The sequence below is a fragment of the Stylophora pistillata genome, chromosome 2 (genome assembly GCF_964205215.1).
Source record: "Stylophora pistillata chromosome 2, jaStyPist1.2, whole genome shotgun sequence".
Taxonomy (NCBI): domain Eukaryota; kingdom Metazoa; phylum Cnidaria; class Anthozoa; order Scleractinia; family Pocilloporidae; genus Stylophora; species Stylophora pistillata.
In genome coordinates this window covers 22,679,827-22,740,443 of record NC_142520.1, presented here as the reverse complement: position 1 = coordinate 22,740,443, position 60,617 = coordinate 22,679,827, and the positions used below count along the sequence as shown (strand labels likewise).

The window sequence follows — 60,617 nt, the reverse complement described above, 5'->3', positions numbered from 1 at the left end:
CAGTCTTTCCCGACAGTGACTTTTATTTTGGAGAATTCTAAGACATCCTCTTGTTTGACAAAAAGCAGTCTAACAACAAACATATGAAATACATATATATGAACTGCGGTTATGAAACGTAAATGTGCACGATCCTTCGCAGTAAAGCACTATTTAAGCAATAGTGAAAATCAGACCTGGAAAAAAAAAAAAGAAATTCAGGCCTGTACGGGATTCGAACCAATGACCTCTGCGATACTAGTGCAGCGCTCTACCAATTGAGCTTTAGATTTTGATTTTCACTATTGCTTAAATAGTGCTTGACTGCGAAGGATCGTGCACATATACGTTTCATAACCGCAGTTCATATATATGTATTTCATATGTTTGTTGTTTGATTTATCATCTGCGGGTTTATGTCGAGTTAATTTGATGGCCTGCTCCCAGTTGGCTTGTTAGCTCAATTGGTAGAGCGCTGCACTAGTATCGCAGAGGTCAGTGGTTCGAATCCCGTACAGGCCTGAATTTTATTTTCAGGTCTGATTTTCACTATTGCTTAAATAGTGCTTTACTGCGAAGGATCGTGCACATATACGTTTCATAACCGCAGTTCATATATATGTATTTCATATGTTTGTTGTTTGGTTTATCATCTACGGGTTCATTTGGAATTAATTTGATGGCCTGCTCCCAGTTGGCTTGTTAGCTCCATTGGTAGAGCTCTGCACTAGTATCGCAGAGGTCAGTGGTTCGAATCCCGTACAGGCCTGAATTTTTTTTTCAGGTCTGATTTTCACTATTGCTTAAATAGTGCTTTACTGCGAAGGATCGTGCACATATACGTTTCATAACCGCAGTTCATATATATGTATTTCATATGTTTGTTGTTTGGTTTATCATCTACGGGTTTATGTGGAATTAATTTGATGGCCTGCTCCCAGTTGGCTTGTTAGCTCAGTTGGTAGAGCGCTGCACTAGTATCGCGGGTCAGTGGTTCGAATCCCGTACAGGCCTGAATTTTTTTTTCAGGTCTGATTTTCACTATTGCTTAAATAGTGCTTTACTGCGAAGAATCATGCACATATACGAAGAAAGCAGTCTCTTCTTCAAGAAAGACAGAAGACATCGTTTAAGAAGAGAAGTTGCATCCATTGCCAACAAACAAGCCGATCTTTTTTTCTCTTTAAGCTTAAGGATGCGTGAGTACTTTTCAGCACCACTGCAAAGTGTTGCGGCGTATACAGTACGGCAAGTGCATATTTACAGGGGAAAGGCGCTCGCTTCTCGACAAGGCCAAGATGCCTTTGAAAAACATCAGGAAGGATCTAGTGCATAGACCTATATTGCCACTTCTGAGATTGTAGAGTAAAGAATTGAGGCGTTACCGTAGAGCTGGGCATTATGATCTTCGAGAAAGGCTTTCCATTTTAGTGCTAAGCAGAAGGCCTTCCTAGAAGACAAATTTAAAATAGAACACACTGCAAACATAGCAGATCCGGCAGAGGTGGCTCAGGGATATGGGGCATGGAAATCATGAAAATGGAGCCGCATATCAGTCATTGTAGATGAATTCCTAGCACCCAAGCAAATGATGGTCAGTTGCCGAGGGTTTTCCTCCCGCAACTCTGATGCGCGCTGGCGCAGAAATTGCCAGCGGCAGTTGGCACGAAAAGTAAAGGCCTCTTCAAAAGTGGCGGCAAATAATGATAGCGCGAACACATTAAACAATGTTTAAGGCATTTCGGCATGGAGGATGAAACAGAGAGAGGAGACCGGTTTTGGAATACCAAGGTGAAGTTTTCTGCGGAGAAACAAGGCGTAAGGAGACACAGCAGAGAAATTTGGTCTCCGGCGAGATTTAAGAGAGGGAAGTTTCTCAAGAAGCGGCACTTGGAGAAAATTCCTGAGGATGGTCGCGTGCTTCAAAGTTACAGCGTCGAGTCAATTATTGTTTTCACGCAAACTACGCCGCTTCAAATTATTTATTCAGTAAAACATCAAAGGGTAACAACCTCATTTTACATGCAGCGCTATGATCGAGGATTTGCAAAGGACTCAAATTTACAAAAGCTATTGAATTTGAATACGATCTAGCTTGACAGTTAATTAGGTAACAAAAAGACTTGCTAATGTTTTGTAAGACCTTGTTACGAAACTTTCATAAAATTATAGCAAAAGAGTGACAACCCTGAATGTAGTCTGAAACAAAGTTCTGAAGGAAATATGTTTATTAATACAAGCATATATTTAAAATTTAATCTTTATATCTTGTAGAAAGAAATACACTGGAGTAAATAAATAGAAGTATGGTTTTACCTAGACATAACAGCTAAAAGCTTGTTTGTTATTTAACTAACAATGATGTGTGATTCATTATTCTATGAAATTGTCCTATCAGTATAGCGAATTGCTCGTTTTAAAAACAAATTTCATTTATGTATACTTCATCCTGCTCTTAAAAACTATCAAGCTGCAACCGTTTGTACCTTTTATTTAAGACAAATCCATTACTAAACAAATAACAACATAACAAGCAAAATGCTGAGTCATTAGTTATTAACCCTTTGACCCCTAACAGTGACCAGCATCTAATTTCTTCTGACAATATTAACCCCAAATTAAACATAAAAGTCACAAGAATGAGGGAAATAATTACTAAAGGAGCTCTTGATTGTTAAACCAATTCTCCTTGTCAGCACCTTGGAAAATGTATTGAAAACAGTATGGAGAATATTCATACTGTTGTAAGCATGTAAAGGGTTTAGTGGTCAAACCTTTATGTACACAATTCCATAAATACATTAGACCAGAAACCCTACCTCTAAAATGCAAGTCAGTTAAAAAAAGATGGCTTTATAAAACTTTCTTTGTAATAAATTATATCAGTGCATACCAAGTGATATCAGTGACAACAGTACTTTTGCATTCCGACAGGTTTAACCTGTCCAGCAAACATAGCTAATTTAAACAATTTTGCATCAATTTGAAAATATTTTTCTTATTAAGTAGGCATATTACTCACATTACTGGTACACAGAATTTGTTGAGATCTTAGTTATCATTCTCATTGCAAGTATGCCTTATTGTGCACCAACTTGGCCAAGAAAAATACACTTCACATCAAATATTTTGGGAGATTTAAACTGTTGATTAAAAAATAATTGAACTACCCTTCCCAAGCCAGTGCACCTTCAAGGCGCTTAACTAGAATTTCCTTATTACCTGCAGTGCTTAATCCTCTACTATGTAAAGCTGCCTTTAAACCAGGTACTGTCATCAAAGTTGCATTGATAGCTACACTTCTTAGCTCAGTGGCATTGCAGAACTTTAAATGAGACCACAGTGATAAGTGATCAGCAAAGCAAGTATTGCACTGTTTGCAGACAATGGGTTTCAGTGCACACAACACTGATTCTGTCGCGCCTCTGCTGCTTGCACAAGTCACCAGGTCAATACTAGACAAACAAACTTGACAACTGAGCAAATCATTTTCTTTATCTCCACCACAATTGCAAACATTTGGTTGGTAACAGTGTGGCGGAGAACGTCATTGGTAGTGTGAGGGATAACAAGAGGGCATTGGTTGATGTTCTGGGAGGTGAAATGAGCGAACATAATTACTTCGCATTACTTGCCACCATTTACCAGTGGTGGTGCTTACATTTGACCAGTTAGTTAAGGTCAAATCTTCCCTCACTCCAAAATGTTTGGCCTCTTTAGCCTGCAAAGATACATTGCCATAACCCACCCTATACCTTGTAAACAGCAGATTTCCATGATAGGGAATGGCATATCCAACTATCCATGTGTTGTGACATCAACACAAATCTACCAAACTTGTGGGGTACACTAACTCACATACTCGAAAATTGTCCTTAACAAATCTTGTTTTATTCTCCTCTTTGTTTTCACAACGTCTCTCTTAATTTCTGCTCTCACACACAAAAACTGATTTTATCATCTCCCACGCATCTCCTGTTACAACCTCGTGATCTAGTCTATGCATGCTTATGCAACTTTCGCATTGTATCATCTCTAAAAGCGTCTCCTGTGTGCTTATGCAACTTCTGTTCAACTGGATGAAAAAAGCAAAGACATCAAGTTAAAATAGATACTACACATTTCTTTCAGTTCTGCAACCTGGGCAAAATTGGTCTCTATTCTTTTAAAAAGTCCCCCTGCATTCCTCAGACACTCACCTATCTTGCTAAGATTCAGTCATAGGGTTGTTTATGCCTCTGTTTTGTCTTCACTTTCTTAAATGTCAAGTAAACAATGGTAATATGAAGCCAATGCAATGGCTTGATTGCCAATAAGCCTAACTGGTAACTTGTTATACCTATTAGCTTCATCACTAAAATGTTCTTTTACTCTTGAAGCCAAGTATCCCAGTCCACACCCCCCCTACCTGATGCATGCCTTACATGAGGGAAACGTCTCCTCTGCAGGTATTGCTTTAGGTCCACCTCTGATTTCTGCAACATCCCCTGCTTCCTAGCGCGCTCTCCAACACTGTCTGTACCAGAAACCCTCAAAAGAGTCTCTATCCCCTATAGGTGCTCCCAGAGCAGAAACAAAAGGATCAAACTTTCCTCTTCCCATGGCCTCTAAGTACAGGAGATCAATATAATGTTGCCAGGCATTCATATTACAATGCATGGGTTCTGGCCTTAACCTGTCTGGAAAATGCCCAATCCTAGGAAGACCAAACTGGCGGATGCCATTTTCAGCCGTGAACCGTAACTTTCTGGAATTTCAATTTTTTTCTGAAAGGTTTCGGGGAAGAGAGGCAAGAAAATTGTTTACCTTTTCAGTATTAGAGGTTTTCATTTCCTTTGTGTAAGGTTTCGATCATCTGAGAACTGAAAAATGAAGTGTTTTTCATTTGCATTGAACCAGACCCTGGGATCTGTGTGACATGGCCAATGTCTAAACTTTTAACAAACTTGTCAACATTATCATCTGAGAAACTTAGCTTGGGTAACCTTAAGTCAACTCTAAGACATTTAATGTTACATAGCAGGAAGACTTCTTTTTCAGTATTAAAAAAATTAACTTTGTGTTTTACAGACAAGATTTATATATTTAAGTGACATGGACTGTTTCAGTACATCTTCTGAATATTGATAATCATTAATGGCTCTCTCAGAAATACCCTGAAGAAATTGGCCCCTCATAGACCACTTTCATAAATTGCTGCCACATTAATATTCTTTTGTTTAAATTTAAATAGGCCTTTCTGGCCTCGTTCTCCAGTACAAAATTCAAAAGAATACATTATCTCAAGCGAGGCCAGAAAGGTTAATTTAAATTTAAACAAAAGAATATTAATCCTGCAGCCATTTATGAAAGTGGTCAATGGTTTTGTAGCTTGCAGTGGCAGCCAAAAAATCACATGCCCCATCCAATAGCGTACCTATCGTAGACGAGTCGTTTCATGAAGCAGTCAGTCAGAAAGGCTAGTTTTTCTTTCTTCTGCCATGGAAGTGAAAGGCCATAGCCACTCAATATCTAAAAAAAAAGGTTGGGAAGCTTTATCCAATGTGAAATAAACGACTGAAAAAAGCTCTTTAGTATAGAGACGCGCACATAGAAAATCACGTGCGACGTTGTAAAGATTATAAGACTTATTGGAGATCTCTAAAGAAGTGTGGGCCCTAGAAAGACCCTGGATACTGGGACAGAAAAGTGGAACTTGGGGACCCTGTTAATACAGTGCCGGTAAAGATGCCCAGATGTGTTATAAAATATGTGAGGTCAAGGTTTCCTAACCCTCCAGGCATTCCTTACATGGGGCATGAAAGAGAATAAGGAAGTTCTCGTACAAATGCCCATGTCAAGGAGAGCAATTATAAATAACAATTGAATAAGTTCATGAAACATATACAGTCAAAAGAGAACTAAGAGGTGGAAACATCAATAAAACTGCATGGAAAGTCCCTTGACTAAAACCTAATACTCATGAATGCTTCACTACTTAGTACCAGCAGTTGCTGTAATTATTCTTCCCTGGTTACCTCACATCTTTCACAAGACATTTGGGCTCCCATCTAAAGTTATCACAGGAAGTCAGAATCAGTGGAAGTCAATAAGAAAGAGTAAGCACAGCATTCAAAAAGTGCCAAAGTAATTGTGCAGAATTAGCAACAGCATAAGTCTTTTACCCAATCAAGAGAGCCTAGTTCCATGGGCATGTTGTAGGTGTCATCCCCATAATGGATCCGCTTAGCAGCATAAGTGAGCATCACTGAATGGAGAGATTCAATCCAGTATGTTTCCCTACACTGCAGAAGGTAACAGATTTTGAGTGGCTTTTTCTGTAACTGGAACATGCATTTTTTGCAACTCTTTCAAATCCTTTACTGCAACATGGCTAATTTGGAAAAGGCAAAGTTTTTCGTGCAAAGAAACAAAGACATACAGTGGCATGTGCCAATGAATTGCTCGCATGTAATCATAATTTATGCTTCTCTATATATTGAGGTGCCCATAATGGCTTTCCTACATGCATCTACAGCTTCAGGTTTAGTTAAAACCTTTTGCTCATTAGGTAGCCATTCTGCTTGCACCGTGACTTCGCATGGCAATTGACATGATTTCCCTGAGTCATAAACAAAGAAAGTTATAGAAAAACAAATTAATAGATCAGTATTAATAATAGTAAGTATAATGCTTCTGGTTTTCCATTTTTACAGAAAATTGTGTAATCTTTGAGTTCATGAATTATGCTATGTCTTGTTGGAATTACATAACACAATGTGTTCATAACAACAAAAATTAATAATAACAATTTTGGTTTCATGAAATCGCTTATTTGAAGGAGTAACCTGAGAAAAACTCTTTGTACTTTATGACCACTACTCATTCTCTCAACAGACAGTCATTCAAAATTACGTGATACTGGCCAGCAACAATGAGCAGGTTAACCTGAAATTCTTGCTCACTGAGTGGACTTTTCTTCATGGATAAGTACACATGAGAAATAAATAAACAAACAAACAAAAGGAATTACTTAAGTCACACTATAAAGGATTTTTCTGTCCTCCATACTCATATTACATCAATGGTAGGATATTATTGAGGATGCAAATGTATCATACCTTGGGACTCAGTTATAAAAGTCAGCAGCTCTTTTGTAATAGGGACTTCATGGCTCACTGCTTAAGCTTCACTAGCCCTACTCCAGTTTACAACTCCTAAAACATTTTTGGTCCTTATAAACAGAATCAGTAAAAATAAAAATCTTTTTAGGAATAGCATTGAGTGTATCAAGGTTCAACATATCATACAAAGAGTTCAAAAGCACCTTACGAAAGAAAGGGCCGACACCGTCGTGTGTGCTGGTGATCTACTCGAATCATGCCTTGCATCTGTAATAACACACTACAGGAAGAAATGGTAGATATCAAAACAGCATTGAGCACATTTCTGTACTCACAAATTTCTCAGGGTTTATAATTTGATATCAGAAATTGTATGCTTAGATGTACTAGTCAGCAGAACTTTGCAGAAGTCTACTAGATCCCATGCATCAAATTGACTGCTTACAGAGATCCTGGCTTGCAAAAAGGAACAATTGAACAACACTCATGCATGCACCTCCCATACTCTCAGACTGGTGTATAAGTATGTGGATAAAGACAAAATAAAATTGAAATCAACTTGTACCTCTTCATTTACATCATAACCAGGGGTGTTTTTCACTTCTTCCTGGGCAGCAGACATGGACTCATTGCAAACCCTATTCACAATGGTTGCATAACAATGTTTTTTCAAGACTGTTGAAGTAATTAAAAAAAGAGGTATTTTAGAATTCAGGTAAGAGAGAAACCAAATAAGAAACTGCCATGGGTTGGCAAAAACCAGGAAAGGGGCATAACTCATCAACTGGTCAAGCTGCAGTGATGGGTTTAACTTATGGGTTATGGGAAGGTTATGGATTATACTACAAGAACAAAATCAAAAAAGCAAGCTAAGCATTTCTATCAGTAGTTGCCATAGCAACAGCTTTGAGGTTCTGAAAGACTTTTTCCATATATAGTCTAATACCCCATTCACACCAAAGCCTAAACATCCTTAAAGCTGTTTTGTTAAACATGGTTTAACACAACAGCTCCATAGAAGCTGCTCAAATCAATATTTGGTTGACTTCAAATGTGGCACGTTGAAAATACAATTTAGCAATTGCTTGAATCTTGTGAAAAATTTAGTTTTTCAGTTCTCTGCTTCTGATTTTTATTCAGTTAAACCTGGTTTAAGTAAACAAGTTTTCTGGTGTGAATGGGGTATTAGATCCCCCTGACCGATGCAACATGTGAAATTTGAGCAGAAGCATTTCATGATATTAACAATATCATATATATGGAATGCCATATGCTCTCAGAATCTGCCAAAGACTGCCCCTATGAATGCTGTCAAACGCTTTCTCATAGTCGATTAAATTTACATGCAACTCCCTGTTCCACTCAGTGCATTTTTCAAGTATGTTCCGCAGCGTAAACTTGTGATCCGTACATCCACGCCCCTTGCGAAATCCAGATTGCTCGTTCCGCAGGATGTCATCAACAGCTTGGGTGATGCGCTGTATAATGACCTTGCAAAAGATTTTACGCGGCACAGACAAAAGAGTAATTCCTCGCCAGTTGTTACTATCACTTAGAGACCCTTTCTTTGGGATCTTGATTATCACTCCTGTGCTCCAATCTGTGGGAATTTCTTCCCATTTCCAGATCTTTGTAAACAGAATTGCAAATGATGCCCTTCATCATTAGTAACTCTGTGTGAAAACAGTTGGAAAATGCCGCGCTCAATAGACAAAGAACACGTCTTCATGCCCTAATCAGGGTCGTTAGTAATTCTGTGAGAAAATGCTTGGCAAATGTAGAGTTCGTACGCTTAGGAAAACTGTTGAAAAACGTTCAGGAAAACAAGCTATACACTCGCGTTTTCGTTCATCCTCGGTGTTATAGCCTGTGAAGCTCACGAATTACGCAAAACAAAGACGAGAAAACATTAGAAACAATAACGTACAGCAAAACAATACCTCATGAAACAAAGAAAACTTTTTCAGGTTTTTACTACGAGGATGACCCTGCGTTTTCATGGAGCCGGAAAACAATCGACAAACATCATGTTTTCATGGCATTCACCATTAGTTATTGTGTGAGAAAAAGCTTGGCAAGTGCAGCGTCCATGTGCTTAGGAAAACTATAGAAAAATGTTCAGGAAAACAAGCTATACACTAACGTTCTCCAGTAGAGCAGGAAAACAATCAACAAATTATTTAAAGAACGAGTATGAGAGCGATCTTCGCTGTAACGAACACTACTTAAATTGGCTTGTTAGCCCAGTTGGTAGAGCACTGCACCAGTATCGTAAAGGTCATGTGTTCGTATCCTGTACAGGCCTGAATTGTTTTACAGCCCTTATTTTCACTACTGCTTAATAAGAGGCGTTGGTTACCACGAAGATCGCTCTCATAATCGTTCTCTAACCGCAGTTTAAATATGTGACTTTCATATATTCACAAATGTTGATTCATCAATTGACGGGTTCATTACGAACCAACATAATGACCAGCTCCCACTTGGCTTGTGAGCTCGGTTGGTAGAGCACTGCACTGGTATCCCAGAGATTATGGATTCGAGTCCCGTACAGGCCTGAATTTAATTCAGGTCTCGTTTTTAATACCGCTTAAGTAGTGTTTCGTTACTGCGAAGATCGCTCTCATTCTCAACAAACGTGCTTTCATGGCATTCAACGTTGGTAATTCTGCGGTAAAACGCTTCGAAACTGAAATCCAGTTTTCGTGCGCTCGGGAAGCTATAGTAAAACTTTCAGGAAAACAAGCTATACAGCGTTTTCGCGGAGCAGGAAAACAATCAGAAACATCGTGTTTTCATGGCATTTACTGTTAGTTATTCTGTGGGAAGATGCTTGGGAAATGCAGCGTTCACGCGCACGGGAAAACTTAAGAAAAACATTCAGGAAAACAGGCTATTCATTGGTATTTTCCTGGTGCTGGATAACATGCGATGAACATCGTGCTTTTCTTGAGTTTTCCAGAGAGAGAGCAATGAAATTGCCGTCCGTTTCCAGATTTTCGAAAACTAGTATAATGTTGAATTTTTCAGTTACTCACCATTTCTAACGTCGATATCCCCCAGTAAGTAACGCAGATGAGCAAGCTTAGTTGGAATCAATTTGCCAAAGAATGCAGTACTTGAACAAGTGTTTGTTCGTTTGTTCAGACGAACTTTGTAAGCCAGAAGTTTTGGGAAAAGGTGTCCAGGCCTTCCAACCTTTCCTCAAAACTTTGCACTCGGTGAAAGTCATAATCTTTGAACACACTATCCAGCTCTATTAAAAAGGAATTTTTTCGTCATGTGCAGCATTTCAATTTCAAAAACATGAACAGCCCACTTATTTTTGTACTGTGTACTTTTAGGCCTTAAAGGTTCAAACACAAAACTTCCTTGTGGTAACTTTTAGAGTTCAAAACCGGGTAGACTTACCCATTGCTGCTTCTTCCGCTTCTCAAAATTGCAATTGAAGAGGTCAATCCAAAGTGCAACTGCCTCTAATTAAAATGAAAACACCTTTCGTTACATTGGCTAGCAAATTGTACATGTGTTAATGAGGTGAAAGACAGATAAAATAAATATCTAATTAAGTGCGTCCAATAAATCATTTAGAAATATTTTATTGAGGGAAACGATGGTTTATTATTTCTGCACGACATAAAGCTATGAATTTGCAATGAAATAAATTTATTTTGACCTGCGGATTAAAAATCAAAGAAATCATCGTCCTTGTATGTGAGCTGCAATTTGACTTGAGTTGAAGAAAATAAGCCTGAAAAAAAATTCGGCCTGGATGGGATACGAACCCGTTTCTCAAAGATACTAATAGGGTGCTACTAAGCTATGATACTTGCAGTTGAACTACAAATTTAGCAATTGCGGAAAAAAAGTCTGAGAAAAGAAAATTTATTCTTCAAGCCCATCAACGTTTTTCTGTTAAATATTCTAGGTGTATTAAAAATCTTATGAATTTACCAATTTGCTACATTTTGTTCATTAAGGAGCTTCACAACACTTTTTAAATGATTTTTTAAAACCCATTCACTGTTTAGTTTATCTAAACCCATGTAAACAGACACATGTTCCAAAGGACAAATAACATAGACTCACTCCAGGAATTATGATTACTCATTAAGGAGCGATCTTTGATTCAGTTGTTTCCATTGTTAGTGGTATCAACCGCTTAAAGTTACTCGGTATTTTTTCAATGTTAAGTACTCGAGATTAAGTGCACTAGAACATAACCGGATCCAAATGTATAAATGTACAGACATTTTCCGAAGTTTCAAGAGATGCTCCGTCAGACATCTTTGGCGGAGTAGAAGATAAGCCATCCTAAGGAGGAAAAGCGCAACTACCCCTTTTCTCCTTAGGGAAAAACTAAGCAAAAACATAATGTGACTTCACAACAATTTTTAAATGGTATTTTAAACCCATTCCAGTTTACTTTATATAAGCCAATTTAAACAACAACAAAAAAAGTGGTCAAACGTACAAATAACATAGACTTACTCTAGGAATCGTGATTACCCAATAACGAGCGATTTTAGGTTCAATTTTGTCCATTTCTTAGGAAATTAAATGGAAATCAAATCAAGAGGCTACAAGCTGGAGTCTTCGACAACAACTCCGAGTTGACTGAATTGTAAGTAACATTCATAAGTTAACACTTGATGATTGTTTAGAAAATGATCCTAAAATCTTGTTATTTACATTGTACTCTCATTAACTTTGTTATTAAGCTCTTTCTTTGATTTCTTGCTCTAAGGGTATTTAAGCTCAGGGATCCTAGGAACCATAGGTCCCTATATGACAATCAGATAGCAGAACTACCACCCGGAGTCTTCGATGTTAGCTCGGTTATTATATTTTTTTTGCCCGCCAATTGTCTTTTTTGAAAAATTCGAGAGCAAATTTTGTCTACCTAAGATGGACCTTTTTATTCGTGGCGAAAATGGTAAGAAATGATTTGCTCTACTCTCCGGTGGCGAAATGTACTGCTTGATATTCAACAAAGCCATTAAATGCACAGTGTTGTGTAACTCAGGTTATCTGTTTTAGTGGTATTAACCGCCGGTAGTTACTTGGCATTTTTTCAATTACTTGGCTTTTTTTAAATGTCAAGTACTCGAGATTAAGTTCACTAGAACATACTTTTCTAAATGTATCAGGCGCACAGATATTTTCCGAAGTTTCAAGAAATGCGCAGTCAGACATGTTTGGCAGAGTAGAAGATAAGCCATCTTAAGGGGGAAAAACGCAACTTTCCCTTTTCTTCAAAGGGAAAAGCTAAGCAATAGCATTAGGAGACTTCGCAACAATTTTGAAAAGGTATTTTAAACCCATTCCCAGCTTAGTTTATCTAACCCAGTTTAAACAAATGGTCAAAAGGATAAATAACAAGCACTTGCTCCACTGAAATGCGATTGAAATGTGATTTTAATCGTTAATAATCCCACTAAGTTTGAAAACAACTTCAATTCGATAAATCTGTAAGTCAAAAATTCAAGACATAAAAGATTAGCTCGGTAATTTATTTTTTCATTTTTCCCGCTAATTGCTTGCTTTATAAATTTCAAACTACAATTTTCCTCATCCTCTCCCCCATTTGTATTCTTTCTGTATTCACGCGCAGCGCGCGTGAGTTTAAAAGTTAGCCAATCAGGTCAAAGAACTCTAACCTTGACTTTGAAAATTTACCTGGAGAATTTTTTTCGGGTATCCTTTGCTGTTTTATTTTACGGAGTTGTTTTGGTTTTTGAGTTTTCGTTCGAGGTAATTTTTTATCCCTCAGGTTTGGAATTCTAAGAGGCTTCTCAAGTTTTATATGATCCGAAAGTTGTGGTTGTTTTAACACATGCTTTTTAAATATATATTTCTGTGGAGTTTGGAATCTAGCCTTTGTTTTCGTAATTGGAGTTTTTACACAGACTAAACGGGAGCACCTTTTGGAGTGTTCAATAATAGAACCAAAATGATCCAAGTGCAAGTTCACAATTATTTTGCGAGAGAAAGTCGAATGTGAGATGATAAATAACCAAAAAAGTGCACAGCTACGAGTTGTTCATGAAAATCTCTCATTTTGACAACGAACAGAAGTAAAAAGCTACTTCCTTTCCAAATGGAGTACAGTTCGAATAGCTTCAGCTAAAGTTCTCCAGCCCTATTCTAGTGAGAGTGTTTGATATAGCGCTAACCGCTGGAGATCCCCTTTCCCAATGCACAGATAGAGAAAACCCAGACACCTGCTCTTCCCTTTACCTCTTTATGAGTTTCACAGCCCTTTAGTACCTTTATGACACACAGAACATTGATGGCAATACAAAGTGAGGCGAGTAAAAACCTGGCCCCAGGAAAACTGGTTCCCAACATCTTGTTCTGGTATCATACATCAGAAAGGCTAGTAAAAACCGTTACTATTGGCAAAATTGAATCTAAACGTATCGCAAGAGTCAATATAGTTTTGGCACCGATTATGTCCTTAAAAAAATTGCTACCTCATAAGCACCAGTCGGTTTCTGTTCAATGTTACCCTTCGACACTCAATACTTTAACCACAAACTGACTAAATTCAAAATATCAACTTGGTACAGACCATAAATTCAGGGTAACCTTCTTTTTGTAGGTACTTAGAGGACAATGAGATAGCAGAGCTACCAGCTGAAGTCTTCAATAACAACAGGAAGTTGGCTAAATTGTAAGTAAAATATTCATGTTCCTGCTAAGTGACTGGCTTTACGCTACTAGCCAAACTTATACTAAAATAGACTTTGTTGTTCATAGCGAGCTCGAGCAAAAGGGGGTCAGGGGAATTTTAGAAAAAATGGAAGCAGTAAACAAAGAATTAGCCATTATTCCGTCGAGCAGAGGACCAAAGAGCCAATACAGAAAAAGAGCCGTATCAATAACACAATTTGATCTAAAATAATAAAAAAGCTAACTTAGTTCTCGGCCACTTGCGCTATTTACCTCAGGCAATGACAGTATGTTATGGACTCTTAAACTTTACCAGGTTATAAAAAACTGGGTCTTAACACAGATCGCACCTAAAAAGAAAAAAATGACAAGTGATAACAACCTTTTTTATTTTAATTTTTTGTCGACAGGCATTTACACTAGTGACTAGTACTATATCACATTAAAAAGAGGACAAAAAAAGCTTTACATAAAATTGTTTCTTTCCTAAAATGCATGTACTTCAAATAATATGAAGGAAATGTCATAAAAATTTGCCTAACTTATCAGACAACTTGTGACTCTGAAACAGCCTAAGCCTGAATGGAGTGGAATTAGAAGGTAACTTTTAAACAAAAAATATGCCTTATTTTATGGGCAAGATATCCAGAGAGTTTCGCTGAAAAAGAATAGAATGATACAGAATTAATAACCCATATAACTACCACTACATACAAATAATACATATGGACATTTTTTTTGCAATCAATGTACTTGCAGAAACTCACAGGACGAGAAACCTAGCGTTCGACTTTCGGAAAACGAAGGTTGAATTCACGGAAAACGCGTCATTTTCCTGACGTTTATCCGTGTTTTGCAAACGGAAAATCCGATATTTTCTGTGCGTTTTCGCCTCAGTGAATCTAAGTATTCGTTACTTTATTCGGTAGTTTTCCCCCGCGATAAATGTAGGTAAAGGATTCATTTTCCGGCATTAAACCCTCGGTTAACGCAAGGCAAACAGCTTGTCTGCGTTTGTTCATTGGCATTTTCTGAGCGATCAACAATGTATTTACCGGAGTTAACGGCTGAAAACACGCATTTTCCGGGAAGATTAAATGAGTGTAAATACGGAAAAACGTAATGTTTTCCTATGTTTGCCGTTCGTGTAACGCATAGAAAGTATCATACTTTCTTCTATTCGCAACACTTTTCCGCGATGATGAATTGGAGAAAATTCCTTGAAACTCATTTCCGGCGTTTTACCATTCATTGCTGTTCGGTTAACTTCTGGAAAGTAACATGAACTCTGCAGCAGTTTTTTCGCATTCCAACGTTGTGTTCGCTGGAGTTAACCAGAAAGCACGCACTTTCTGGCGTTTACTGCAACGGTGAGTTCGTGTAAGGTATGCATTTTCTTGCGTTTACCGTCGCTCGGTTAATCGTTGCTCGACCCAATCAGTGTAAGTGATCCAACTGCCTGAAAAGACCCAATCCACTTAAATGACCCAAACGGCTCACATGAGTGAGTTGCCTCAAATGACCCAGTCGTGGTCAATATTATAGATATTAGACATAATATCCACTGGCGTTTTAATAGAGCAGGAAATAATGATCATGATCGACGAACATCTTGTATTCATGGCGTTGACCGTCAGCATTTCTCAGATGAAACACTTTAAAAATGCATCGTTCGGACGAGTAGGAAAACAGAAGGAAAACGTTCTGGAGAACGAACTATTCATTAGCGTTTCCTCGGAGCAAGGAATCAATCGACGAACATCGTGTTTTCTTCTCGTTCAGTTTTAGTAATTCTGTGTGAAAACGCTTGGAAAATGTAGCGCTCGTGCGCTCAAGGAAACTACACAAAAACTTATACGGAAATGATGTAAGCTGTTCACGAGTGTTTCTATAAAGTAGGAATACAATAGACGAACAACAAGTCTTCATCACCTAATCACGGTCGTCAGTAATTCTGTGATCACGAGAAAACGCTTGGCAAATGCAGCGTTCGCGCACTTGGGAAAACTATAGTTTTCCCAAGTTCAGGAAAATAAGCAATACACCAGTGTTTTCGTGGAGCAGGAAAACAATCAACAAACATCATTTTTTCAAGGCATTCACTGTTGGTAATTCTGTGGTAAAACGCTTGGAAACTGAAATCCTGCTTTCGTGCGCACGGGAAAGCTATAGGTAAACGTTTAGGAAATCAAGCTATACACTATAATATTTTCGTGGAGCAGGAAAACAACCACAAACATCATGTTTTCCTGGCATTCACCCTTAGTTATTCTGTGGGAAGACGCTTGGGAAACGCTGCGTTTGCGTGCACGGGAAAACTATAGAAAAACATTCAGGAAAACAGACTATTTATGGGTATTTTCCTGGTGTTGGATAACATGCGACGAGCATCGTGCTTTTCTTGAGTTTTACTGAGAGTGAACAATGAAGTTGCAGTCCATTTCCGGATATAGGAATCGTACATCGTTTGCTTAATAATCGCATCTGACAGCAAATGCTCTTATTATCATTCTCTTAGTTTTAGTATTTCTTCGCACATGGCTCTTCAATTAAGCAATAAATGTCACCTATTTGAAGTATTCTCGGATTTTGGTTCTCAGTGAACTTCATTTCTATTTAAAAAGTGTGTTTACCAACGAAGGTATCCTTTTTTAATTCGCTCTTCGATGAAGTTCAGCGCGGGCTTTCGGTATCGCGAGAGAGAGAGTTGAATAACGTTTCTTCTCTATGAGAATGCAAGTAAATACGTCAAATTCGGATTGGGTTTAGATAGAATGAAGTTGAACTGAATACAACTGCAAACAATCAGCCAAATAGGTCCAAATACGACAATTGCTTCCAAATAACAGCCTTTTCCGAAGCTGAAACCTATGTTTATGAGCAAGCAACAGATGAAACGGGCGGTGCCAGGTGATGGACGAGATAAAATTATTTCAGGAGTAGATAACTTGTATCGCACTCCACTTTCACTGATTTCCCTTCCCCGTTGTTGTTGTTGTTGTTGTTTTTCTTAACTCTAAGAGATGCGTTTGCAGTGAAACATTGTCTTTTTAGAACTGAGTCTGGCAATTTCCAATTGAGTAAAAAAGGGTTCTGCTAAGAATATTGTTCAGAAGTTTAAAAAACCTAGTCTTGGTCGGGGAAAATGCAAAGAAAAATCTTGATGAAATGCATAAGGTGCTAACATGGCGTTCAAGTCATTCTAAATACTAAAAAATAACTTTAAGTGCCTATGACACTTATTTTGTATTATTTTACATCAAAATGTATTGACTCTAGAACATGTTTTAGCAACATTAGAGGTGTTTTACCGTTTTTTGAATTTGTTATCAAGCTTTATAATCCGAAGATAAATTGTTTGGCCGAGCAAGAGGGGACTGGGTGCCGTTACGTCAGAGTAGTAAGCATATGTTCTTATCATGCAAAGAAATGGGCTTTGTAGTTAGTAATTTACCTGGCTATTTCGGCCATAGGTTCGCGTCATTATGTCCAATAATTCCTGTTTTTCTGACGAAAGTTTCTTCTCGAATGACTCGGAGTTTAATCATATTCCGGACTACGAGGCGATTGAATCCGAAATTACAACTCAAAGCGGTGAGATGGAGGTCAAGGAGGACAACATAGAAGTGCCAAATTTAAACGAGCCATTAGCGTATCGAAAACAAAAAGAAATGGAACAGAATAATAAACAAGTCGTTTGAAAGGTCTCGAATCTACGGAAAGTGGTACGTTACGTGTATTTTTTCCAACTTTAGTGACCACATATATGTTTAAGCTGGACATCGTCGTCTTCTCAAGCCGGGTTCTCAAATCTTAGGTGAGACTTAGTTTTGAAGAAAACAACTTGCAATTTGTTTGATATGGTTGAACACATACAGAAACGTATATTTTGTAATCAGTGCATCGTCTTAGATGTTTTGAGCGGGAATTTAAAAACTGTAATTAGTCTTCTAGTTTAGTTTGTGAATGGATGACTAGGTGTTTTTCTGGCAATTGATGCACCGAGTCCTTGTTAAATTTTACAGAAGGCATTGTTGTCAAAAGAGCAAAGAATGTTCTCATTCTCTCAAATCGCCGGCTGTAATGGAAGATACGAGTGAGCCGATCGGTTGAGAAATCCTGCGGCTTGAAATGTACCATATTTATTTGCGAGGCTGAGCCATTTTTGCACGAAAATACACTGAGAACTAATCAAACGTTAACAAGACTAGGGGCTCGGCTTACGGCCGAGTATTTCTTTAAATAGCAAGATTCTTACGAGAAAATACAGTAAATGTAATGTATATTCGGCTAAGAGCCGTGCGATCATCAACTTACACAAATTACTGGTCTTACGCAAAGTTGTAGTTACCCAATCACTTTTATTTGAATGGAGCCGCTTTGTTAAGTGATAACTTCAAGAATGAGTGTTAATTCGTCATCTTCTTTGCTTTCGACCTCAAGGCCAACCAATCGTCCGGTAGTTAGGGAAATTTTGTCCGTGTGGATGTTATCATCTTTTGTCGCGTTGAGCTCGTTCAAAATCCCGCGTGTTATAGACGAATTCTCTATCATCTCATCTGGAATTTCTTCTCAAGCCCGTTTCACTTTGAATCGCTGCGCAATTCCTTCACCTTTATCCGTAGAATTTATCCGTAAAGAATGAATAAAAGTAACACGATCTGACAGAAATCAGCTAAGGCTTTGCTTCCTAACATTTCATTTTATCTTGACTACTATGCCCGAAAAGGCGAAAACCACTTCAGAAGTGTTTGAACTAATACAGGATACTTTGAATACAGCTCGCTTTGCTGACATTTTAAGTATATTATTCGTCTCAGTTGACAACACGCTTGGATTTTTTTAAAATATTTCAACAAAACTTTTGGTTACGGCTTATAGACGGAATCAGCTTATAGACGGGATCGGCTTACAGACGGGATCGGCTTACAGACGGGATCGGCTTATAGACGGGATCGGCTTATAGACGGGATCGGCTTATAGACGGGATCGGCTTATAGACGGGATCGGCTTATAGACGGGATCGGCTTATAGACGGGATCGGCTTATGGACGGGATCTGCTTATGGACGGGATAGGCTTATGGACGGGATCGGCTTATGGACGGGATCGGCTTATGGACGGGATCGGCTTATGGACGGGATCGGCTTATGGACGGGATCGGCTTATGGACGGGATCTGCTTATGGACGGGATCGGCTTATGGACGGGATAGGCTTATGGACGGGATCAGCTTATGGACGGGATCGGCTTATAGACGGGATCGGCTTATAGACGGGATCGGCTTATAGACGGGATCGGCTTATAGACGGGATCGGCTTATATACGGGATCGGCTTATGGATGGGATCTGCTTATGGACGGGATCGGCTTATGGACGGGATAGGCTTATAGACGGGATCGGCTTATAGACGAGATCGGCTTAAAGGCAAATGATTGCAGTATTGAACATACGCGTGAGTTTGAAGTCGGTGTCTACTTGTGGCTTATTTTCAATAAAAATCCAACAGCTTCTGAGAGCTAAGAGTTTAGGGTCTCGGCTTATAGCCAGGATCGGCTTATAAATAAACAATTACGGTATTGAACATATGCGCGAATTCACAGTCGGTGTCCAGTTAGCGCACTGCGCTCACAAACTGAATCCACCTCTTTCTCCTTTTCATAGCCACTGGCCTTTGATCGCCCTCAAAAGGAATGTCGTGGAGCGAAATATTCTTTTTCGAGTCAGGGGTATTCGAACAAACCCAAACTACACACCAAAATGGCATTTTATTTGCTTAAAGATCGTAAACAATAGATTTCACACTCACTTTGATTCTCTGAACTAATAAACTTGGTCTTACTACCTTGACGTCACGAATATTTGGGTACCAGTACTCTTTCACGCGGGCAAAGAGATACGTGGAGCCTAAGTTCGCTACAATTTCGGACTTTTATCGCCTCGGAAAATATCAAAGACGCATCAGAACCACTCCCAAATCTTACCAGACACCCTCTACATGCTTCTATTTTATACTTTGATGCGAAAAAATAGGTGTTATAGGCACTTTAAAGGACACCACCCTCAGTATGGACCATCTCACCGGAATGGGATAAGATAGGTGAGACTAGTAAAATAATGTTATGAGCCGGAACAAAAGGCAACACTTCGCAAAATAAAATAAAAGGTGCAAAAAAGAAAAAAACGGATTTTTCTATCTCTGGACTAGAACTTTGGACTAAACGGTCTAGTGCAGAGCTAGTTATTCACGTTTGTTATATTCATATTACAAATAAAGTGGCCTTCATTAGATCTAGAGGAAAATGAACACAAATCAAAAGAACAATGTGTCATAAAACTTACGATGTTTACTGGAAAATAGAATTTTATCGGAAAAAGTCTAGTCCATAGTGGCGAGTAAAAAGTAAACACGTAATTGTAGCTGGATAGTACAATATTCAATTCATGGAGAGTTTTTAGAAGCAAAGAAACCGATATTTACTAAGGCAGTCGACGAAGAAATTCAATATAACTTGTTGGTCTTTTCAACCTTTGCAAAAAGAGCAACCACGAGGCAAAAACAAGATTAACAATCAAATATGATTTATGCAAATGTTTTTCGCAATTTTTATCTGGGTCAGCAAAAATTGCCTTCCAGAACTTTGCGTGCGTTGTAATTCACGGGCCGGTTCACAAAACAGGTTTGAACTTGAAAATGGTAGAAACATTTAGGCCTGACGACCTTTCTAATCCCAACCGATCATAGCGAAAACTTCCTTACGAAGGACATGCATGAACCATTACACTGAGTAGATGAGCTCACGAGTCTTGTTAATGTCATGCATTCTTGATATGTGTTAAACTTGGGTTGATTCCTTCGCAACGTATCGTGGTACCCTAATTTCCTGACATGATTGGCATGAGGGACGGCATTCTGATTTGCGCAGCAACATCCCAATGCTCTGATCTGGTTGGAAAGTGATTCGTACTCTAATGCGGCAATCTAACTGGTTTGTAAGACACCAAATTTTAAAAATGCGGCAATCTGATTAGAAAGTGATATATACCCTTATGAAGCAATCTGATTGGTTTTTTGACACACCAAAATGCAAAATGCGGCAATCTGATTGGTGCGAGTGACGTACCACTCTTTACGCTGACATAAAGTATTTGTTTTCGTTTGTTTATTTGTTTTTTTTAATAAATCTCAAAAGTTATGAAACTGTCTATACAATAATCTTATCAAAGAGTTGGCTAGTTGTATGGAGAGTCCTTCTTCATATTCATCGAAAAACCTTCCTTCAAAGCTAATCGAGCAATGTTATTTGTCTCAGATGAGAGATGAAGTAATAGTTAACTACGTACTTGAAGGCAAGAGAAATCGGTTAAAAAAAAAATCGAACAAACCGCCGCAACTTCAGTGTCGGTATTTTTTTTTTAATTGTGGCTAATTGACACTAGGCCTTTATAGATTATGCTAGCATAATTTTTGGCATAATTTGAGCAAACTGACATAATTTTTGCCAAGTAGCAATGCTAGCATAATTGACATATTTTGATAATTTTCGGATCATTTATGATGCTACAATTTGATCATTGTTCATCTCTTCTCCTAAGCACTTGGTGACCTTATTCGATGTTTCAATTTTTTAGTTCAAGTAGTAGCATTTGTAGTTCACTGTGAATCACTGAGCGGCGTCTGAAACGGTCTGAGCCCGGGTCTAGGGTGCACCGGAACCGGAAGTCACATTGTACGCCATGTTGGTCCCAGAACCTCTCATCAGGCAACTCGCAGATAAGCTACATGAGAGTATGGTCCAGTACTAGTCTGCATGTTAACATGAACCACATGTTTATTTGAATTTCATTGTGGATTTGTTGCGTTTCTTTCTTGTATACCAATGGTTTGTAATTAAAAGTGTATTTTTTAGACTTATTTGCATTTTTTTCAAAGAGCATAATTTAAAAAAGGGGCATCATTTGGAAAAAAGAGCATGATTTTAGCATAATTTAGCCAAAAAAAAAAAAGCGCTACTAGCATAATATGCTACTTTTACTACTATAATCTATAAAGGCCTAATTAACAGCCGTTCTTACCGAAGCATTAGTTGGAGTCTCTTATTGCTCAAATCAACAATTCCATGAAAAAAAGACTCGTTGATTCTAGGACTTTGTCCGTCTTGACTGCTTCACTTTTGAAGACTGGCAAAGGCCGACAAAATCTAAAAGGTCAGAGAGCATTGGGTTTCTTTAATTTTGACCGCTGACGTAAACCCCATTGCGACTTCTTACGCACCGCGTAGGTTATTACGCCAGTAAACTGATAGAAAATGTGGTCGTTTTGCTTTAACAATTAACTCGTTTGGACCATTCAGAATCGGATGTTCTCGATGGTTATATTCATGTTATATGAATCAATAAACTGACCATCACAAGAGAAAATGGACACAAGTCGATAGAACAATGTGTGAAAAGCTTCAGTTTACCGAAAGATTCGTTATTAAGTCTTTGGTAAGCCTTAGATACTGTTGCTTTATTTTCATTGTCAGGGACATAAATTTTATCGAAGGGATTGTAACCATTCTAGCGAAAGTAGCGGCAATAAAATATTTCACGGATGCTTAGTGGGAGTGGCTTTTGAAGTGAAGTATGATTTCTAATACAACGTCGACTTAATTATTTATGTAGCTATTTAAAACAGTCGTCGATTATATTATGAGTGAGGGGGGAGGGGAAGAGGGCAATCGAGAGCCGGTTAAACTATTACCTTTTGTTGTTCCAATCCAGAAAAATCTTGAATTATCTGTCTATATAATACTTCTACCAAAGAGTTTTATCTTAGCTAGTTGTATGGAGAGTCCCACTTCTTATTTATCAAGGGGGCCTTGCCTCAGACCTCATCGACCGATGTTATTTGTCTCAGATGAGATAGGAAATCATAGTTAACTGACATTTGGTAACGTCAAGGCCCATCCTTACATATGTATTTCAAGGTGAAAATGAAATCAGCAACTTTTTGAGCCCTCTCCACCCGGTGAGAGTCCTGTAAAGTTCTAGGCATTATCTAACAGTGCAAATCTAACAACCTGATGTGAAATGATTTCTTGTTGACAGGGACTTGTCCAATAATCAGTTTAAGAACTTACCCCTGGCAGTTTTCAAAAGGACTACATGGCTCAGAGAACTGTAAGTACCCACGACCAACATAAATCTTTATATACTGCTGTAACATCCATGCGAGTAATGGGACGGACTGAGGCAGTTTCGGGCAGAATTCCACTACTTGCAAATGAAAAATATAAAGTCGGTGGTGAAAAAAAGTCAACGCCTGGCGAGCAAAAAAACACCGCCGGTCTAATTCTACATCCCCGCGCCCATGCCCCCCCCGGTCCCTTTTCACAAACTCCATCTCCCCACCAAACGAGAACGACAAGCTGACCTTTGCCGAAAGAGTCTGCACCATAAACGTACCCAATACGAATTGTATGCAACGGGTTAGAGCGTGTTTTTTTTTCTGGATTATTAAATCCAAATAATTAAATTTAGCTGAAAACAATCCACTTCATGTCAAGAAAGGTGGCACTTATTTCAGAATTCATCCAGGCGAGAGAAATCGACAAAAAGTTTTGTATTTCTCGTTTGATTTGTATAAAGTATATCAAAAAGGTGATTTTGACCGAGTTTTGTAGTTTCTAGAGCCATGCCTTATTGAACGTAGACCTGCCAGAAGCGATCACTGATTGTATCCATACGCTGGATATGACTATCACTAGAAGTGATAACCAGACCTTCTGTTCGGTATATGTCGGCCGCAAGTAAGGGATTTCAGACAATGTGCGACAAAGAGCGCACAGCACGTTACGGCGATTTATATATGACGAAACATCCCTTGAACTCGATAAAGAACTTGTTGGAAGCACTTGCACTGCTACACGTAGCTTCGACGGCTTTCTTGATTTTATTGACCATATTTAGACTGGAACGAGACCCAAATAATTGCTTTTTAGGTAAAATGGAACCTCAAATAGACGACCCTATAGATTTCATAAGTTACTTTAAGAAAAAATTAAAACCACCTGACTAAGGTATTTGACACCCTCAGGAGACAGCAGTGGCGAGTCTCGACTTAAACCTATGGTTAGGGTTGGGGTTGCAGAAATCGCTTCAGTTCCATTGACCTTTTTCCTGTATTTTGACGTTAGGTTTACAGTTGGGTCAGGGTTACAGTTGGGTTAGGGTTACAGTTGGGTTAGGATTACAGTTGGGTTAGGGTTACAGTTGGGGTTAGGGTTAGGGTTAGCACAAGTCAAGTGACCAGCATTTTCATTGCCCTTCAGCACCCAGGGGCAAGTAAATGATGGCACTGGTCTTGCTGAGCCCAAAACATTTTGGACTAACCCGATAATTTAAGAACTAGCCACCCCTTTTACCTGCATTTTGTGTTCTAATCCCAAATTGAGCCCTGCAAGGCTTTTGAAAACCACCCTCCCCCTCTAAATTTTTATTCTTTAGTAAGATTCACACATACTTAGAGACATGAAAATAGCAATATATTGACAAAAAGAAGATTTGATTAATTAATTCATTAATACATCGTGCTTTTCTTGAGATTTCCAAAGAGAGAGCAATGAAATTGCCGTCCGTTTCCAGATATTCGAAAACTAGTATAATGTTGAATTTTTCAGTTACTCACCATTTCTAACGTCGATATCCCCCAGTAAGTAACGCAGATGAGCAAGCTCAGTTGGAATCAATTTGCCAAAGAATGCAGTACTTGAACAAGTGTTCGTTTGTTCAGACGAACTTTGTAAGCCAGAAGTTTTGGGAAAAGGTGTCCAGGCCTTCCAACCTTTCCTCAAAACTTTGCACTCGGTGAAAATCATAATCTTTGAACACACTATCCAGCTCTATTAAAAAGGAATTTTTTTGTCATGTGCAGCATTTCAATTTCAAAAACATGAGCAGCCCACTTATCTTTGTACTGTGTACTTTTAGGCCTTAAAGGTTCAAACAGAAAACTTCCTTGTGGTAACTTTTAGAGTTCAAAACCGGGTAGACTTACCCATTACTGCTTCTTCCGCTTCTCAAAATTGCAATTGAGGAGGTCAATCCAAAGTGCAACTGCCTCTAATTAAAATGAAAACACCTTTCGTTACATTGGCTAGCAAAATGTACATGTGTTAATGAGGTGAAAGACAGATAAAATAAATATCTAATTAAGTGCGTTCAGTAAATCATCTAGAAATATTTTATTGGGGGAAACAATGGTTTATTATTTCTGCACGACATAAAGCTATGAATTTGCAATGAAATAAATTTATTTTGACCTGCGGATTAAAAATCAAAGAAATCATCGTCCTTGTATGTGAGCTGCAATTTGACTTGAGTTGAAGAAAATAAGCCTGACTAAAAATTCGGCCTGGATGGGATACGAACCCGTTTCTCACAGATACTAATAGGGTGCTGCTAAGCTATGATACTTGCAGTTGAACTAAAAATTTAGCAATTGCGGAAAAAAAGTCTGAGAAAAGAAAATTTATTCTTCAAGCCCATCAACGTTTTTCTGTTAAATATTCTAGGTGTATTAAAAATCTTATGAATTTACCAATTTGCTACATTTTGTTCATTAAGGAGCTTCACAACACTTTTTAAATGGTTTTTTAAAACCCATTCACTGTTTAGTTTATCTAAACCCATGTAAACAAACACATGTTCCAAAGGACAAATAACATAGACTCACTCCAGGAATTATGATCACTCATTAAGGAGCGATCTTTGATTCAGTTGTTTCCATTGTTAGTGGTATCAACCGCTTAAAGTTACTCGGTATTTTTTCAATGTTAAGTACTCGAGATTAAGTGCACTAGAACATAACCGGATCCAAATGTATAAATGTACAGACATTTTCCGAAGTTTCAAGAGATGCTCCATCAGACATCTTTGGCGGAGTAGAAGATAAGCCATCCTAAGAAGGAAAAGCGCAACTACCCCTTTTCTCCAGAGGGAAAACTAAGCAAAAACATAATGTGACTTCACAACAATTTTTAAATGGTATTTCAAACCCATTCCAGTTTAGTTTATATAAGCCAATTTAAACAACAACAAAAAAAGTGGTCAAACGTACAAATAACATAGACTTACTCTAGGAATCGTGATTACCCATTAACGAGCGATTTTAGGTTGAATTTTGTCCATTTCTTAGGAAATTAAATGGAAATCAAATCAAGAGGCTACAAGCTGGAGTCTTTGACAACAACTCCGAGTTGACTGAATTGTAAGTAACATTCATAAGTTAACACTTGATGATTGTTTAGAAAATGATCCTAAAATCTTGTTATTTACATTGTACCCTTATTAACTTTGTTATTAAACTCTTTCTTTGATTTCTTGCTCTAAGGGTATTTAAGCTCAGGGATCCTTGGAACCATAGGTCCCTATATGACAATCAGATAGCAGAACTACCACCCGGAGTCTTCGATGCTAGCTCGGTTATTATTTTTTTTTTTTGCCCGCCAATTCTCTTTTTTGAAAAATTCGAGAGCAAATTTTGTCTACCTAAGATGGACCTTTTTATTCGTGGCGAAAATGGTAAGAAATGATTTGCTCTACTCTCTGGTGGCGAAATGTAGTGCTTGATATTTAACAAAGCCATTAAATGCACAGTGTTGTGTAACTCAGGTTATCTGTTTTAGTGGTATAGAGTGCCGAAGTGTGACGTCATGTTACCATGGTAGCATTTTTGCTGGATCTAAACACTATTTGGCGTCTTTCGTTACATCTCATCATAAAATGGGCCAATGCTTCGTTCCCGACTGCAATCATCAGTCAGAAAGTCACAATTGCAGCTTTTACCGTTTCCCCAAAGATCCTGCTCAAAGAAGAAAATGGATTTCTCTAATAAGGTAGGTGGATTTTTGGTACAATGACCACCATGATGCACGGCCACGTGTCGGTTATAGTTACGCGGAAGATGGTTTTATTTAACCACTCAAAAGTGCACTGACCTGTGGATTATACCTTTGAAAGACCTCTAGAGAGAAAAAAAGCTTTTTTTTACGTTATGATTAAAGTTTAAAACCTTCGTTTTCTCTCTCCAGACGAGCTGATCGTGAACCTGGCAAAGGCGCTCGAGTTTGTAGTTGTCATTTCCGAGGAAGTAAAGAAGAAGGCCCCGAGGTCTTTTCCTGGAATAAAGACAAACTATTTGAATCTCGAAATGCTCCAAAAAGGAAAAAGCAAAGAACTGAAGTCCCAGAGACAACGACTATCGAGCAGATCCTTTCAGAATCTTCGACGAAGAGCAACCAGAACGAGCCTTGCGAGCTCAGTTGCGAGGAGATGCAAATGAAATGCACTACTTTGCAGACTGAAAATATCCTGCTACAAGCAGAGCTAGGGACATTAAAGACCCAAGTATCCGAGTTGAAAGAAAAAGAAAGCTACTTAAAAAGAAACTACAGCTCTTTTAACATGGATTCAAAGGTAATCAACATGGAAACTGGCCTCCCAAACAAAGAAATGTTCCACATTGTTGTCGAATATGCCGAAAGATACCGCAACGATATTGTTTACGTGTGTGGCTGGAAAGTAGACAAGATATCTTTTGAAGATCAAATATTGATAACATTGATGAAGATTAGACATAATTATCATAACTTACATTTAGCTGAACTTTTTAGTTGCAGTACTGCTACAATAGCGAATATTGTGACAACATTTATCCATGTTTTGCACCAAATTCTATATGAAGATCAAATGGAGATAGCTGTTCCATCCAGACAAAAAAACAAAACTTCACTTCCAGGCTCATTTAGCTTATTTGGAGACTGTCGTATGGTAATAGATTGCACCGATATCGAGGTTGCTACACCTAAGCTTATGAGTGACCAAAAATTGACATATTCAACGTACAGGGGTATGAATTCTTTTAAGACAATTGTTGGTGTGGCACCCAACGCGGTTATAACTTATGTAAGTAAACTTTTCCCTGGCTCAGTATCAGATAAAGTAACGGTTCAAAAGTCAGGAATATTAAAGCATTTTGTTGCTGGGGATATTATACTTGCGGATAAAGGGTTTTTGATAAATGATATTGTTCCTAATGGTGTATATGTGAACATTCCCCCATTCTTGAACAATGGAAAATTTACAGAAAGTGAAGTTAAGTTAACAAAGAGCATTGCAAAATGTCGTATACACGTAGAACGTGCTAATGCTAGATTGAAGAACTATAAAATTTTAAATTTTGTGCCACCATACTTGCGATCCCTCTCTGGTAAGATTATACAGCTATGTGGTGCTTTAGTTAATTTACAAAACCCATTAATTAAGGAAACCAATGACACTGTTGACTTTGATTAGTCATTTTAATTGAAATATTGATCATCTTACATCAGTTTACTAAGGCCTGGTATACATTGGCATTGTCTGATCATAGTTAATCAATTAACTGTATTCTGATACAAAGAGTGGACAGGTGTTGTGTGATCTGTGAAAAGCTTGTAACCCTATTTTACTTGCTCATGATACAAGGAATCATGATACACAACTTAATGACAAACTATTTATTTCTGATCAGTATTCCTGCCACCACACCCTTATGCTAGTCTTATTATGAATTCAGATAACCAACTGTATTGAAATACGATTACAATGAATCTATCATTTTCTTGTCTCAAGTAGCTAATGTAAAAACCCCAGCAAATGTTGCTGTTTAAAGAAAAACAATTTTAAGATTAACATGAACATTTTTATTTTATATACACCCTTCAGTTACTGCATATTTGTTGTAAAAGTTGCAATGATTTTACCAAATAAAACAATATTTTAAAAAATATTTCTAAAAGTATGTATTATCAAATCCATTACTTTATAAAAAACTACATTAATTTTACAACAAAGTCTTAAAATTTAAAGACCACCATCAACAAGTGCAGGAATCATGTGAATTGTATAAAATTCTTGAAGTGAAAGAAGATTTGGTTCCCATGTGCAGTCTTTCTGGATTGCCAACACAACAGTTTGCATTGTTGTCCAAACCACAAAGTAACAGATTTGCTTCCCAGTTATAAACAGCTGACCCTGGACTTGATGCCAGTAGTGGTGGGATTGTTTTAAACAATAGCCAGCATCTCTCTTTACTAAACAGAACTTAGGGTCTTTAACAGCCTCCTCAATTGTTGAATTGCGATGTGTGTAAGGGCATTTGACTTCAATGATCGCATTGTCATCAACAAGTCCATCTGGTGATGCACCCAAAACACCAGACTTGTGTAGCCAAAGGCCACAATCCTTTACTACTTTCATTGTTAATTTGGTGAAGGCCTTTATTCCTTCTTTCTCGTTAACGACACCCCATCGAACAGCCTGCACTCGAGAGATGTCGTATTCTCCAAGAACACGCTTGATAAGGGAAGGAGTGACTCTTTTTGCTTCAAGAACTGGACCAAAATTGCTAGCAGTCAAACGTCCTTTTCTCACCACATGCCACTCTCCACATTCACGTTGCTCTTTCGTGATCTCACAGACTGATTTCACTTGCTGCTCACTTACTTTCAATTTTTCCAACAAGAAATTTGTATCAAGTCCGCTTTCAACAAACTCTCTCGATAAAATGATTTCTTCGACTGTGGAGATCGGCAGACGATTCTCTTTGTCAGGTTCGGGGCTCAAAAGCCATAACATTCCTGTGAACTCGCCGTATCTCTTCAGCTTGTTCCGTAGCCATTCTCTGTCCTCATCTGTAGTTTTTCGTTTTAGGACTTTAGTTTCTTTGGGTGGATACAGATCTTCTACCGTTTTAACCACCTCGGATGCCTTTTGTTTCTTCCACTGACATTCGATGTCAGTTCTACTTAAGTTGTGGTAGCCATGAAGGAACAGAGCTACAGCGTGACTACACTTTGAACCGCCACGAGGGCACTCGCATTCTGTGGAACGTATTTCGTTTTCTTGAAGATATATCTGCGAAGGAAAGAGAAAAAGAAATATAAGCTTACTTTTCAAGATTTCCTTTAAACGAAGATTCGAAATCACTTAATTTAAATAAGTTTTGGTTTGGCGATGTTAACGGATAGACATCGAGTAATAGAAATTTTACACTTACTGTGACTTTATACGTCGTACTTTTCATGCTCGCTTGCACTGACCCTCTGATAATTCCATCACAATAGCAAAAAGATAGAACGTGTCCAGATTGGTAATGGTTTTCGCCACGGTTTAAAGATTTAGGCTCATCTGAGAAGTATTTTGCGAACGATGTTATCGACAACGCCGCCATGTTAAACACATGTGAGTTTGTTTAGATCCAGCAGAAATGCAACCATGGAAACGTGACGTCAGGGCTTCGGTACTCTATTAACCGCCGGTAGTTACTTGGCATTTTTTCAATTACTTGGCTTTTTTTAAATGTCAAGTACTCGAGATTAAGTTCACTAGAACATACGTTTTTAAATGTATCAGGCGCACATATATTTTCCGAAGTTTCAAGAAATGCGCAGTCAGACATGTTTGACAGAGTAGAAGATAAGCCATCTTAAGGGGGAAAAACGCAACTTCCCCTTTTCTTCAAAGGGAAAAGCTAAGCAATAGCATTAGGAGACTTCGCAACACTTTTGAAAAGGTATTTTAAACCCATTCCCAGCTTAGTTTATCTAACCCAGTTTAAACAAATGGTCAAAAGGATAAATAACAAGCACTTGCTCGACTGAAATGCGATTGAAATGTGATTTTAATCGTTAATAATCCCACTAAGTTTGAAAACAACTTCAATTCGATAAATCTTTAAGTCAAAAATCCAAGACATAAAAGATTAGCTCGGTAATTTATTTTTTCATTTTTCCCGCTAATTGATTGCTTTATAAATTTCAAACTACAATTTTCCTCATCCTCTCCCCCATTTGTATTCTTTCTGTATTCACGCGCAGCGCGCGTGAGTTTAAAAGTTAGCCAATCAGGTCAAAGAACTCTAACCTTGACTTTGAAAATTTACCTGGAGAATTTTTTTCGGGTATCCTTTGCTGTTTTATTTTACGGAGTTGTTTTGGTTTTTGAGTTTTCGTTCGAGGTAATTTTTTATCCCTCAGTTTGGAATTCTAAGAGGCTTCTCAAGTTTTATTTGATCCGAAAGTTGTGGTTGTTTTATCACATGCTTTTTAAACATATATTTCTGTGGAATTTGGACTCTAGCCTTTGTTTTCGTAATTGGATTTTTTACACAGACTAAACGGAAGCACCTTTTGGAGTGTTCAATAATAGTACCAAAATGATCCAAGTGCAAGTTCACAATTATTTTGCGAGAGAAAGTCGAATGTGAGATGATAAATAACCAAAAAAGTGCACAGCCACGAGTTGTTCATGAAAATCTCTCATTTTGACAACGAACAAAAGCTACTTCCTTTCCAAATGGAGTACAGTTCGAATAGCTTCAGCTAAAGTTCTCCAGCCCTATTCTAGTGAGAGTGTTTGATATAGCGCTAACCGCTGGAGATCCCCTTTCCCAATGCACAGATAGAGAAAACCCAGACACCTGCTCTTCCCTTTACCTCTTTATGACCTATCACAGCCCTTTAGTACCTTTATGACACACAGAACATTGATGGCAATACAAAGTGAGGCGAGTAAAAACCTGGCCCTAGGAAAATTGGTTCCCAACATCTTGTTCTGGTATCATACATCAGAAAGGCTAGTAAAAACCGTTACGATTGGCAAAATTGAATCTAAACGTATCGCAAGAGTCAATATAGTTTTGGCACCGATTATGTCCTTAAAAAAATTGCTACCTCATAAGCACCAGTCGGTTTCTGTTCAATGTTACCCTTCGACACTCACTACTTTAACCACAAACTGAATAAATTCAAAATATCAACTTGGTACAGACCATAAATTCAGGGTGACCTTCTTTTTGTAGGTACTTAGAGGACGATGAGATAGCAGAGCTACCAGCTGAAGTCTTCAATAACAACAGGAAGTTGGCTAAATTGTAAGTAAAATATTCATGTTCCTGCTAAGTGACTGGCTTTACGCTACTAGCCAAACTTATACTAAAATAGACTTTGTTGTTCATAGCGAGCTCGAGCAAAAGGGGGTCAGGGGAATCTTAGAAAAAATGGAAGCAGTAAACAAAGAATTAGCCATTATTCCGTCGAGCAGAGGACCAAAGAGCCAATACAGAAAAAGAGCCGTATCAATAACACAATTTGATCTAAAATAATAAAAAAGCTAAGTTAGTTCTCGGCCTCTTGCGCTATTTACCTCAGGCAATGACAGTATGTTATATATCTGCATTTTGAATGGAATAGCACAAACACGCACCTTCAAAGCAAACGATTGTAATGTGGTACTTTCTTTCGATGTCTAATCACAACTGAACCCACACAGCTAGTTTACCCATTTTAATCTTTCGCAATTTCTTTACTCGTGAGCTTTTGTGAACTGTTGTCTAGAAAATTAGTATTTCGTATCTCAGCAGTGATATCATCATGATTCAAGTCTTCCAATAAACTCGGTTTACTTTGCGCTGGCTCGCCTCTTACGATCACTGCACGCACCGTATCTACAACACTACCGAGGAACTTCTCGAGTCTGGCGGCCTGATCCCTTAGATTCTGTTTGGTCAAAGCCAAATTACCATATCCCTTCTCTATCCACTGAGCTCGAATCGCTTGCATATAACCCATCTTTCTCCCACTTTCCAACCGTGGTGGGTTGTCCGACTTCACAAATTCCAAGGCCATCTTTTAACACTCCAACAGATCTCTGTTCATCTGCACACCTCACCGCAACCTTCCGCTTGCCTGGTGATGTAGTCGTCCTTCTACCATAATAAATCAACTCGCAAATCCAACAAAATTAAATGTAGCTGAAAATACCAATTCAGAGACACTTCACAGTCTAGCAAAACTGCTCGACACACAGCAAAGTTTCCTAATCACTTCTCGCAATATGTTTTGGCGCTGTGAATTTGGCTTGCTTTCGATAGGCGCGGACTTTAATTTAACGGATAAACTGAAAGCACGTCTGCACTACTTGCCACCATTATTATTATTATTGTTATTATCATTATTGTTATTATCATTATTATTTCTTAGCTCGCTAGCTACTCTACGTCTATGTATATATGTATTGGGGTTTCTTCTATACAAGCGCAACATGGGACGATGTTTCTGTGCACTCTATCTTGTTGACAGTAACCCTAAATCAGCATTCCGGCAAGGAAATCTACCTGATTCTCAGAATTAGTTCGTCTTGACCATTTACTTTAATTTTGAAGACAAGCAAAGGCTGAGAAAATTTTAAAAGTTAGAGGGCATAAAGTTTCTTTAATTTATTACCGCTGACGTATACCCCATTACGACTTTTTCCTTCCCGCGTGGGTTTTTACGCCAGTGGATCGATCGATAGAAAGTGCGGTCTTTTGCTTTAATATTGAACTCGCTTGGACCACTCAGAAGTACAACGTTTAATTCATGGAGAACTTTCAGAAGCAAAGAAACGGATATTCACTAAGGCAGTCGACGCAGAAATTCGAAATAACTTAGTGTTCTTTTCAACCTTTGCAAAAAGAGCAACCAGGAGGCAAAAACAAGATTAACAATCGAATATCATTAATGCAAAGGACCGGTTTACAAAACATGTTTTAACTTGCTAGTGGTAGGAAAATTTCGGCCAGACGACCTTTCTAATCCCGACCAATCATAGCGAAAAAAGTCCTCACGAAGGACATGAACTATTACACTAGCTAGATGAGCTCACGATTCTCGTTAATTTTAATCTTGACATGTGTCAAAGTTGGATTGATTCCTTCGCAACTTATTGTAGTACCCTAATTTCCTTACATGATTGGCCTGAGGGACAGTATTCTAATTCGTGCAAGCATAGCCCAGTTCTCTGATCTAGTTGGTACTTGATTCATACTCTAATGAGACAATCTGACTGGTTTGTGATACACCAAAAATGCGGCAATCTGATTGGCACGTGATCTATACTCTTATGAGACAATCTGATTGGTTTGTGATACACCAGAAGTGCGGCAATCTAATTGGTATGAGTGGCATACCATCCTTAACGCTGACATAGAGTTTTTTTTTTTTTGATAACTCAAAAATCATAAAAGTCACAATTTTCACCGATTTAGTGATTTAGAGGTCCAGAGCCGATGAGCAGTAAAAATAGTGAGATCTGAAAGACCTTAATTGAAGCTATTTGACGGTCACTGATAGGCTCGGATGAATTATACCAGCATAAGTTTGTGTATAATGCTGTTGCCAGAAGATCGAGTATGATTCCAGCATAATTAATTATGCGTAAATGCGTCAAACTGCGTTGCAAAGATCTTGAATTATCCGTAAATGTAATAATCCTATCAGGGAATTATATCTTGAAAAGTTGCATGGCTTCTGTTAAACCAAATCAACTAGTTCTGTTTAACGTACTTCCTCGAATTAACGCCTGGGCACTTCTTTAAAATCTCGGTCAATAAAAATGCAAAAACAGAATTCGGCCAATATCCAGCCCTCTTGACCTCACGCCTCGTTAATAACGCATATATCTTAAACTTAGTTATTTCCATTCCTTAGGTACTTTAATGGAAATAAAATCAAGGAGCTACCACCTGGAGTCTTCAATAACAACTCCGAGTTGACTGACCTGTAAGTAATACATTCATAAGTTAATGTTTGATGAATTGTTTAGAATATGACCTCAAAATCTCTTCATTAACTGTGCAATCTCATTAGCATTGATGTTAAGCTCCTTTTTTTGGTTTCTTGCATCAGAATGAGTTTGTAAAGCTACAGTTTTTGTTAAAAGCTGGGTCTTAAAGTATTTAAGTTCAAGGGTCTCCGATAGCCTTAATACCTTATTATAGGAAATTAACAATGCATGTAATTAACGCGAGTTTCAAAAATTCGCGTTAATTTTATGTATCTTAAATTACCTCATTGTTAATTAAAATGACGTTAATTTAAAACATCGTTATTATAAGCAAAGCCACAATTCCTCTAAGTGGTCCTGTCCGTGCTCCAGCTCTATGCAGCTCTAGCCGCATTAAGGGACTTCATAAAACGTTTTAAATGATGTTTAGATGTAGTACATTACTCAGTTCCGCGCCAGGAGATATCTGTTTCGCTAGTTCCTCGTTTCGCTCTTTTCTTTCACAGAAATAGACATATCTCTGCTCTCTCGCACCAGTGCCTTTTTACTCACCTAGGACAGAGGGTCTGAATGGGGGTACTTCAATAACACTAAACACTTATTTTATTCGGCTAAATAACATTAAACAGTCAATCTTTGGTAATTGTAACACTAACATTAGAAAATTCATTGTAACATTTTTTTTTTCCCATATACAAACAAACCACGGCCTAAAAGGGGAAATATCTATGTTCGGCCCATGTTTATCGTATCAAAGAGGTTTTTCGGCCAATTTCCAACATAAATGAGTGTTTAAACTTGACTAGTAATGAATGCAATGACAGACTATTTCTTTTACCAATAAGACTGGCTAAAGTACTCACAATACTGACATAACGGTCAACAAATATGACAGACATGTTACTCCATCGTGGCCAAAAGCATTTAATTATATTCCATACCTAAATAGTCCTGATTGTCATGATAGTCCCAGATGTTTCTAGAGATCAAGGCGGAAATGAGCGAGGATGGCGCAACCAATTGTGCTGAACGTTATGTCTGTAGCATTGTCCGCATCGCTCTTGGAGTCGGTGTCGAGTTCATCCTCTTGCTCGGGGAGGTCTGTCACGTCACCAAATGCGATAACTCCGAGAATGCATTCGTCAACAAAGGTGATTCTCGGTACTTCGTCTATAGCTCGTGGAATATTTGTATCCTGGTCGACTCGTTCTTCATTGCCTGTCCCTGGAATGTCTTGAGCATCCTCTTAAAATGTTACTCTTGTACACGATGGCGTACTGGAATATATAGCTGACAGCAGGGCTCCCGATTTGTTCTTTGTTGTTTCGCTTCTTACCGCCATTTCCCCTTACATTCGTAAACACTGATTCGTCCTAGTACTCCCCAGAATGTAGACAAGAGCATTTCAGCTTTGGCTCACTATTCGCGAGTGATTTTCTTAATCTTTATGCAGAATTTAAAAGACTAGATAAGATTTAAAAATTCTAAAAGAACTTTGGGATTTCCTTTCAAACACTAAACAGTATTTTTTTCAAGAACAGTAAAGGTTAAAAATATGGCTAATTTAACAGAGAGAGAAAGTAGAAACTAGAAAGTAGAAAGTCTTAAGCACTCTAAACAACAAACGTGTCTAGTTACAATGATAAGGTTGAGATCGGACGTCAGCATTATCAGGCGCCTTTGGCAGCCGCTTCAGTCCATGTAACGATCTCACCTTCCCTCCTATCCCACACAGGGGAGGACATCCACCACACAGTAATCTCGTGCGTGGGAAACAGTAAACACTAAAAAATATGGGCAAATAACACCAAACACTAAACCCCATTCAGGCCCTCAGGACACCCCATAGCCCATAAGTAATAGGAGCGTGGCACAGAAACCAATGAAAATACAAAAATGATTCCTGATTCGAACCATTAGAGCTAATACAAATCAAGCTCTATACATAACTTTTTCACAGCATCGCATCTTCAATCGTCTTACTTCATTATCAGCCAAACTGGTAAAACTTTCCACGAACGAACGACAGAACACAAGCAAGCTGCAAGAGTCAAAACATTTGTGCTGATGTGAATATTCATCGAACTATCAATAATCATTATGCAGTCATTGATTGGGTCTTTACTCTATGACTAAACCAGAGCACCTTTTAATTTCATTAAAAGCTGACTCTGATTGGTTTAAAATCCTACGTCAAAAGTCCTAAGAGTCCTAACTGAGTGAAAGCTTTGCCCGTGACTTGCCTGCCTTTTCGCCATTAGCAAAGTTCGAACGCAAATTTCTTCCAGTCAAAATTGACCTCGTTATTCATGGCGAACAAAACGAGGCTAGACATGGTTTGCGAGTAAAGAAACCATAACACCGTTTCAACTTTACTATTTAATCATACTCTTTACGCCGATAACCGGGCTTGATGGGTTAGGGGACTTATCATTCTCAAGAGCAGGGAATAAAAAGTTTGGATCCACCAAAGTAAAATGCCACCAGTTAAAAGGCCACCCATCGCTAAGCAGTTCGTGGTAAGAAATGATTCGATGTGTCTTTTAGTGACGAAAAGTACTGCTTGATACTTAATTTAAATAGGGCCACCCATTGCACAAAAAGTAGCCATTGTTTCTCGATCAGAAGACCAAAGACCTAATAAAGAGGAAAAGCCGTATTTAATCACACAATTTGATGTAAAGTACAAAGATGCTACGTTTGCAATGGGCCTTACAAGTGTTTAAGACAAGCAAAAAAAATTAACTGTCAATAAAGCCTCTTAAATCAACTTAAAACTTATACCTTGACTGCCTCCGTAACTAAGGTATATATGAGGCATAAAACGTGTGAGCAATTACAATAACTATTAAGCCTGGTTGAAACTGAACTGAACAACTGAAAAACTAAATTAAGCGTCTTTAATTTAAAGTTTGACATGACAATCACTACGATAAGTGCGATGCAGAAACTTAAACAGAGTGCGCACGCAACATTAGACATGATGTTCAACTTAACAATGAAAATTAAAAATTGATTTGCAGAGAGGAAGGTTCAACGATTATTTGGCGTAAAGTCATGAAACTAAGATTATTAATTGCAAAGGGCCTTTCTTGATATTATTTGTCGCAAAGCGTGTTCTATTACAATTAGTAATTGCGGAAAGTAGGGCTATTAATTGTGACTGAATCATTAACAGTCGAGTTTGACGAGCTTTAGACTTAATAATCGTGCATTGTATGGTCAATAACTGCATCTGACAGCAAATGCTTTTATTGATCGTACTCCTTTCGAAAGAAAGTTTAAGCAAAACTTTTTATGGACGGCCGCCATTACGTTAAAAAATTTAGAATTCATTATTTCTTCGCACATGGCTTTTTAGGTACGTCACATATTTGAAGTCTTCTCGGGTTTAAGTTCTCAGTGAAATTCCTTTCTATTTAAAAACTATGTTTACCAAGGACGTTTTTCTTTTCTTTCGCTTTTCGAAGAGGTTCAGCACATGCTTTCGATAATGTGCGACACTTGACTAACGTTTCTTCTCTATGATAATGCAAGTCAATATGTTAAATTCGGATAGCGTTTAAACAGAATAAAGTTTGACCGAATACAATTGCAAACAAACAGCTAAATAGGTCAAATTACCACAAATGCTTCCCAATAACAGCCTTTTGCGAAGCTGAAACGTATGTTTGTGAGCAAGTGACAGATGAAACGGGCGGCGGTGATGGATGTATTAAAATTATTTCAGGCATGGATAATATGCATCGGACTCCTCTAGTCCGGCTCTAATCAATTGGAAATTTCCATACTCAATCCTAAAAAGGAAGAATGTCTCACTGATTTCCCCCTTTTTTCTTTTTTTAACAAAGTAACGTCATTCCAAAAGAGATAAGTTTGCAGTGAAACAATGTTTTTTTTTTAGGATTGAGTTTAGCAATTTCCAATTAAGTAAAGCAGGGTTCTGTCTGGAATATCGTTCAGAAGTTTGGAAAACCTAAACTTGGTGGGGGGAAATATTAAGAACAAAATCTTGATCAGATGCACTCAATGTGATAACTAATTTGCTTCATTTTTGTCCATTAAGAGAATTCGCAACACTCTTCAAATGGTACTTTGACACATACCCAGTTTAAGTTATCTAACTTAATTTTTACAAAAAATGGTGAAAAGGACTAAATGGCATCGAGTAACTCTTGGAATCGAGGAGAGATCTGATAATAGGCTATCTCCATTTCTTAGGTCCTTGAATGATAACCAAATTAAGGAGCTACCACCTGGAGTCTTCAATTACAACTCCAAGTTGTATTACCTGTAAGTAACACATTCATAAGTTAATATTTCATGGATTGTGCGAGCTCCAGCTCTATGCAGCTATAGCCGCATTAAGGGACTTCATATAACCTTTTAAATGATGTTTAGATGTAGTACAGTACTCAGTTCCGCACCAGGATATATCTGTTTCGCTGGTTGAATGCGTTTCGCTTTTTTCCTGTACAGAATTAGACATATCTCTGCCCTCTTGCACCTGTGCCTATTTACTCTCCTAGGACACCCCATAGCCCTTAAGTAATATCAACGTGGCACAGAAACCGATGACAATACAAAAATGATTCCTAATTCGAACCATTAGAGCCAATGAAAATCAAGCCCTATGCATAACTTGTTCACGATATCACATCTTCAATCGTCTTACTTCATTAACAGCCAGACTGGTAAGACTTTCCACAAACGAACGACAGAACACAAGCAAGCTGCAAGAGTCAAAACAGTTATGCTGATGTGAATATTCACATAACTATTAATAATCATTATGCACTTATTGATTGGGTCTTTACTCCATGACTAAACTAGAGCACCTTTTAATTTCATTAAAAGCTGACTCTGATTGGTTTAAAATCCTAAGTCAGAAGTCTTAAGGGTCCTGAGTCAAAGCTTTGCCCACCACGTTCTTGCCTTTTCGCTATTTGCAAAGCTCGAACGCACATTTCTTCTAGCTAAAATCTACCTCGTTATCATTGGCGAACAAAACGAGGCTAGAGATGGTTTGAGAGTAACTAAACCATAGCACCCTCTCAACTTTATTATTTAATCAGATATCTTTACATCAATAACCGGGCTTGATGGGTTAGGGGACGTCTCATTCTCAAGAGCAGGGAATAAAAAGTTTGGATCCACCAAAGTAAAATACATGTAGTTAAAAGGCTACCTATCGCTATGCATTTCGTGGTAAGAAATGACTAGATGTGCTTTTCAGTGGCGAAAGGTACGGCTTGTTATTTAAAGTGGCCCTGACATGAAATTTTCGTACATCATTTTTTTCATTTTTGTGTTTAGTTTGTCTCCTTCGCATACTCTGCTAAATTTCAGTCTAGACCGAGCACCAGAACTATCTTTTTTCGGGCCGTTAAATTCGCGATTTGGCGTCCGCCATTATTTGACCATGTTCCGGAAGTTGATCGCAGGACTCAGAGGAGGTGACGTCAAAGGCTCAACGCGAAAATCTCACATGGCAAAATGTCAAGCAAACACAACAGAGTGCTTTACTCTATTCTTACAAAAACTAAACAAAAATGACGAGGCGTCGATGCGTAATTCAAAGCTCAAGTAATCGTGCAGACCATGCTGCAGGTATTTCTCTGCACCGGAGCCTTGCAAATAGGTCAGAGCAGGAAAGACGGATGCGATTTGCACGAACTCGCCGAGTAAACTTTCATCCTGCAGTAATATTTGGGATCTGCTCCGAACACTTCTCGGAGGACTGTTTCGAGAGATCTGTGTAATTTGAAGGATCTAGGCGAAGAATTCTGTCGGGTTCAATGCCTACCGTTCAAAAAAGGGACAAGAAAAACCGTCGAAAGAAGAAAAACGGTTTGTTTACGCTCGAGGGACACCAAGATGGCGGATATTAACCGTTGCTAAGGTATTGGTCACGTGGGTGAAACCCAAGGATACCTTAGCAACGGTTACTATCCACCATCTTCGTGTCCCTCGAGCGTAAACAAACCGTATCTAACGAAGACTTCATGTGAGAAAGAAGGGATGGTTTTATGCATTATTATGGGCTGTTCGAGCGAAAGTGAAAAGCATAAAGACTAAGGATTTTTTCGTATAATTATTTAATAATTTTATTATTTCTATAGCGTAAAATTCATTATATATATGATCTAATGCGCTATACTAAGATCATCACAAATCAAGGGGAAGAACAGGAGGAACTAGAAGTTGTTGTATGGTTCGAGGCTTGCGGCTGGTGTAGATCCTCGATTTTTTGGTCGAGCTTTTCTTTGAGCTTCTTAGCCGATGAGAACTCGATGTATTTAGCCCTCGCATACGGCACTTCATTGACCTGTGTCGGCAAAATCCATGAGCATTTTACCTGAGTGCAAGTAAGCTTGGGGTGTCACGAAAACTCACACCCCGAAAACTCAGACCTCAGACCTCAGACCCCGAAAACTCAGACTCCTCGAAAATTCAAGAGATAAACTCGACTCATGATCACTCCTGGTAATCCCGCGTGTATTTTGACCTTTTGGATCTTGATCCAACTGAAGCAGCAAAAGCAAGGCCGCAAGTTGCACGTTTCGCAAAATCGTCCGATGGTTGAGTATTAAAACATTTTAGAGTGACACAAGACTTCTTTTAGCTTAGATTTCCTCCATTTTTTCCCGTTAATTTTTAACTTTTCATTCACAGTTAACGGGATCAAATGCGCTCGCTCCAACACCAAAGTATTAAAATGTGGCGTGATTTTGACGAGGCGAAAGGGACGTTTGTTTACCTTTTTGTACTTCGTCGCACAGATCCTTGTTGTCGCTCCGTTAAAATTCTTAAATATTTCGCGATAATAATGGATACAAACAGAGACTCGGCCCACCAGTCCCAAAACGAAGACAATTTTGCGACCCTTGGGCTAGAGTTCTTAAACGAGGCAGAAAGAGAAAAACAACGCGAAAGAGGACTCGGCATCAGCGCCGTCACGATTCGCTTCACTGAAGAATCACTCTTGATATTGTTGTCCGTCTTTCGCGTCGGATTTGTTGCATTATTCCACCGGTTATATTATAAACAAATTGGTTTATGCTTTATGCTATGCACTATCGAATTATGGAGCAGTTCGGAAGCTTGGAGAACACTTCGAGGGACCTGAGTTTTCGGTGTCTGAGTCTTCGTGACACCCGGCGAGCTTGCCATGAATTCTAGTAGTTGCCTGTAACATAAATAAAACACTCGCAATATGTGAGCATGACTCAGCCAGTCCAGCTTTGTATCCCAAGCAATGGGCTGACAAAATAGTCCCATCGTTTTCGGAAATGACCCAAATGCTCACTAAAGGATCATTCATATGCTGTGAATGCCAAACTCGTGCTCTCACGGCATACTTGCCGGCGATTACTTTGCCTACAACTGAGGTTACAAATCCCGACACCATTTGATTAAACGCCTCTAGACTCTTGAACGCCTTGAACTGCTTCTTGGTGTAGAAGCTGGTCTCAAGAACGAGGTAACTCAGCAAGTTCGACGCTTCCACAGGAGGCAAGCATTTTGGACTGAACTTCTCGGCTGGTATGCTTGCAGGGTCAACCCCAATGACAGAGATTTTTTGCAAACATCTTTCCTTCCAACTCTCTAAGCTTTCGGCATACTCAGAGAGCACTGGGATACCTTAAGATGAATGCCAGCTACTTTTATCGCTTTTTTCTTTCTGGATATTCATGTAGTTGGCGAAATAATACGGCGATAAGAGAGAGGGCTTCACTGTAGAAATCGACTAATTATTCATAAATTTGACACCCGAGGGACACCAACATGGCGGACACTAACTTCAGCAAAGCTTGTGACGTCACCTGAAACCCAACCATACAGTACGGCAAGTGCATATTTCCATAGAAAATGTACTCGCTTCTCAACAAGGCAAAGATGCCTTTGAAAAACATCAGGAAGGACCTAGTGCACAGACCTATATTGCCACTTCTGAGATTGCAGAGTAAAGAATTTAGGCGTTACCGCAGAGCTGGGCATTACGATCTTCGAGAAAGGCTTTCCATTTTAGTGCTAAGCAGAAGGCCTTCCTAGAAGACAAATTTAAAATAGAACACACTGGAAACATAGCAGATCCGACAGAGGTGGCTCAGGATATGAGGCATGGAAATCATGAATATGGAGCCGCAGATCAGTCATTGTAGATCAATTCCTAGCACCCAAGCAAATGATGGTCAGTTGCCCAGGGTTTTCCTCCCGCAACTCTGATGCGCAATGGCGCAGATTTTGCCAGCGGCAGTTGACACGAAAATTAAAGGCCTCCTCAAAAGTGGCGACAAATAATGACAGCGCGAACACATGAAACAATGTTTAAGGCATTTCGGCATGGAGGATGAAACAGAGAGAGAAGACCGGTTTTGGAATACCAAGGTGAAGTTTTCTGCGGAGAAACAAGGCGTGAGGAGGGTTCGTTTTGCAGAAAATAAACCCAACTATGGGATGAGAGAACAAGAATAGTGAGAAAATCACGCTCAGTTTTCAAAGGCTCGACACAGCAGAGAAATTTGGTCTCCGGCGAGATTTAAGGGAGAGAAGTTTCTCAAGAAGCGGCACTTGGAGAAAATTCTTGAGGATGGTCGCGTGCTTCAAAGTTACCGCGTCGAGTCAATTATTGTTGTCACGGAAACTACGCCGGTTCAAATTATTTATTCAGTAAAACATCAAAGGGTAACAACCTCATTTTACATGTAGCGCAATGATCGAGGATTTGCAAAGGACTCAAATTTACAAAAGCTATTGAATTTGAATACGATCTAGCTTGACAGTTAATTAGGTAACAAAAAGACTTGCTAATGTCTTGTAAGACCTTGTCACGAAACTTTCATAAAATTATAGTAAAAGAATGACAACCCTGAATGTAGTGTGAAACAAAGTTCTGAAGGAAATATGTTTATTAATACAAGCATACATTTTAAAATTTAATCTTTATATCTTGTAGAAAGAAATACACTGAAGTAAATAAATAGAAGTATGGTTTTACCTAGACATAACAGCTAAAAGATTCATTATTCTATGAAATTATCCTATCAGTATAGAGAATTGCTCGTTTTAAAAACAAATTTCATTTATCTATGTATACTTCATCCTGCTCTTAAAAACTATCAAGCTGCAACCTTTTGTAGCTTTTATTTAAGACAAATCCATTACTAAACAAATAACATAACGAACAAAATGCTGAGTCATTAGTTATTAACCCTTTGACCCCTAACAGTGACCAGCAGCTAATTTCTTCTTACAATATTAACCCCAAATTAAACATAAAGTCACAAGAATGAAGGAAATTACTAACTAAAGAAGCTCTTGATTGTTAAACAAATTCTCCTTGTCAGCACCTTGAAAAATGTATTTAAAACAGTATGGAGAATATTCATACTGTTGTTAGCGTGTAAAGGGTTTAGTGGTCAAACCTTTATGTACAAAATTCCATAAATACATTAGACCAGAAACCCTGCCTCTAAAATGCAAGTCAGTTAAAAAAAAAAGGGTTTATAAAGTTTTCTATGTAATAAATTATATCAGTGCATACCAAGTGATATCAGTGACAACAGTACTTTTGCATTCCGACAGGTTTAACCTGTCCGGCAAACATAGCTAATTTAAACAATTTTGCACCAATTTAAAAATATTTTTCTTATTAAGTAGGCATATTACTCACATTACTGGTACACAGAATTTTTTGAGATCCTAGTTATCATTCTCATTGCAAGTATACCTTATTGTGCACCAACTTGGCCAAGAAAAATACACTTCACATCAAATATTTTGGGAGATTTAACTGTTGATTAAAAAATAATTCAACTACCCTTCCCAAGCCAATGCACCTTCAAGGCGCTTAACTAGCATCTCCTTATTACCTGCAGTGCTTAATCCTCTACTATGTAAAGCTTCCTTTAAAACCAAGTACTATCATCAAAGTTGGATTGATAGCTACACTTCTTAGCTCAGTGGCATTACAGAACTTTAAACGAGACCACAGTGATAAGTTATCAGCAAAGTGAGTATTGCACTGTTTACAGACAATGGGTTTTAGTGCACACAACACTGATTCTGTCGCGCCTCTGCTGCTTGCACAAGTCACCAGGTCAATACTAGACAAACAAACTTGACAACTGAGCAACTCATTTTCTTTATTTCCACCACAATTGCAAACATTTGGTTGGTAACAGTGTGGCGGAGAACGTCATTGGTAGTGTGAGGGATAACAAGATGGCATTGGTTGATGTTCTGGGAGGTGAAATGAGCGAACATAATTACTTCGCATTACTTGCCACCCTTTACCAGTGGTGGTGCTTACATTTGACCGGTTAGTTAAGGTCAAATCTTCCCTCACTCCAGAATGTTTGGCCTCTTTAGCCTGCAAAGAGACAATGCCATAGCCCACCCTATACCTTGTAAACAGCAAATTTCCATGATAGGAAATGGCATATCCAACTGTCCATGTGTTGTGACATCAACACAAATGTACGAAACTTATAGGGTACACTAACTCACATACTCGAAAATTGTCCTTAACAAATCTTGTTTTATTCTCCTCTTTGTTTTCACAACGTCTCTCTTAATTTTCTGCTCTCACGCACAAAAACTGATTTTATCATCTCCCACGCATCTCCTGTTACAACCTCGTGATCTAGTCTACGCATGCTTATGCAACTTTCGCATTGTATCATCTCTAAAAGCGTCTCCTGTGTGCTTACGCAACTTATGTTAAACTGGATGAAAAAAGCAAAGACATCAAGTTAAAATACATACTACACATTTCTTTCAGTTCTGCAACCTGGGCAGAATTGGTCTCTATTCTTTTAAAAAGTCCCCCTGCATTCCTCAGACACTCACCTATCTTGCTAAGAGCCAATCGTTGGATTGCTTATGCCTCTGTTTCGTCTTCACTTTCTTAAGTGTCAAGTAAACAATGGTAATATGAAGCCAATGCAATGGCTTGATTGCCAATAAGCCTAACTGGTAACTTGTTATACCTGTTAGCTTCATCACTAAAATGTTCTTTTACTCTTGAAGCCAAGTATCCCAGTCCATACCTCCCACCCCCCCATACCTGATGTATGCCTTACATGAGGAAAACTTCTCTTCTGCAGGTATTGCTTTAGGTCCACCTCTGACTTCTGTAACATCTCCTGCTTCCTAGCACGCTCCCCAACACTGTCTTTACCAGAAACCCTCAAAAGAGTCTCTATTCCCTATAGGTGCTCCCAGAGCAGAAACAAAAGGATCAAACTTTCCTCTTTCCATGGCCTCTGAGTACAGGAGATCAATATAATGTTGCTACGCATTGATCTTACACTGCATGGGTTCTGGCCTTAACTTGTCTAGAAAATGCCCAATCCTAGGAAGATCAAACTGTCGGATGCCATTTTCAGCCATGAACTGTAACTTTCTGGAATTTCAGTTTTTTTCTGAAAGGTTTTGGGGAAGAGAGGCAAGAAAATCATTGTTTACCTTTTCAGTATTAGAGGTTCTCATTTCCTTAGTGTAAGGTTTCCAGGTGTCATCTTTACCCATTCCAAAACTACCCCTATAGTGTTCATGTTTCCTTTATGAACATTTGCATTTGGAGAAGGATATGTAGCTGCCTGGTTGAGTTCATTAGCAGCCCAGCTCTGCCACGACATACCTGCTCCTGGCTGAAATTTAACAGTGCACCCTTTATCACAAACAGTCAAAACATTACCTTCAAACATTTTCATCTCTTCAGTGAGCTGCTTCCAGAGGTCATGCATTATTTGATCTTTGTCTTTTACACTTATACCTGATCACCAAAGTTCCAGGACACCATACTTCCAATTGACATTGTCAGCTCATTTGTTTCACGAGCTCCATCATCTGAGAACTGAAAAATTAAATAATTTTCATTTTCATTGAACCAGACAAGTTTACAAGAAAGATGGGGAACTCTCATGTGCAAATCAATAATCATAAACACCAGGCCAGTGACTGTGCGAGAAACATGTGATGCCCCTGGGATCTGTGTGACATGACCAATGTCTAAACTTTTAACAAACTTGTCAACATTATCATCTGAGAAACTGAGCTTGGGTAACCTTAAGTCAACTCCAAGACATTTAATGTTATGTACCAGCCAGACTTCTTTTTCATTATTAAAAAGTCAACTTTGTGTTTTACAGACAAGATTTGTATATTAAAGTGGCACAGACTGTTTCAGTACATCTTCTGAATATTGATAATCATTAATGGCTCTCTCAGAAATACCCTGAAGAAATTAGCCCCTCATAGACCACTTTCATAAATGGCTGCCAGATTAATATTCTTTCGTTTAAATTTAAACTAGCCTTTGTGGCCTCGTTTTCCAGTACAAAATTCAAAAGAATACATTATCTCAAGCGAGGCCAGAAAGGCTAATTTAAATTTAAACAAAAGAATATTAATCCAGCAGCCATTTATGAAAGTGGTCACTGGTTTTGTAGCTTGCATTGGCAGCCAAAAAATCCCATGCCCCATTCAATAGCGTATCTATTGTAGAGGAGTCGTTTCGTGGAGCAGTCAGTCGAAAAGCCTGATTTTTCTTTATTCTTGCATGGAAGTGAAAGGCCGTAGCCACTCAATATATATAAAAACAAGGTTGGGAAGCTTTATCCAATGTGAAATAAACGACTGAAAAAAGCTCTCTAGTATAGAGAAGCGCACATAGAATCACGTGCGAAGTCGTTAAAATTATAAGACCTATTAAAGATCTGTAAAGAAGTGTAGGCTCTGGAAAGACCCTCTTTACCAGGCCAGAAAAGTGGAGCTTGGGGACCAAGCAAATGCAGCGTGGGAAAAGATGCCCAATTGTGTTATAAAAGATGTGAGGTCAAGGTTTCCTAACCCTCCAGGCATTCCTTACATGGGGCATACAAGGGAATAGGCAAATTCTCATACAAATGCCCATCTCAAGGAGAGCAATTATAAATAACAATTGAATATTAGTTCATGAAACATACACAGTCATCAATAAAACTGCATGGAAAGTCCCTTGACTAATACCTAATACTTATGAATGCTTCACTACTTAGTACCAGCAGTTGCTGTAATTATTCTTCCCTGGTTACCTCACACCTTTTAGAAGACATTTGGGCTCACATTTATTTAGTTATCACAGGAAGTCAGAATCACTGGTAAGCAGAATGGACATTAGTTATTTAGATAAAAAAAGGTACACCAGATGGTTTCCCTAAATTTGAATGTTTTTGCAGTAAGCACCCTGATCTCTGCCGGACGATTCGGATGCCTTGCATGTTGGTACATCTGCTGAGACACCACTTCTCTATTCACATTTTCATTCTGCAAGAGAAACAAGTCAATGAGAAAGAGTAAGCATAGCATTCAAAGAGTGCCAAAGCAATTGTGCAGAATTAACAACAGCATAAGTCTTTTACCCAATCAAGAAAGCCTAGTTTCATGTGCATGTTGTAGGTGTCATCCCCATAATGGATCCGCTTAGCAGCATAAATGAGCATCACTGAATGGAGAGATTCAATCCAGTATGTTTCCCTACACTGCAGAAGGTAACAGATTTTGAGTGGCTCTTTCTGTAACTGGAACATGCATTTTTTGCAACTCTTTCAAATCCTTTACTGCAACATGGTTAATTTGGAAAAGGCAAACTTTTTCATGCAAAGAAACAAAGACATACAGTGGCATGTGCCAATTAATTGCCCGCATGTAATCATAATTTATGCATCTCTATATATTGAGGTGCCCATAATGGCTTTTCTATATGCAGCTACAGCTTCAGGTTTAGTTAAAACCTTTTGCTCATTACGTAGCCATTCTGCTTGCATCGTGACTTCGCATGGCAATTGACATGATTTCCCTGAGTCATAAAAAAAGAAAATTATAGAAAAACAAATTAATAGATCAGTATTAATAATAGTAAGTATAATGCTTCTGGTTTTCCATTTTTACAGAAAATTGTGTAATCTTTGAGTTCATGAATTATGCTATGTCTTGTTGGAATTACATAACACAATGTGTTCATAACAACAAAAATTAATAGTAATAATTTTGGTTTCGTGAAATCGTTCTTTTGAAGGAGTAACCTGAGAAAAACTATTTGTACCTTATGACTACCACGCATTCTCTCAATAAACAGTCATTCAAATTACCTGATAATGGTCAGCAACAATAAGCAGATTAGCATGGAATTCATGCTCACTGAATGGACTGTTCTTCATGCAGAAGTACACATGAGAAATAAATAAGCAAAAAAAAAGAGAATTACTTTAGTCACACTATAAAAGATTTTCCTGTCCTCCATACTCATATTACATCAATGGTAGGATCAGTAAAAATAAAAATATCGCAAATATATATATTTTTTTATTTTTATTATTTTTAAATATTTTTAGGAATAGCATTAGCCCTACTGCAGTTTACGACCCCTAAAACTTTTTTGGTTCTAAACAGAATCAGTAAAAATAAAAATATTTTTAGGAATAGCATTGAGTGTATCAAGGTTCAACATATCATACAAAGATTTCAAGAGCATCTTAATAGAAAGAAGAGGCCTACACCGTCATGTCTGCTGCTGATCTACTCGAATCATGCCTTGCCTCTGTAATAACACACTACAGGAAGAAATGGCAGATATCAAAACATAACATTGAACACATTTCTGTACTCACTAATCTCTCAGGGTTTACAATTTGATATCAGATATTGTATGCTTAGATGTGCTAGTCAGCAGAACTTTGCAGAAGTCTACTAGATCCCATGCATCAAACTGACTGCTTGCAGAGATCCTGGCTTGCAAAAAGGAACAATTAAACAAAACAAAGACTGGTGTATAAGTATGTGGCCAAAGACAAATTAAAATTGAAACCAACTTGTACCTCTCCATTTGCAACATAACCAGGGGTACTTTTCACTTCTTCCTGGGCAGCAGACATGGACTGATTGCAAACCCACTTCATAATGGTTGCATAACAATACTTTTTCAAGACTGTTGAAGTAATTTAAAAAAGAGGTATTTTAGAATTCAGGTAAGAGAGAAACCAAATAAGAAACTGCTCGGTCCATTTGAGGTATATTGGTGGAGAGATCATCATTTGGCTTCCTGTAAACTGTTGTTGCCTGCCATTTGCTTCCAAGAAGAAATACAACACGAGTTTAGGAGCATTAGAGAAGTGCATTAATAACCTGTGTCAAAGGTTTTTTCTCCCTCTGACCCAATGTTGGCTACTCCAGAGAAACTTGTGTACTGTGGCTCTGTCACGCCACAGGACAATACTCCATGAATCAATCTACGAAAAAGAGAGGCAGATAAGTGACCAGTAACAACAAAACTCAAGAATACTGAGAGAGCGAATTTCAGAAAATTTCCAGCGGAAAACGAAAAGGTACTTACCTCAAATTTACATAGTACTTTGGAGGAGATCCTTCCATGATAGAGGAGGAGAGCCACTTGAATGAATCTCCACATACACATGAAACTGTTACGGACACAACATGACTTTGTCGATTAAAGATTAGTGAATCGCAAACGATGAGTTTTCCACAATAACAGCATACTGTGGAGAGAGTGTTACCAAAAAAAAGAATGCAAAGTTCGCAGAGCTCCCTCGCTGCAGAGATCTATGGGGTCGTTCTCTGCTAAAGGCGCAGTGATCTACATTCTTTGTGGTGTATGTTCTGCATGTGGAGTGAAAATTGGAGAAACAGGATCAGAGAAAGGCAAAGAAATACGCGAAGATAGAGTGGAAGACGCTAAAGGAAAAGAAAAGCGCGTGATAGATTGTGTAGAAACAAGAAAGGGGTCCGCACTAGCGGTTCTTCCAGTTGATGATAAGCTCAGTTGGCTCCATGCAAGTCCTTTCCTCTCCATTTTCTTCTCAAAAGCTAACAGAAGAGCCTCCATCAGCTCCACATTATGTGTACTTCAGGTCGCTTTTGTTAGATTTAACGCGCATTTTGCCATTTTGACGCAGTCTTTGATGCCAAGAAGTCTAGTCTGCTCTCTTGAGTTCGAGGAAGCTTTATGTTGAAAGAGAACTGAAGAGCTCGATCTGTTGGCCGCTTTTTCTTGGGCATAGATGGGTTATTTCCCTCAGCCATGACTCACAAACTCCACAATAAATATCCTTCAAGCAGCGACAGCTAAGAATGTTGCCGAACAACCACTAGAGTTGTGAAATTCTGGCTGCTAATCGCACTTACTTGCGAACTTATTCATTCTTTAGATGTATTGTCACAGACAATATTGCGCATGCAGTATTTATGACGCCGCTAGTTTCAGTGTCAATAATCTGAAGGCTCAGCCAACCGATGTGTATGAGGGGCTTGGGGATGTAAGCCGAAGTTACACGGCGCGAATTTTGAAAAGACAACTGTACGACTGCATATTCGACCGTAGATCGCACTTTGAACGGCCGAACGATGTGTTGGTGCCAAATAGAATCAAAATAAGCAAAATTCTGGGAATGAGAGTCAACAAGACTCAATATCTTCTAATTTTTGACCCAAAATAATACTTTTACAGTGTCTTCCATGCACGCCGTTTCTCGTATGGTGGGACCGTTGGTCGCAATATTGCATGATTCTTTCATTTGAGCTGAAATCAAGGGGCGGAGCACGGTATGAGAAATATGAAACATTTATGCATTTGTCTTCAGTGTCTCCTTACTCGGAACTGGTCAGCTCAGACGACCACCACAAACCGTATAATATTATCCAAACTTTAATGATTATTCAATCTAAGAGAAGTACATTTGTAATTGGAAATCAGAAAACGCAAATTTAGTCTTAGTCTCATGGCAAAATTCAAGAAAACATGACTGGAAAGTTACTTCTGTGGCGGGTCGTAAAAACAGGTTTCTCACTTCAGGTTAGCAGATTCGGGTAAGCGAACAGATACAAAAATCGACTTCTCTCTCTTACTGATTCTTCTGAAAAACTGGTTTAAATCACGACAAGCTTACACTTTAAATCGTTGTGAGGAATTAATGTAAATCACGAGTTGTGTTAATTTAAATATATCTATCATGATAGGCAACGCCTATTTACTAAACGAAACATTCAGAAATTTATCATAATTGTACACCGTTCACCGTCCCCCATTCAATTCTTCATTTTAAAAATCCCAGTGGTATTTAGTAAATAAACCCCTTCGGGCGGCTGGTATGTCGGCTGATAATGTCCGCGACTAAGAGATTGTCCGAAAAATAAATATTTGAGGATAATCTCTCAGCCAACGACATTATCTGCTGACATAGCAGAAAGTCAGAAAGGGGTTTATTATTTCATAACCTTCCCATGATTAATTTTCATCAATTTTTGAGCAAGAGAGCGCAGGCGCGAGCCTGTGTTCACGTACGGTAATCCTCCGCAGCTTTTTAATCTCTTTCGCCATCTGATTCTGTGACTATGCTGACAGGAATTAAGAGATTGTTTGGATCTAACAATTGTCAAGGGTCTTCGACTCAGGCCTCAATGCATTTCTCCAGAGAAAGGCTTGATCTGAAAATTACTGGAGAAATGATTTATGTTAAAAAACAGAAAGTTTTGATATCTTCCTAATAAAATTCAACCGTCAAGGACCTAGAATTAAATCATCAACCATTAAAATAGAGAACGATTCATCGTAAATTGTTAAAGTTAACGTCGTGTCCCCCTTTATTACAACTCTTTGATACATTCTGTCACCTAAAGAAAAACTCCGTGAACTATTTACATTTGTACTACAAAGACGAAAGGATTCCACAGAACTTTGTTGTCTGTGAGGACGCAAAGTAATAAAGTTTACCTAAATCAATTACGGGTCAAGCAATCATAAATCCTAAGGGGAAAATAAGGCGATGTCCGCAGGTATCCGGAAAGGATACGATATCCTTATCCGGAAATGATACTTTGGAAAGGAATCTAAAGGCACCAAGTTTAGTATCAATATTGCTCTTTAACTTGACAAAGATTCGGTCTACAAGATCGGTGATAAGTTCTAAACCGTAAGAGCTTCTCAGCGGGGTCATTCAAATGTGCTCACATCCAGATGTATCGCCAGCAGCTGGGTTCATTTTATAAGGGTAGGAATTATCGTAGCCGTATACACTATCTTAAATCTGCAAACCTGGCGTGAACTCTCTTGCACATGACTTCTTTATCTACTTGATTAAATTACAACTCACCGTTAGAATGTGTAATAAATTCTCGTCAGGAAATATAAGAAAATACACTTGCATAAATGTGCCCTCCGACGAAAGGAAAATTTATATTCTAGATACATGTACGCCTGAATGAAATTCACTGTGTTTACTTTCCGGATTGATATATCAAAGAAATATCATATCAAATTTAAAAGAAAAATCATTTTCGCTGCAAATGTTTCTTTTGAAGCTGGAATTGAATCTCGATTCCCGGGTTGATACACACACGTGCGATAGACCATGAAACCAAAGATCTTTCTCTCTTTCTTTCTTATCCTATTCTTTGGAAAGTTCTTATATCAAAGCAGAGAACTGGAATCTATACTTGAAGAAAGTACCAGAGTATTGTGCGAACATATATAGTGTAATACATCGCGGTTAAATTGAAAACCGTTTACTCACGTTGTTTACACACTGTCTTACTCTTAACCAATAAAGAACGACTGCAATAAATTAAATACAGGCTACATGTATACATGCAAATCCGTGGGTACCGAGTGTATTACAGCCCTTGCATTCGTTTCCACACGTGAATACTACTACACTAAACATAGATTTAAAAATAGTCTCGACTTTGGAAAAGAACACGTGACAATTAAAGGAACCAAAAGAAAGGTAAAGTGTCGCTTTGAAACAGTATGTGACATAATCATAAACTAAGTTATTGCTTACTGTTGCCCGTGGGTCTTGATTACTTTATCGAGAATTACGGTCTAAACTTGTCTTTTATTCCAAAAAGGAACTTCATTACACGGGGTCCTATCCTGAATTAAACCTTTAACTATCATTTTCTATCTAAAAAGCACTAAGTAAACACGGAGGTGTCAATCTAACCAAACTATCAAGAGACCAAAATGCGATTAGTAAAGTAACCAGCTCATTCGGCTTAAATAAAAAACCTCGAAAACCTCATAAAATTCTAAATTAACGGATAAAAAATTGGCGTAAAAAAAAAGTCAAAAGGAAAAAGAGAAACCAAACTAACTCCGTAATACAATATATATATGAAGTTCATATATTTTTTTTTTTTGAACTGCGGTATTAAATACGTATGATGCACGATCCACGCAGTAGAGAGCGCTATTTATGCAATAGCGATAATCAGACTTGATTTTCAACAACAATAACAACAACAATAACAGCAATCAAGAAACCTGGCAAACGTCCACGTCAGTTTTAATGTCAAGGTTAAAGTTCTTTGACGGAGGGGGACATAGGGGGTTCTGAATACCACAACACCGCAAACAAAATAGACTCTAGTCTGTTTGCGGTATTCAGATCCCCCATTAGTTCGGAACAAACACCGCATCTCCGCAAGGGATATTATCAACACGCCGACAGTATGATATAGTCACAGGTTTTACCTGATCCGGTTTCAATCATCTTTACCACGCGCGGGTCTGTGGCTGGCTCATAATGCGTGCTGTAGTGGTCCAAAGGTCAAGTAAGATATTAACGAATACAACTTGGGGTTAATCAGTCAACTTTTATTAAAGATTAGGTCGTTTTGCCCGACAATAAACTACAGGTTAAAAAATCTAACGAAGTTATCCTCCAACACTGGAACTTGCAACACTGGAAATGTTCTATTTTACCGAACACCGTCAATTAAAAATTACAAACATGGTACATCGTAAGCTTTGAGATCAGTGCAAAACCGCAATGTGAGTTGTTCCTCACCGCAATACAGCATTAAAAAAGGGTCAAGACCGCAACACCGCAAACCCTAATGTCTCGGCCTTCTTAAATTGATTGTTTTATTTGTACAATCACACGCACCAGGCATGAATACGGAAATTGAGATTTGATGTTTAAATGTCTACACCTGCCATGATCCAGCTCAAGAAAAGGATTGCGTGGAGCGGAACCACAAAGTTCATGAATTTTTTTTACAATGAAGACCATTGAGAGTGCAAAAAAGGCGAAGAACAAAGAAAACATTAAACGACTCTCATGGGGTTTATTGCGTTACAAACAACCTCGTTCCCAGGGCCTTTTCCCTTTGTTGGGGGTGGGGCGGGAAAAGGTCCTGGCATCGGCCGGTCAGATCAACATTTTGATTGGTTGATTGATTTAAATAATTTATGTAACGAGGTTCCGTTACAAACACTGTTTGATTTCTATTCCGGCTCTCGAAGTAAACAACTCATTGCTTATTCTTATTATGTCGAACATTTTTTGCAACCTACCAAATCCGTTATTGACCAAATCTTTTCGGTCAAGATGGCTGGATATTGGCCTTATTCTTTTTTTCGCGTTTTTATCGATTTCAATTTTGTCTCGGTCCACAAAAACGCAAAAAATAAAGAAGGATGAGCAAAATATCCAGCCATCTTGAACGAACAGATTTGGTCAATAATGCATATGTATTCCAATGGTGAGACAAGCATTTTTAAATTTGTTATCACAATGAGGAGCTACAGTTTTTAAAAACTGATTTGAAACCTTAAACAGCGAAAACCCCAACGACATATTATAGCGAGATCGTTAACTGCGTTATCATGGGAGGTGTAAATAAGAATAACTTCCCAGCATGGCGCGACATTGCAAATACATCATGGGTCGCGGGGATAAGTTTTCTCAGTTTATAATCTCTTGGTGCGGTGTGCTAAGGGAGTAATCGTCATTTGCGAAGATTTACGCCTTAGTAAGGTTCGAAAGATGATATTTAGGAAAATATTCAAATTATCCAAAATACTACAAACGTAGCAGAATAGAGCAAGGAAATTATCGTAGATGTAGAGACTTGAGATTGGCTGTAATAAACTCATTACAATTTTCAACGCTCTCGCAAAAAAAAAAAAGGAAAAAAAAAGAACCTTCTTTCGTATTTCCAAAAGAAAAATCAAAAGGTTAGAGTCCTTATTTCGTGCTTTGCAACTCAATTATGCGAATCCATATAGTTCTGGTGCTGACAATGAAAAAAAAAATTATTCCGTTAACCGTAAATTGGTCAAAATATCAACCGCGAGTTAGCCGTAAAAGCCATCACCCCATATAGCCACTCTTAAAAATGGACCTTCGCATTGAGGGGTTAAGTGAATATCGCCCGGATCCAAAAACTCAATTATGCGCAATTCAGTTTGAAAAGCCACTGAGGTTTCGATTAATTTTAAAGTAGGAAAGATTTACGCGCAAAGTTTTAACGCAATCGATTTTTGGACACGAAGTGATCCGGTCCACTTCTTCTAAGTGGGTGGATTGTGCATCCTCAGTAAAGCCGCATCTACACTTAAAACTAGGAAATTCTAAAAACATGCAATAGCTCAGAAAAACTCGTTCGCTACATACATTATCATGGAAAACATGTGGAAAACATTTGTAAATTAGTTGCAAAAATTGCGAAAAAATCATCTTTCCTTATATTTCATAATGGCAAAGAAAAAGCCTCGTTTCCTCAGAGTTATGCTTTTAATTTTGCATAACTCAACAGCACCTTATTACGAAAAATTGATACACTATTTCAAATGCTCCTTGACAAGATGACTGTGTTCTCAGTTCATTTCTTTATGGTAAAGGAAATGCCATCAAGGAAAGCACAAACACCCTGTGGATTCTAAAAAATAGGATTGGCCTATGGCTAATATATGTTACATGGATGGATGTCTGATAGATCGGCTACGCGCGATCAACGAAATTTAATTATAATAATGCAGTGGATACGCTTTCGTAACAACGATTACAGTATTTCCGGGTACAAATTTTGAAAATTATTCCAATCTTTTTTCTTCTTCTTTTTTTAACACCAATATCTTAATCTTAAGCACGAAGGCTCATGAATAAAATAAATACCAGGATATGAAACATTTGTGCATTTTTTGGTTTTTCAGAATTTATCATCATTGTACACATAAGTTATTGTGATGTTTTGCAAGCCTTTTAATTTTAAGTTTTAATTATTTTGCGTGGGACGGTGGGAATATTCAACGTATTTAAAAACTGTTCAATATTGAACCAGAAATATTTTGTTTAAGATATAGGTGTAAATTTAAAGAAAATTGTTTAAAACCAACAGCAGAGCCAGCCTTATCTAAAAAACATTCAAACTTTCTACCTATTCCGATTTAGACAAATCTGTGTGCAAATAATCCTACTTATCCACCCTTAAGAGTGGACATTATTAATCATAAAATATGCAAAGTTTGTCTAATACAGCTTGAATGCAAGACTACTATGTCAGGTTTCTTTTGATTTTTAAAAGCTTCAGCTGATTCCATAGCAGAGATACAGATTTCATTCCCTGTCTCTGTCTTGCGAAATAAGCCTGATCGTATCATATGAATCTGTGCATGCACAACAAAATACGTTTTATGTAATCTTCAACAAACTATTTTCATAATATGACTATTCCAATATTTCCCGCTCCAAACCATTGCTGTTAATTTACTCACCCTTATCCCCTACTCAGTGTTGCTTGGATTATTATGAGGACTACAATACATGACAGTGTGTAATGTTAAGCCTTATGTTTTACAACAATGGGTAATAAGAAGAGGGTGAAAAAGCATTTGTAAGAATCAAGTTGTTTTCAGAGCTAAAAAATTTCAAATTTGTCTCAATTAAAATTGTCCCAGATTATAGCTTGTTATCCTCTCTTGTTATCCTGCCTTGAGGTATCAGATCAATGACAAAATTGGTTTGATAACGAAGTGTATGTTTTAGACCCTCGTATCAGTACATCAGGAATAGATTCAAGCACATTTACTCTGATTGAACTTTGTTGTCAAATACTATGTAATTGACACTACATTTACTAAATTTTGACAGGTCCCTGAGCAACAACGAGTTGAGGAAATTACCATCAGGCATTTTCAGTAACAATACCCAGCTGGGAGGGCTGTAAGTTTGGAGTCTTTCTTGATATTGATGTAAGAGGAACACGTCAAATCCCATCCTCCAAACAGACATTTAAATGCGTGGGTTATATTATATTGCATGTTTCATGCATATCATTGGTCATGTCCCAATAAAGCCGCACTAAAACACAGACTAAGGAATTTTCTCTAAAACATGCATTGCATTCGTTCGCAAAAATGGATTATCGAAGAAGAATTTGTAAGGGAATTTGTTGAGGGATTATTCTAGGTCAAATTTACCGTTAGACCCTTCCCCTCTTCTTTAAATATTCTCGCTATCAAGTCAAGAATATTCTATGTTGTTCTGTGTTCAAGGCTGTGTTTCATTCTTCTTGTGTCTATTCTCCTTTGCACGAAGAATGAATGAAAAAACAAAAAGAAAAAACAGCTTAGTGACACCTATAGTGAAAACCCAGTTTAAATGAAACTGTTTGGGGCTGCGTCGGTGGGAGTAACGAGGGGCTAGCGCTCTAAACGTCAACTTTTGTAATCGTTACGGTGGCCGATTTACCACTTCAACTTTGTTGATATATCCAGTTTAAATGAGCCAGTCATTTAAACTTACAGTGCAATAGGTGTAAACGACTAATTGAAAATGTGTCATTTCCCTTAAATTCTCTCCAAGCGTCTATGAAACATTATCACGGTATACGCGAAATTTACAAATTTTGTTGATCTGAAAAAAATGTTCAAGACTTTGCAACCACGAACCACGTTTCTTCAGCTCAATGAAGTAACAAAATACCAGTGGTGAACACCTCAGCTCTTTTCTCTGCACATTATCACAAACTACTGGACGGTGTTAGATACCTCACGAACCTCCACGGATTCTTTAAGGCCTTTATAGAGACACCCGGTTTCTTATAACCGTACTTGAATTTCACCGTTTACTGTTGTTTATATCTGTGTTAAACTGGATTAAGGGATGCGCTAGAATTAGGGTGCAATTGGGGTCTGTTGTGTTGTTTCCACTTTGTCCTTTTGCCAACTCTTTTAGTTGAAAATTGTTTTTAAATCTGATAGAAATATTTCGTGGATGAGAAAAGTGTAAAACTTTGAACAGGAAGAAGCTCTTTTTTTTTTTAAGAAATTTGAGGTTATAACTTCGGATATAAATACAAAGAAAGTAATAAAATAGCATCATTCAAAACAAACTTTTACATGGTGAGCGACTTTGGCCGAATTTTTTCGCAGATCAAATTAAACTTAACTACTTTAAAGCGGCCATCCCTAAATATCGCCTGGAGGTGTGTAATATAAAAAAGTCGAAAATCCCCAAGCTTTGCGAGAATATAGGTCTCGATGAACTATTTTTAGACAAAATGCTTTAAGTTCCATAACATTTTTATTTTACGCGAACGGCGGGAAAATCGGTTTGGTGGCTTTCATATCAGAGTTCACTAGTATAGATCCAGACAACCCACAATTTGAACGTCGGTTGAGAATAAACAAACCGGTAAATGTGACCAACGATTTTCTCAATGGAAAGAACACGTATTTACGAATAGTCTGAAGTGCTATCTGTCCAACTGTCGCGAACTAAGTTTTTGGACAATTTTCATTATTCCACTCATACAGGCGGACAAAGAAATGGGAAAAATTGAGAGGGTAAAATCGCATCTCGGGACATGACCTGGGGTTATACCAAGTTAGTCCAGCAAAGAACAAGGCTTCTTATTCACAAAGATGCAATAAAATATTTGGGCTACTCAAGACTACGAAATTTTAGGACCACAAACAAAAGTAACACAGAAAAGGCATCAGGCCGTTGTGGGGCGAAAAATCGTTTTAACACTGGATAGAAAGCTAATTTAGTTCAACTTTCGTTGTTTCTATTGCTCAGGTTACCTGATATTTAAAATGTTAGCTGTTATTTCCCAAACAAAACAAGCCAAATGCAAAATCGTCCTGTACGATACGGATACAATTTGAAAATGGTAACCAACCATCAAATCAATATGTTTGCCATATTTACACTTTAATTTGAGTATTGTTAATGAATTTGTACATACCATGCATTAGCGCCAGACATAGATTGCGCATTCGGTTCACGAAATGCTGTCGTGAACTGCCTTCTGCTTCTCTCCGATTACACGACATGCGGACCCCCATGTCCTGGGCGATAATTGCAAAGCACACGTCAGTACCACAAACACTGGCATTCTTTCCTTATAATTCTTGCTCACTTTTACCAAATGTTAATTTCTCACGCGCGTTATTTATAGTCATTTTTTATGGCCATCTTTTTTTTTTGCTCAAACTGATGGGTTCAGAGAGCGATTCAGCCTTTCCCGACAGTTACTTTTCTTTTGGAGAATTCTAAGACATCCTTTTGTTTGACAAAAAGCAGTCTCCTCTTCAAGAAAAGACAGAAGACATGGTTTAAGAAGAGAAGTTGCATCCATTGCCAACAAACACGCCGATCTTTTTTTCTTTTTGAGTTGAAGGATGCGTGGTTACTTTTCAGCACTACTGCAAAGTGTTGCGGCGTATACAGTACGGCAAGTGCATATTTACAGAGGAAAGGCACTCGCTTCTCGTCAAGGTAAAGATGCCTTTGAAAAATATCAGGAAGGATCTAGTGCACAGCCCTATATTGCCACTTCTGCGATTGCAGAGTAAAGAATTCAGGCGTTACCGCCGAGCAGGGCATAGCGATCTTCGAGAAAGGCTTCCCATTTTAGTGCTAAGCAGAAGCCTTCCTAGAAGACAAATTTAAAATAGGACACACTGGAATCATAGCAGATCCGGCAGAGGTCGCTCAGGATATGGGGCATGGAAATAATGAATATTGAGCCGCAGATCAGTCATTGTAGATGAATTCCTAGCACCCAAGCAAATGATGGTCAGTTGACTACGGTTTCCTCCCGCAACTCTGATGCGCGCTGGCGCAGAAATCGTCAGCGGCAGTTGGCACGAAAAGTAAAGGCCTCTTCAAAAGTGGCAGCAAAGAATGACAGCGCGAACACATCAAACAAACTATGTTAAAGGCACTTCGGCATGGAGGATGAAACAGAAAGAGGAGACCGGTTTTGGAATACCAAGATGAAGTATTCTGCGGAGAAACAATGCGTAAGGAGGATTCGTTTTGTAAAAAACAAACCTAACTACGGGATGACAGACCAAGAATGGTGAGAAAATCACGCTCAGTTTCCAAAGGCTCGACACTGCAGAGAAAATTTGGTCTCCGGCGAGATTTAAGGGA

General features: G+C 38.3%; 2 protein-coding genes, 1 long non-coding RNA gene and 3 pseudogenes across 5 annotated transcripts; 2 read left to right on the top strand and 4 right to left on the bottom strand.

Moving 5' to 3' along the window:
• The first annotated feature begins 11,562 nt into the window (after positions 1 to 11,562).
• On the top strand, positions 11,563 to 22,950 carry LOC148737827 (uncharacterized). Its single transcript, XR_015996533.1, has 3 exons — positions 11,563 to 11,706; positions 13,687 to 13,758; positions 22,849 to 22,950. It is a non-coding gene; the product is annotated as an uncharacterized LOC148737827 (long non-coding RNA).
• A 3,477-nt stretch (positions 22,951 to 26,427) lies between these two features.
• Positions 26,428 to 28,570, top strand: LOC148737826 (uncharacterized). The gene is made up of 2 exons (XM_088749849.1): positions 26,428 to 26,636; positions 26,832 to 28,570. The coding sequence occupies exons 1-2, from the start codon at positions 26,524 to 26,526 to the stop codon at positions 28,093 to 28,095; spliced, it is 1,377 nt and encodes a 458-aa protein (XP_088605975.1). The 5' UTR covers positions 26,428 to 26,523; the 3' UTR covers positions 28,096 to 28,570.
• LOC111344719 (uncharacterized) lies at positions 28,087 to 30,089 on the bottom strand. Its single transcript, XM_022951969.2, has 2 exons — positions 29,840 to 30,089; positions 28,087 to 29,697 (listed from the first exon to the last, which is right to left on the bottom strand). Exons 1-2 carry the CDS (start codon positions 30,011 to 30,013, stop codon positions 28,645 to 28,647), a joined length of 1,227 nt encoding a protein of 408 aa, XP_022807704.1. The 5' UTR covers positions 30,014 to 30,089; the 3' UTR covers positions 28,087 to 28,644.
• Positions 30,090 to 44,343: 14,254 nt separating this feature from the next.
• LOC148737825 (uncharacterized) lies at positions 44,344 to 46,651 on the bottom strand (annotated as a pseudogene). Its single transcript, XR_015996789.1, has 2 exons — positions 45,458 to 46,651; positions 44,344 to 44,761 (listed from the first exon to the last, which is right to left on the bottom strand). The product of XR_015996789.1 is annotated as an uncharacterized LOC148737825 (transcript).
• A 352-nt stretch (positions 46,652 to 47,003) lies between these two features.
• Positions 47,004 to 49,331, bottom strand: LOC148737824 (uncharacterized; annotated as a pseudogene).
• A 200-nt stretch (positions 49,332 to 49,531) lies between these two features.
• LOC148737823 (uncharacterized) lies at positions 49,532 to 50,590 on the bottom strand (annotated as a pseudogene). Its single transcript, XR_015997252.1, has 2 exons — positions 49,766 to 50,590; positions 49,532 to 49,661 (listed from the first exon to the last, which is right to left on the bottom strand). The product of XR_015997252.1 is annotated as an uncharacterized LOC148737823 (transcript).
• Positions 50,591 to 60,617: the final 10,027 nt, after the last annotated feature.

Coding starts and splice junctions, on each gene's coding strand:
- LOC148737826 (XM_088749849.1), top strand. CDS start 26,524: ATGGGCCAATGCTTCGTTCCCGACTGCAATCATCAGTCAGAAAGTCAC. Junction 26,637..26,831: donor AAATGGATTTCTCTAATAAG/GTAGGTGGATTT, acceptor TTCTCTCTCCAG/ACGAGCTGATCGTGAACCTG.
- LOC111344719 (XM_022951969.2), bottom strand. CDS start 30,013: ATGGCGGCGTTGTCGATAACATCGTTCGCAAAATACTTCTCAGATGAG. Junction 29,698..29,839: donor GTACGACGTATAAAGTCACA/GTAAGTGTAAAA, acceptor TTTCCTTCGCAG/ATATATCTTCAAGAAAACGA.